This window comes from Nicotiana sylvestris, chromosome 8 (assembly GCF_000393655.2).
Source record: "Nicotiana sylvestris chromosome 8, ASM39365v2, whole genome shotgun sequence".
In the NCBI taxonomy this organism is placed as follows: Eukaryota; Viridiplantae; Streptophyta; class Magnoliopsida; order Solanales; family Solanaceae; genus Nicotiana; species Nicotiana sylvestris.
The window spans coordinates 56,890,723-56,962,811 of NC_091064.1; the positions used below are offsets into that span (position 1 = coordinate 56,890,723).

Below are 72,089 nucleotides of genomic sequence, written 5' to 3' on the forward strand. Positions count from 1 at the left end.
AATTGAGGTAAGTATCTTGCCTAACCTTGTGTGGGGGACTTCCCCTTAGGATTTGAGTTCTCTGTGCTAATTGTAGTCCGTGCACGCGAGGTGACGAGTGCGTGCTCGGTCTTATTTGTGGAAAATTTGCCTTTTTGGGTTCTTAGGTCCTTATGATAACTAAGTGAGAAGTTGTTCTGATATGATTGGGTTTCATATTTACTAGTTTTACCTCTACATGCTCTATACAATGTTGTTAGCTCTTCTTTACCTCTTACTTGTTGTTTGGCCCTTATTTTCCTTAATTAAAATAATTGCCCTCCTTATTGTTTGGTTATTTCTTAACTGTGAGTTCATATATGACTCCATGCATATATGCTACATATCCAAATTATTGTGGTTGCATGTGTAGTTATCACGTGCCTTACATGTCTTGTTGTTTTTGTAAAGGTTATTGCATTCCTTTGATTCTTACGTGATTCTCTTGTTGTTGTGTAGTCATACTCTTGGTGGTAGAAATTCTTGTAATTGAATTATTGAATTGTTGTTGTTGATTTAAATTATGTACGGTGGGATCGGGTTGTACGCCGCAACATGAGGAATAATAGTGATTTATTGAGGAGGAATAAGGGTGAAAAGATATTGTACGGTGGGACCGGGTTGTTACGCGCCGCAATAAGAGGAATAAGGGTGATATGTTGAGGAGAAATAAGGGTAAATTGATATTATACTGTGGGATCGGGTTGCATGCTACAATAGGAGGAATAACAGTGATATATTGAGGAGGAATAAGGGTGAATTTATATTATATCGTAGGATCGGGTTGTGCGCCACAACATATTATGTTATTGTTATGAAATTGATATTATACGGTGGGATCGGGTGGCATGCCGCAACAGGAGAAATAAGAGTGATATATTGAGGAGGAATAAGGGTTAACTGACATATCTTGTATTTTGGTATCCCCTGTTTTACTATATTGACTTTAGTTCATTTGTGCAAGACTTTGATAATTTGTATTTCTGGTTTACACTAAGTTCTGTGGATCGAGTTATTTTTCTTGACTTATTGACTTGCCGTCTTTCCCTGAGTTCCTTCCCTGATATTATTATTCTGGTGAATACATTTCAAAATAAATTTACTACGTTGAATCATTTCCTCCTGCCCTGTTGAGTTGTTAGTAATATAGTGATTTAAAATAAAGGAATTAATATCATGCTACCTTGTATGACTTTTAAATTAGAACTCGCCGTATATATTTTAGTATTACAAATTCTAATAATTGTTATATTTTATTTCTATCTCAACTAAATTTCCTTAACCCGTCTGAGGTTGTATTTTCTTAAAGGAAATTGCTATTAAGTTTTAATTTAATAAATCCTATATTAAAGACGATAGTTTATTTGATGTTGTATTTTTATCTGAAAAGGTTACTTTCTTCACTCAAATGATTTCTAAAAATAACTTCCCCTTTTCTCGCTGATTTCCTATTTGGTTTAGAAACTATAATTTACTTTATGTTATATAAATGGGACTCCTTGAACATCTTATTTCTGTTAGTTACGGACATTATGTACTGAGTAGCATAAGGGATTTAATTGTGCAAAGTGAGATGGAAATATGTGGTGAATTTCCATGTGTGTTAAAGGTGTGCAAGTTGTGAATTTTGATATGAGGTTATGAGGATCGGGATGGTGGGAATTTGTGTATTAGAATGATGCGATTGGTTGAGTTAATATAGCTTTCCCTTATTTGATCACATTTTACTTGTCTGTATCCTAACTATGTTGGTGTATAATTACCTGGTTATTTTTGTTACTATCAATGTTTTCTCCTTATCATCTCTATTGTTGTAATTTGATTTCTCCCTGCCATTGACATTACTTTGTTATCTTTATCCTATTAGTTTATTATCATATCCTGTTCAACTTATTACACCATTAGGTGTCTTGACTGTTCCTCGTCACTACTCCACCGAGGTTAGTGTTGATGGTTACTGGGCACCACTTTGGTGTGCTCATACTACACTTCTGTACATTTTTTTGTATAGATCCAGTTATTTGATCTTTAGTAGTTGTGCGGATCGTTGCTGTGGAGACTCATGGTAAACCTGCTGCTGCGTTCGTCGGTCTCGGAGTCACCTTCTGTTGTATTTATTTCCATTGTTCCTTTTGTTCTGGAATATTGATGTATTCAATATGTATAACTACTCCTGGAAAGGTTTATGACTTGTACTACCGGTTTTGGGATCATAAATTGTTTAGAGATTTCTATTTCAGAATTGTTCGAAGTTAGTAAATATTATCGTTATTTCTATTAATGTTAGGTTTACCTAGTCTTAGAGACTAGGTGCCATCATGACTCCTTCGGAGGGATTTTGGGTCGTGAGAAGTTGGTATCAGAGCTCTAGGTTCATAGGTGCTACGAATCATAAGCAGGTTTAGTAGAGTCTTGCGGATCGGTATGAAGACGTCTGTACTTATCTTTGAGAGGCTACGAAAACTATTAGGAAATTACACCTCTTTCATTCCTTATCGTACGACATTGATTCAGCTCGAAGCATATATCTTATATTCTTTTACATCCACTCGTGTATAATATTGCGCTCTTAGTGTCCGCTATACGCCAGTGGTTCGTGATGCTACAGACGGGCTATGAGGGAGACATGGATGCTCAAACATTGTCTCAACGTGTTGTCCAGACTGAATATACAGAGGTATTGAGAGACTATTTAGTTGTTCACATGGAGGTGCAGCGGTTTCCGGCATCTGGTGGATAAGTACTAGCTTGGGAAGGTTTAATTGGTTAACTAGTCGTCGAGATTTTGGTGGGGTCACGAGGTGGATGTTGATTAAGGATAGTTGGTGGTATTAGAGACTATGTGGTTTGTATGGGATTTATGCTCGGTGAAAGGCACATGTTATATTCAAGGCATTGAAGGAAGCCGGTTTGACTGTCACAGGAATGAACGTGTGCTTAGTGGATGACTTGGAGTACTTTGTGATTGGTGTTGTGCGAGCTGTGAAGGTTGGTTTTTGTGGATCATCAGATGTTGTTTTCTATGGCTTTGCGCCAAGTGGGGGAGTCCACTAGCAGTATTCAGATTGCAGAGTCAGATTACATCAGTTTTGTCCTAAGGTATGTATATATGTTGTATTGGAAGGTTTCTGAAATTTGTATATGACTAAGGTCTGAGATGTTACATGGGATGATATTGGTGATTACGGTGTTTCATCGTCATTAATGAATCTACATTTCAATATCAAGGGGAGTCGAAGAAACAACTTCGGATTTATAGAAGGTCTATTCAGCGTGGGCATCATGGTTGCGGCAGAACGGGGTGCGTCAGAGGAAATGCGGTGGTTTTTGAATTTCTGGGGTACGTGGTTCGTGCTAGGATTGTCTGCACTTAGGCTTTGATTGGAACCATTGCACATCGATAGGGAGAAGTATTACCCTAGAGGAAAGAAAAGGAGTATCCAAAGAAATGGGTCAACTCTAGTATTGGGTCAGCATAGCAATGGAAGTAATTGGTCCTTTTTAATGGGGATTCTCTACCGGCATTTGTGGCAGCACTCTTGGATTGGACAGTTTATGTGACTCGGTTGAGTTAGGGAGGTGCAACCCTGATGGCTTAGTTGCATGTGGTCGGATCTCGGAGAGTTCTTGATGGTTTCGGCAACGGCTTGAGTTGGCTGGTTGCTATGGGCATAAGGAATATGTTGTACATTATGGTTTTCTCCTGGATGGGTATCAAAAATTAATAGAGTGTTGGCATTATTGGATATCATATGTGAAGAGCGTGCATTTTAGAAAGGAACCTTGAGTTTTGGGTTGCGGGTGCATGACTAGTGGCATAGTGATTACTGGGTTTTGATGTTTTGAGGTTCATGTTTTGTTATGCGGCCGAAAATTTTATATGGGCGCTTCAGCAGGATGATAGGGTGTGAGTGGTGTATCGGCCATTTGATTTGCATAGTTTAGTTCGGGTATATAAATTTTGGTATTCCTGATGTTTTGGGCTAGACATCCCCATATGTGGGCTATTTCTTGTTTGTGGATTGTGAGGAAATGTTGAGGATAGGATAACTGATAGCATACAATATCGATAGGTTGCTACGGACTTTTGGAATGATATTTACATATTTAGAAATGATTAGGATGTTGGTTGGGGACTATTTGGAAGCTCAACGAGAATATGTATTTTGTATTAGGTCAAGTTGGGTGCTCTTATGAGATTGTTATCACGAATATGTACCAGGCAGAATGTATATTATTTGTGCCCCTAACATATGTTATGTGCTACTCTTTTATGCTGTGTTAGCTGTGAGGTTGTATGATTATTCTCCAAGCATGTTGTAATTATGTTCAGGCTTTATGGCGATGTGGGCGGCATGGCCCTCGTGATGTTGATTCGCTCATTGCACTTTAGTTGTGCTTGCTTTCTTCCGTGTTTTATTATTTCTATTCATTTTCCCACAGTTATGCTTGTGCACTCTACTGTGCGTGATATCAGTATTCATATGATCAGTGAACTCGAGCACATTGGCTTGATGAGTATTTGGGAGCGGGTTGCACGCCACAACGGCTGTTATGTGGGATACTCCTTTCGTTGTGTTTATTTGGTGTTTTGTTTTCCCTATGTGGGATGATTTAATGAAAACTATACTTTTGTTATTACACATGTTGTACTTGTTAGATAATCCTTATACCTTGCTTTCTTTCTATTTGTACTGCATAATTGAGTTATTGCTGGGTTGGTGTAGGAGTTGTGTGGTAAAAATATCTGTGTGGTTCCGTAATGAGTTGTTAGTTGGGCTGCTTGTATTGGCTGAGATGAGGTTCTTAGACCTAAGATTCGCACTATCGTATTGGAGGTGGGGAGTGTTTAGAAGTATGAGGCTATTTCTGCTAAGATTTGGGGAATGATCCTTGACGAACGAGAGAGCTTCTTGAATTGTTGACTTCATACGCAGTTATGAGTTCCTGAATGTTTCTTTATCATGGGCAACATTGTGGAGGTCCGGAATAAGGTTTTATTCAATGTGAGGTGTTTTGCTGACGTCCAAAATGTTATTTGGGCAGCTATGGTGGTCAGAAGTTATTGCTACGGGCATTTGATTTGTGTGGAAGATCGTGTGATTGTACCCTGGGTTGGAATTATTGCTCGATTTGGCTTGTCAGGTTTATATAGTGAGATGATGCGAGATTCGGGTCCCGTGATGAATTTCAGATGTTGCGATTTGGGTTTTGTCCTAAGGTTATGGACTAAGGATGAAGTGAGATCTTTAGTTAAATTGCGTTGTCAGTCCTACATAGGTTTGGGTGATAGGGAATCACCCCCGAGTGTATGTATGGTGAGCTCATGCAGTGGTTCGGTGACTTTGGAACGACTCCGGGCACGTTCGAGGGCGAACGTATGTTTAAGTGAGGAAGGATGTAACGATCCGACTGGTCGTTTTGAGCAATTGCGTCTAGTTTGGCAGTTTGAGGTCACGAGTAGCTTCACACAGTGTATTATGACTTGCGTGCATCATCGGTTCGGATTTTTGACAAATTCGGAAAGGATTTTTAGAAGTGACTTTCATTTGAGAAGCTTGAAGTTGAAAGAATTGACCACGATTTGACTTTTGAGTATTTGACCTCGGATTGGGGTTTCAATGGCTCCGATAGGATCGGGTGGTGATTTTGGACTTAGGTGTACGTACGAATTTGGATTTGGAGGTCCGTAGAGTAATTTGAAGCATTTTGGCGAAAATTGGAAAGTGGAAATTTTGGAAAAATAGAGAAGTTTGACCCATAGTTGACTTTTGTGATATCAGGGTCGGAACACGATTCCTAGAGTAGGAACAATTCCGTCTTGCCATTTGAGACTAGTCTGCAAAATTTAATGTCGTTTGGAGTTGATTTGATATGGTTCGGACGCTCGGTTGCGATTTTAGAGGTTCTTGAAGATTCAATGTGATTTTAATGTGTTTTGGCGTCCGATTCGTGATTTTAGTGGTTATTTTTCTGTTTTGATCACGCGAACGAGTTCGTGTTATGTTTTCAGACTTGTGAGAGTGTTTGTCTTAGAGCCCCGAGGGCTCGGATGAGATTTGTACGCATTTCGGAGTGTTTGAAAAAGGTTCAGCTGTGTTGGTGTTTCGGTTCTCGCATTTGCAAGGATTTCATCGCATTTGCGATGACCGCATTTGCGAGATCATTCTTGCATTTGTTTTTCAAAAATGAAAAATAATGATTTGAAGGACGAATTGGTATCGGAATTTGATAATTTTTGTTCAGTTGAACTCGTATCGGAATGGGTGTTCGGGTTTTGTAAATTTTTTTGGGTTTCGAGGTGCGAGCCCTTGGAGTTGACTTTTTCAAATTGTATAATAATCATAGCTTTGTTAATTGAAATTGTTTTCTCTTGCATTGTTTGATGTATTTAAGCCATTTTTGGCTAGATTGAGCCGAGCGTTAATGAATTGGTAGAGGAAAAGCTAAATTGAGTATTGAATTGGCCGAATTGAGGTAAGTATCTTGCCTAACCTTGTGTAGGGAACTTCCTCTTAGGATTTGAGTCCTCTCTGCTAATTGTAGTCCGTGCACGCGAGGTGACGAGTGAGTGCTCGGTCTTATTTATGGAAAATATACCCTTTTGGGTTCTTAGGTCCTTATGATCACTAAGTGAGAAGTTGTTCTGATATGATTGGGTTTCCTATTTGCTAGTTTCATCTCTACATGCTCTATACGATGATGTTAGCTCTTCTTTACCTCATACTTGTTATTTGGCCCTAATTTGCCTTAATTGAAGTGATTGCCCTCCTTATTGTTTGGTTATTTCTTAACTGTGAGTTCCTTTATGACTCTATACATATATGCTACATATCTAAATTTTTTGGTTGTCTGTGTAGTTATTACGTGCCTTACATGTCATGTTATTTTTGTAAAGGTTATTGCATTCCTTTAATTCTTACGTGATTATCTTATTGCGTGTATTCATACTCTTGGTGATAGAAATTCTTGTAATTGAATTGTTGATTTGTTGTTGTTGATTTAAATTATGTACGGTGGGATCGGGTTGTGCGCCATAACAGGAGGAATAAGGGTGATATATTGAGGACGAATAAGGGTGAAAAGATATTATATGATGGGATCAGGTTGCGTGCCGCAGCCGGAGGAATAATGGTGATATATTGAGGAGGAATAAGGGTGAATTGATATTGTACGGTGGGATCGGGTTGCGCGCCGCAACAAGAGGAATAAGGGTGATATATTGAGGAGGAATAAGGGTGAATTGATATTATATGGTGGGATCGGGTTGCGCGCCGCAACATATTATGTTATTATTAATATATTGATATTGTATGGTGGGATCGGGTTGCACGCCTCAACATGAGGAATAAGGGTGATATATTGAGGAGGAATAAGGGTGAATTAACATATTTTGTATTTTGGTATCCCCTGTTTTACTGTATTGACTTTAGTTCATTCGTGCAAGACTTTGATAATTTGTATTTCTGATTTTCACTGAGTTCTAAGGATCGAGTTATTTACCTTGACTTATTGACTTGCCGTCATTCCCTGAGTTCCTTCCCTGATACTATTATTCTAGTGAATTAATTTTAAAAATAAATTTACTACGTTGAGTCATTTCCTTCTGCCCTGCTGAGTTATTAGTAATATAGGGATTTAATAAAGGAATTAATACCCTGTATGACTTTTAAATTAGAACTCGCCGTATATATTTCAGTATTACAAATTCTAATAATTTTTATGTTTTATTTCAATTGGTTTCTTAACTAAATTTCCTTAACCCGTCTGAGGTTGTATTTTCTTAAAGGGAATTGCTATTAAATTTTTATTTAATAAATCTATATTAAAGGCGATAGTTTATTTGATGTTGTATTTTTTTATCTAAAAAGGTTATTTTCTTCACTCAAATGATTTCTAAAAATAACTTCCTCTTTTCTCGATGTTTTCCTATTTGGTTTAGAAACTATAATTTACTTTATGTTATATAAATGGGACTCCTTGAACATCTTATTTGAGTTAGTTATGGACATTATATACTGAGTAGCACATGGATTTTATTGTGCAAAGTGAGATGGAAATATGTAGGCACAAGGTGCCATGTGTGTTAAAGGTTTGGAAGTTGTGAGTTTCGATATGAGCTTACGAGGATCGGGATGATGGGAACTTGTGTGTTAGAATGATTCGATTGGTTGAGTTAATATCGTTTTCCCTTATTTGATCATATTTTACTTGTTTGTATCCCAACTGTGTTGGTGTGTAATTACCTGGTTATTTTTGTTACTATCCGTATTTTCTCCTTATCGTCTTTATTGTAATTTGATTTCTCTCTGTCATTGGCATTACTTTATTATCTTTATCCTGTTAGTTTATTATCATATCCTGTTCAACTTATTAGACCAGTAGGTGTCTTGACTGTTCTTCGTTATTACTCCACCGAGGTTAGTCTTGATACTTACTAGGTACCGCTGTGGTGTGCTCATACTACACTTCTGTACATTTTTTGTACAGATCCCGATATTTGATTATTAGTAGATGTGCGGATCGTTGTTGTGGAGACTCATGGTAAACCTGTTGCTGCGTTCGCAGGTCTCGGAGTCACCTTCTGTTGTATTTATTTGCATTGTTTCCTTTTGTTCTAGAATAGTGATGTATTCAATATGTACTACTCCTATAATGGCTTATGACTTGTACTACCGATTTTGGGATTATAAATTGTTTAGAGATTACTATTTCAGAATTGTTCGAAGTTAGTAAATATTGTCGTTATTTCTATTAATGTTAGGCTTACCTAGTCTTAGAGACTAGGTACCATCACAACTCTTTCAGAGGGATTTTTGGTCGTGACATGTAGTAACCCATATTTAAGTTAGGGGCTTATTCGTCATTTAAAAATAAAAGAAAGGGAATAGAGCATTATATTATAAAAGAGGAGTAAAGGCAATTGGGAAGGGGAAAGTGTCGCACTTAAGCTTCTGTAGAAAGCAGAAAACAAATAAAAGCCCTAAGTTAAAGAAAGAGTAGAATTGAAGAAGTTATGAAGCTTTAAGCTTCACCATCATGGGGAAAAATTTCAGCAAGGAGGAAAAAGCTTTAAGCACTAAATCTTTGGTCAGAAAAGCTTAGATCAAGAACGTTTCGTGAAGTTTTATAATTGCTCTCTGTGAAACTACTACACGGCTTAGAGAAAAGGTAATCTCTTTGGAATTTTCTTGAAATATTGTCTGTATTGTACAAGTTATTGAGCACAAAAGATAAGTACCAATTAAGAAGGAATATTATAGATAGTAAAGTTATTTCAGTTTTAATTTATGCACACGATTAAGGAAGTTGAACAGTAAAGGGAATAAACCATATAAATACCTTTTTATTTAAAAGATTTTGGACTAATTTAAATTACTCATAGCATGGGTAAATATAATTCGGCGAATTGATGATATAATATAAAACTCGGAGGATTGGGTATTCTAAATTAGTGATGGATGTAGCCTAAATGAGGCAATTAACATGAGATCGATATTATGTAATTATAGATTGGTTGGAGGAATTTGTACGAGTTGCTTGAGGTGAAGAAGTTGGTATTTCGGTACGAGTTCTGTGAGTAGTAATCTTACCGCAATTTGTGTTTTCATAACTTGCATGATTTACACATGATTTTTAAGATGAATATGTTACCGATTATTCTGAGTTGCATGTGGGACAAGTCTTTTACTCGATATGATACCGAAATAGTTATTTGAGATGGTTACCGTGGTTTTAAATATTTCCGTTGTCACTAGATTTGTTTTACTGTTACTTGAATTTACTTTTATCGAAATAAAATTATATGATTTGATAAGAACCGAAATTTCCTGTATTGTTTTAAAATATTTTCTACGAGTATATATACGGATTACAAAGACAAGTATAAATGGGAGTAGACATTGAAGGATCCTGTAACTGACGACGGGTTCGTTAGACCTGGTGCACCTTGTATTTACCGATTACCGTTATATCCCTTGCTAGTGGGAAGGTAGAACTAGCATACCGTTACCGATTTTCCCTCGAGTAGGGACTACCGTTATATATGACTTCTTGCAAAGAAGTCCACAGTTATACCGATTACATGATCCGTTCATTGAAACCTCCCAAAATTTGAATATTGACATTAAACAGTGATTACCGAGCTTATTACTGAATTGTTAATTGTATTATACTACAAGAAAAGCATGATGAGACTGAAAACTATTTATTGTTTCTGAAAGGGCATTTTTATGTTGTTTTCTGTTTGATATACTAGCATGTTTTCTGACTTGTCCCCAAATTAAAAACGGTTGTGGTTAATTGTTATTACTCACTGAGCTAGCGACTCATTCCCCGCTAATTTTTTTCAGAGACAGCAGTTGACGCAGGCGAGGATTTCGTTAATTAGAACGCACAGGTTGATATTTCTCGGTGAGCCTCGCACTGGTTTGCGTGGGCAGAGATTTTATTTATTGTTATGGTCTTTTCATTGAACTCTTAGATTCGCTCCATAGTCATTATTTTAGTGTCATGAGTATTCTTTTGTTATTATAGTCTTGTGTTGAGTATCGTTCTCATTCATCAAAGTTGGAGATAAATTAGTATTTATAGTGGTTAGTTGGTGGTTTAGTTATGGTGGAGACTTGTATTGGTTAATTGACAAGTTGTAAATTGTTTGGTATGATATTAGGATGTTTGGTTGTTGATTTGAGACAGGAAAAATTTTGGGATAGTCCAAAAACAGGGGAAACTCTGTCCGATTTTCTGTAAAATTACCGATGAGGCTTACTTGGGAGCATTTGCTCCTAAGTATCGGTCACAATCCTAAATTGGGTCGTGACAAAGTTGGTATCAGAGCTTAGGCTTTAAGTCCCGAGTCATGGAGCAATATTTAGTAGAGTCTTGTTCATGGGTATGTAGGCGCCCATACTTATGATCTTGAGGCTACTGAACATCTAGAAATGTTTTCCCTTCTTTCATTCTTTGATCGTGCGTTGAGATAACTTGAGATTGACTTTGGAATATTTCTTTCGCAGATGGCTAGGACACGCACACCCTCATCTGCTGGACGTGGTGCTACCTGAGGTGGCGGTCAGGTTGGGGTTCATCAAACTAGAAGACAGGTTGCTCCTCAACCTCAAGTTGGGAACATGGGTCAAACCCAATCTGTTATGCCAGATCAAGTACAAGAGCAGGGAGTTCAGAATGCTCCACCACCAGTGCCAACTGTTGTACCTACTGGTGCCTTACCTGCAGATGTAATGGCAAGGTTATTGAATATGTTAGAGGTATTGGTGCCTACTCAGGGCGAAAGTTCAGCTCCTTAGGCTACCTTATAGACACAAGCACCTACACAGACTTAGCCTTTCGGGAATAAGGAAGTATCCCTACACGAGTTCCTGAAATTGAAATCACCAAAATTCACAGGTTCTGATAATTCAGTAGATTTTCAAAGTTTCTTGGATGGGACACTCAAGGCATTACGTGCTCTTGGATGTTCTAGTGAAGGAGTCGTGGAGCTCGCAACACAAACTAGAGGATATGGCCAACACATGGTATGAAACGGTATTGCTAGGAAGGTCATCAGGAGCACCACCACTGACATGGGACGAGTTCAAAAAGTTGTTCAAGAATCATTTTCTTCCAGAAAGTCTGATGCAACAGTATGCTAGAGACTTTGAGAGATTGGTTCAGACTCCAGATATGGATGTGTCAACATATAATACTAAGTTCTGTAAGCTGGCTATATATGCTCCTCACTTAGTGCCTACCGAAGAAGCTCGAGTTCAGAGGTTTGTTGATGGATTGGTTGGCCGTCTATACACTGCAGTAGCCCCACAGATGAAGACTTTATCCTACTCTGATGTAGTCGACCTTGCTAGAAAGATTGAAAACAAGGGACGTGAGGAGCGTGCAACTAGTGATTTACGCAAGAAGGCCAAGACAGGAGGGGCTTTCAGTAGTGGTTTTAGTGAAAATAGAAGAGCAGGAAATCAGGGACAACAACAATAACGGGGTTCTCAGACAGGGACTCACATGTCCACACAGCCCATATCGATACCCCCATATCGAATGGCACCAGCAGAACATGTCCACACAGCCCATATCGATACCCTCATATCGAATGGCACCAACAGAGTAGCAACAGTTACAAGATTTGTTAGATAAGGGTTTTATTAGACCTAGTGTATCACCATGGGGTGCACCAGTACCATTGGTAAAGAAGAAAGACGGATCCCTGAGATTGTGCATTGACTACAGGTGCACAGGTATCTTGTACTTCGAGATCGCAAAGTAATTCTCGCGACCGCAAAGTGTAAATTGTCATAGGGAGAAATTCCTTCTTTGCGAACGCGGAGGACTGGACGCGAACGCAAATCACTGGGGGGTGGTACCCTTCGCGAACACGATCATCCTCCCGTGAACGCGATGGTCAAGGGACCTGGGGGAGGGGAGTCTTGTCCTTCTATGCGAACGCGACCAATGGGTTGCGAACGCGTAGATAGACTCGCAAACGCAAAGGCCTTAGGATGTTGTGTATCGCGATCGCGATAGACCTCTCGCGAACGCGATGAAGGTCTGTCTAGTGAATTTAAAAATAGAACCAGCACGGGATTAGACCAAAATTTCATATTTTCTTCCGAACTCGACCTTGGGCGATTTCTAAAGAGGCATTTCAACACCAAATCATAGGTTTGTGTTCTTAAACTCATTTCTTTCATTTTTCATCAACACCCATTAGATTTCTAGACCTAAATCTTGTTCCTTATGGGTAGAAATTAGGGATTTTGGGGGAATTTTATAAATTTGGGAATTTAGACCTTGATTTGGGATAGGATACCGAAACTAATTACATATTTGGGCTCGTGGGTGAATGAGTGAATGAGTTTTGGTCCGAACATCGAGTTTTGATCATGCGGGTCTGGGGCCGATTTTTGACTTTTTGGGGAAAATGTTAGGAAACCTATAATTATGTATTTGGAATTGATTTATTTAGCAATAATTGATGTTATAAAGTTAATTATGACTAGATACAAGTGAATTTAAGGTGAAGTCTAAGGGGAAAACGATATTTGAGGCTTGAGTTTGGCCATGGAGTCGAGGTAAGTGTTTGGCCTAACCTTAACTTGAGCGAATATGTGTTGTTTGTCTTATTTGTTACGTGTTAGTGCTGAATACGACGTATAGGTGTGGTGATGAGTATCTATACATTAGTGTCGAGCATGCAAGTGAGTCTTATACTGTGACTGTTGTGACTCTTATTATGTACTGCTCATGCTTAAATTGATGATCATCCATGTTGAACAAGACTTATGATATTTTCTTGATAATTGACCATTGTTGAGTATTGACTCAAGTTGAGATTTATTTTGTGAAGTTAACTGTTGAAATGAGATTGGTTATAGCTGATTCCCATGCCGGGATGTTATTATTTCTATTGTTGATTCCCTTCCCGGGATATTATTGTTTCTATTGTTAATTCCCTTGCCAGAATGTTATTGTTTCTACTATTTGGGTGAGGAAGAGTGATAAAGCACGAAGGGTGATGCCGTGTACATTCATATTTATGCATATGGTGAGGAAGAGTGATAAAGCACGAAGGGTGATGTCGTGCACATTTACATTTATATTGATGCATATGGCGAGGAAGAGAGATAAAACACGAAGGGTGATGCCGTGCACATTTCTATTATTCCTATGGTGAGGAAGAGTGATAAAGTACGAAGGGTGATGCCGTGCACATTTTTATTATTGATTGCATGGTGAAGATTGAGAGTAAAAGCACGAAGGGTGATGTCGTGCATTTTCTGCTTGCTGTGTTCATTTGGTGTTATCGGTTCAAGTGTTTTAACTGTATAATACCTTTACTGTTGTAATTCTTTATGTTGAAACCCCCATAGCATGTTTCACCTTCCCGTACATTTCTGCTTAGTTTTTATTACTTGTTACTCTGTTATTATACTGATTAACTGCACAGGTTTATGATGTTTGTCGTGTCCTAGCCTCGTCACTACTTCGTCGGGGTTAGGCTCGACACTTACCAGTACATGGGGTCGGTCGTACTGATACTGCACTCTGCATTTTTTGTGCAGATCTCGGTACTGAACCGTGTGAGTAGAGTTGGGTGGCTGCCTTAGTCCACTGGAGACCCGAGGTAGTCCTGCAGGCGTCCGCAGGCCTTGGCGTCCCTTCTATCATATTTCTTTTCTTTTTATCTACTTTCGAACAGATGTACATTTCCTTTTTCATACCATTGTTTGTAGTATTCGTAGACCGTCTGTGAGTTGTGACACCAGTTCTGGGTGAAGTTTTATTACTGTTTCGTTATTTGTATTAAGATAATCTATTAAATTCTGTTCTTCCGCATTTATTTCGCTGATTTACTTTTGTTAACTTGCAAATTGTTAAAAGATAAAGGAAAAAGGCGAAATAATTTGTAACGTTGGCTTGCGTAACGAATACAATGTTAGGCGCCATTACGGTCCCGACGGTGAAAAATTCGGATTGTGACAGTCCCTTTCTTCTTTCTTATTATGCTCGAAACCTATGTTGAAGTTGCTGAAATTGTGACAGACAATGGAAACCTATTTCTTACTTCTCTGCTCACACCATGGGAACGAAATAGAAGCATTATTTTTGTTAGTTATACAACAGAAAGCAGTTATCAAATTCTGAATTTGTTATATTTTGTTGTTAATAATAGATCTGGATTGCTATATTCTTCTTCTTTAAATTACCAAGTTCTAAATTTGTTATACTAGTATTTGGACACGTGCGTTGCACGTGTATTCCATGTCAATTAGTCCATACTTCTTAAACAATATAAATAATATTAAAATATTTGTGATAAGTGACATGAATTTTAAAGGGAAAAAACGCAAGCTCAAACTGATGAATGGTGAGTACATTCGGCTGACTTAATTATTGAATACAAAATAATTAGGTATATACAAACATGTAATATGATCATATCTTGTTGATACTTCCTTATAAATAATGTTGTTGATGTTTATATGTTCCATAAAAGGTCCAACTTTAATGTTATTTCTTGTTAACTAATTATGTTGAGTTCTTCTAAATATAGGTTTGAGAACTTTTCCCTTTTTACTCATAAACAAAAAGATCTTTTTCTGTCAACTAAAAATAAAGTGGGCCCCAAAAAGTAAATAATGACTGAAAGTTACAACCAACTAAGGATTCGAAGTGAAACTTTCCACGACTAATTACTATAATTTTTTTTTTGGTCAAGGTCCATTAGAGCATGATATTGTGTCATCTGCCTTGCTATCGCCGTAACCTTCCTTATAATCTCTACTATGTGCATAAACATGCTGAAGATTTAATTTTAAGCCTAGATTTTTACTGTATTTGGAACTATGTTGCCAAGCATAGGCTTCTTCAGCGAGTTGTTCCAGTCGCAATTCAAGCTCCACATTTTTGTGGTCAATATTTGAGGTTGATTTGCCTAAACTTGCTCCAAAAGAGCTTGCCTCTAAAACGATCACTCATCCTTATCATCTTATGTCTCTCTGAAAGTTTTTGGAAGGTTAAGATAATTGTTTGAGTATGGAACATGAAAATGACTGTAATGAACAATTTAATAGCAAAATTCTAAAGAAAGATAAAGCAAAAGGAGAAACCTTATTGTCCGTATCTAACTCTCAGTTGATCCATGAAAATTGACGCAGCGGCGAAGCCAAGAGTCGTATCATTAAAAAAGGTTGTGACACTGACATGGGAAACAACCGTATACTCTCGCATACAACTGAGCTATATGTGAAATCCACATGCCAAACCATAATTCAAAATAATTTATGGTGATGACGATATTTTATCTTTGTGCACATTCTCCTGCTATTGAGACTATAACGCGGAAAAAATTTCATGTTTGTTATACATCATATCTTCATGGATTTGAACTAAAGATTTTGAAGTCGGATGGAGTGATAAATTAGTGTCTTAGTATTTTTCAGAAAGAAGATATGGGAGAAGTCGATGATATTGACTATGACTATATATACCTAATTTTATTTAGAATTTTAAGCATCACCATTAGTCCTGATAATTAAGAGAGCGATGTATCCACTTTCTTGTATTTCTATTTTACCGTTTTGTATTCATTACACCTTTCCGAAAAAATCAAAGGTCTTTCTAAAAATTGACCATCTGAAATGTATCCGACAATTGTCTTTTTTCGTTCTTATTTTTAACTTTTTTTTCTCTTTTTGTTATCTTTATTAGAATGCACGTATATTTACATTTCTGTCTAAGAAGTGTTATTGCAATAGTGTTGAGTGACGGCCAGAATGGTCGTTCCACATGAATTTTGCTATATTTTAATGTGAATACTACGATTGTGGATATGTATCTAAAGTGACTTATAATGACTCTAAGAACCTAATGAGATAATTATATCATTGTCTGTTTATTTGTACGATAATTTAATTCACTTAACATGTTGTTCTAATTCACGCTATAAGTTAAAACGTCTAATAATGTTAGGTAGTAGAAAGGGCTAATTCCATTATCTTTATGGTTCTTGATAGTGACATATTTATTATTAAGTATTTTGACGGTTTTGTACATTAGTATTATAGGAGGAGTAGTGTTTAATTGAAGGGCAAAATGGTTATTCAATTTTACATGGTCATTTTAGTCTTTTAATTTTGACTTAGGATCTTCACACTTATAATATAGTATGATGATTTGTATGTTTTGTTGTGACAACAGATGTAGGTTGCTGTATTCTTCATCTTCTTTAAATCTAGGTCGTGCATTTCCCAGCTAAGGCGTAAGGCGCCCCACTATTCTCTAATAAATTTAATCAAATGCTGAGATAAAAGTATTTTCCAATCAGTCTTATCTTATTTTTTTTAGCTTTCTAAGGTTGTTATTAATGATGGTGGAAGACAGGTTCGAACAATATTGGGTTCTAGAAAATTTGGTTCGACAAGAAAAAATCTAATGAAATCTCTAAACAGAGTCCACAGTATCCATTTTGGCATGGCCGCGGCAGAAATTTGTGCAAGAATAACAAGGTAAAATAGGATTCTCTTTGTCTCGTCCAAATCAATTAAAAAGCTTCATATATAAGTTGCATGGGAGGGGAATCAATTAAAGAGATTTACCAAACTAAAAACTACAATCAAGGGACAATCATTTAATAGTGTTTTGTATAATTGATAAAGTATTGATAAATTGTATAATCAAGTTGAAACCTTAATAGAGAGGGTGAATAAGTTTATAACTGTTATAAATAGAATTTTATTTATGGTGAATGTCTATATTTAGAGAGATTCTATGGTTTATTACTTGGTGGCTAAGTCACTCTCTCCCTATAAATAGAGGGTTCTATTCCATTGTAATTCATCCCAAAATCAATAAGAATTCTCTCTCCCTACTTTCTATGCAATATTCTTTTTTTTTATTGTTTTATAACATGTTATTAGCACAAGACTCTACCAATTGAGTAGAAGCTTTGAGATTGAGCATAATGATTGTCAATTGTTCCATGAACTTCCTTCATGATTAAATTATGGATTTAAGGTATGTATTTTACCGTATTTTTCTCTTTTATTCTATAATTTGATTTTAAATACAAGCAAAGAAAATAAATTTTGATTATAACTGTAATGGAGTTAGTAAGAAATTATAACCACTCGAAGTGGTAAAATCTCTATGTTTTGCCATGATCAAAGTCATGTATGATCGTGAGCACAAGAAGTGAAAATTCGTCCCATTGAATTTGCTTCATTCTGATTCCCTTAAGAGAATTTGATAGCAATATGTGATAAGTCTGAAAGAAGGTAAAATTATTACCGTGAAGGTATCAATAGATGTGGACGTGGCAATAGACGAAATTATAATCGTCATCATTATGATAATGAGAATAATAAGGATTCTTAAAATAAGTCTTCACTCTGTGAAAGTAATATTTATCATCAATTTGACATGAGATTTTATAAAGCACATATAGATGATTATGGTCCATTCATGATATGAATGTGACAACATCTGATTTATGAATACATATTCATTCTTGGAAGAATATGAATGTGCTAGTGGTAGTGAATATACCACGCTCACCTCTAGAAGGAGGTTTGAGATGATACAAGGAAACAATGTCATTATTATGGCATGAATGGTTATTGGTCACGTACCTATTGTACGCCAAAATATTTTGGTAATGTTATTATTAAAGAATAACAGTAATGCAAGAAACAGATCTTGCATATAATTTTGACAATGACCATAATGGTATAACTTTCTCTTTAAAAGAGATATTTACCATATGGATGTTGATGAATATGTGGTAGTACCAAATTAATTGAGAGCTCTCGAAGAGCCAATTATTACTATTTTGGAGGAATAAAACTGATTATCAATAAGGTATTGTGTTGTAGTAAGTCTCAAAGAAACTTAATTGAGTTTCAAAAGTATTCGCGAAAGCGATTGGTTATATTGAGACTATAAATAAAGGAAAGATTAATATTTTCTATTACTACAACTTGTAGCGGAGTAATATGTATGTGAAAAAAATTACCCGCTTTATTCTCCAATTTGTACTACACAAATAAAATAATCCTACAATAAAGTGGATATTTATTAATATAAAAATTCATATCATAATAAACTTAGAGTTTATTGATAATTGCACACGTCATGGTATAAATATGAACTTATCAATATTGATAATGTATTCAGTTGGCATAATTAGTTTAGCCATATCAATTTAAGTATGATGTGCAAAAATAAAAGAGAATTCACATAGGTAAATATTAAAGAACTAGAAAGTTCTTTACGAATTCTCTTATGTTGCTTGTTCTTATTAATTAATAGACCAACTAAAATTGGGATTGAATCCCATGAATGCTGAAAATATCAAAGGTGAATATGAGCTCATTCACCTACCATGTATACCACATAAGATGCATCTGAGATGGTTACATGTGCGATTATTATTAACCCGCAACCTGATGTTTGCGAGGTAAATTGCTCAATAATTTAATTTGGAGCATAATTTACAAATTTCTATTCAAGACAGTTCATGATAAGTTAGTTTATATCACAGTTGGTTTAGCAAAATGATTTATTGAGTGCCTCCACTTAATAGTTAAACTATTGCTTATGAGAACAAAGTTATCTATATCAGTGTGATATAGGTTACATACGAAAGTATACTATATTCTCCCCTTACAAGTGGTTCAGGGTCAGGAACCGAATAATTTCATCTTATTATTATTGATGTGCAGTGTATATTTTGATTAGCACCATAACACACAAAGATGGATTTCTAAAGTTGATGAAGCAAGTTGGTTTTTCTAACATGAGGGGAGAGATGATAAATATTTGAGAAAATGTTACGTGGAATGACTTATCATGTGTGCATCTAGATCCTCGAATAAAATAATATGAACTTGAAGTTCAATAAAGGATAATTCATTTGCAATATATTGCAAAGCATGCCAGACGCATTTGCTGACCCAAAGAAAGTAACTATATTCTCATTGCAAATGCTCATATTAAGTCCTAGAAGGAAAAAGTTTATGGTACGCTTAAAGCATATAGACAAATCGGTTTCAAATAAAACTTCTTGATAAAGAAGATGATCAAATGATCAAACTGATCATAATAAGGAGGCAAGTGATCTAGAAGATCACATGACATAACACTTCATAAAATCTCATGAGAGATTCAGGTACCTGAATATATGAATGAAGAGATCTCTATGTTATATCTTTATGAAAAATTATTGGAACCGATATAAAATATTTGTCGACGACATCTATCATAGCGTTAAGTATATATGATGATCTTAAGGCTGTCAAGACAGACACAAAAATATTGGCCAAATAGATGATACACAATTCAAATAGAATTGGTTTAATATGAAAGACATGTAGTTTTGGACATATAGTTCAAACACTTGAAAGTATAAAGTCAATGATATGTGCAATCAGTTTTCGATATCTTATTTGTCTAGCATGACATGAAAACTTGATATGCATCTAATTAAAGTCTATTATATGACTTATATGACAATCCTTGAAGGATTTAAATTGTTTAAAACATATACAATTCTTGATCTTGAAGTACCACATCTTCAGTGCAATTTGTACACAAATGTATCTTGGTATATTTACACGCATGATAATATGATTGCAAGAGTTTTTGCCCTTATGTGATGATATTGAAATGACGATTCCAACAGGATCATATGAAGACAATTCATCTCTATCAAAAATGATAATTTCAAGGTGCAAAATATTCATTCAAGTTAATATGGCTGATTTATTTATCAAATCTCTACTAACGATCTCTTGAAGATGGTGCACAAGATTGGAATGTGAAGGCTCAAGGATGTGAATTGATGCTCTCATCAGGGGGAGTTAATGCGCGTTGCACTCTTTTTTCCTTACAAGGTTTTACCCCACTGGATTTTTCTTGCAAGGTTTTTAACGAGGCAACCAAAAGGCGTATTATTAGATATGTGTACTCTTTTTTCCTTTTCTAGAATTTTTTTCCCATTGGGTTTTATTTTATTTAAGGTTTTAACGAGGCACATTATCTGTTGAATAGACATTCATGGGAAGTATTATAAATAGAATTTTATTTATGGTGAATGTCTATATTTAGAGAGATTCTAGGGTTTATTACTTGGTGGCTAAGTCACTCTCTCCCTATAAATAGAGGGTTCTATTCTATTGTATTTCATCCCAAAATCAATAAGAATTCTCTCTCCCTACTTTCTATGCAATATTCTTCTTTTTTATTTTATTTTCAATGTTTTATAACAATAACTAGGTAATAGTCTCTTAAAAAATTGAAAAACTGACACTATATAGCCGATATAAAAATAATAGTCAGAAAAAAATATAAAATTTGTATCTCTCTCTCTCTCTCTCTATATATATATACAAAAATTATACAAATTCTATACAATTTTTTGGCTAATAGATATAAATAGTTTCTGGCGCGGGTTAAAAGTGATAATACCCCAAAAATTTCTAAATTTATAATAGAGGAATTGACACCGTATAGCAATCCTTCACTATAATTGGCATTGTATTGGCCATAAATTTACGTTGGCACTAGTAGCCCAAAAATATTGGCATAAAATAGCCAAATCCTAAAAGACACGATTATGCAACCCCTCAAAACTAGGGGGGTTTTAAGATTTTGTCCTCCAAACACGCTTGCATGATGTATCCCATCAGAAGGGTAACTACCCAGTCGACCAAAATAAACCCAAATGCAGAAAATATATTTCCTTCAAAAATCAACAAGGGTGCGAAGATTTTTCAGCCATCACGGAAATTGAATATCAAATTTCTGTATTCTGATGCAATAATTAGTTCTTTCTTTGGAAACAATTTTATTTTTTATTTTTGAAGTTCTAAGATACCGAAGAAGAAGGGTTTTAATCTCTGTATATAGAATACAGATTCAATGGCTACTTTGCCGATTTTGATACAGCACGGGGGACGCTGGGATATCAACAATCGATTTGTGGATTACTCAGTTGAAGGAATGGTGATTAGTACTGAAACTAAATTTATTGATTTTGTTTCTACAATTTCAAAACAATTGATGATTGACACCACAATTAATCTGCTTGAAATCCAGTATAAATGCGATGAAGATTCACCACCAATGATGATACACAATGATATGAGATTGCGTGTATATATCGAGTTGAAGAAGAAAAATTATGCGTTTAATGAGTATCCGCTGTGTTTAACAGTGAAAGAGAAAGATATGCACGCGTTTAATCGAAACGAGGAAAATTCATCTGTATGCCTACAAATTGCTAATACATATGATATGCATAACGGGGATACACTACAGTTGATTGCGTTTGATAACGTAGATGATGCTGAAGTTGTAGATTTTGATGAAACTCCAATAATAGATGATCCTCTAAATAATACTGTTTCGGAAGGCCAACTTTACAAGGACAAGGAGACACTGATGATGGCGTTAAAAAACTATGCTATTCAGAAAAAATTTCAGTTTAAGGTTGATCGATCAAGTCCATCAAGGTATGAATGTATATCTAACTTTAATAATTGTATACAATCAACAGTTTTTTTATTTTCACAACACACAATAGTTTATCTTAATTTATTTATTATCGTGTAAATTTGGATGTTATTAGATACTGTCTGGTATGTGTCAATGACCGTTTCACGTGGTTTTTCAAGTCTTCATCGCTAAACAAGTCAAAAATCTTTAGGGTTAGAAAATTCAGTAAGGATCACACATGTTCGGCGAGGGATAGGTTGTTTACACAACGTGTAGCTACTGCTCCTGTTATTGGAAGAATTATTTGTGATAAATATGTTGATCCAAAAATAATATACACTGCAAAGGACATAATTAAAGACATGAAGAAACATTACGGTATTGACTTAAGCTACTGGAAGGCAAATAGATCAAAGCAAAAGGCCCTTCAGTTTTTAAGAGGAGACCCAAGTGAGTCGTATGCAAAGCTGCCAAGTTACTTATATATGTTGATGCATTCCAACCCCGGGTCAGTTGTGTGTTTGAGAAAATCAGATGAAGAACACTTCATGTATGCCTTTGTCGCCTTATATGCATCAATAAAGGGATGGGAATTTTGCAAACCTATTGTTGTGGTTGATGGAAGCTTCCTTAAAGCAACGTACAGAGGAATGTTACTCACAGCTTGCTCGCAAGATGCTGGAGGTTTGTTCTAGAAATACTCTACTATATTTCATTTATTCTAAATATTAGTAACATATTCATGTATATCCAAAGAACTAATTGTATATCAGAGTATACATATATGTATAAAAGTTCTGTGTATAGCCATTTACACTTATATAGTTATTTTAAATCCGTGCATATCAACTAATCATCCATAGGTATTTATTAAATAGAATATATTTATAATAAATACTTTGTTGAAGGAATATAATTAATATATTGTAAACAGGCAAGATTTTTCCACTTGCATATGCAATTGTTGATAAGGAGAATGATGCCTCATGGGGGTGGTTCTTTGAAAGGTTCAAAGAAGCGTTTGGTGATAGAGATGACATGTGCATTGTATCGGACAGAAATGAGAGCATAGCTAAGGCAGCTTCAATAGTATATCCTCAAGTTTCTCATTGTGTTTGTATATGACATCTATGGAATAACATAAAAGACAGATATAAGAGGAGCCAAGAAGAGCTAAGAGAGATATTTTTTGCTACTGCAAGATCATATACTATTCAAGAGTTTAATCACCATATGACATAGATGGAACAAATAGATGGAAGAGTGAAGGATTACTTATTTGATATTGGGTATCACAGGTGGAGTAGAGCGCATGCAAAAGTCAACAGAACAATGACAATGACTTCTAACATTGCAGAATCATTAAATTCAGCAACTAAGGAAGCGAGGGAACTTCCGATACAGCAGTTACTGGAAGAAATTCGAATGTTGATCAACAGGTGGAACTACACAAATCGAAACACTGCACAAGCAACATTTACAAAGCTTACCTTTAAGTACAATGCTATACTGGATGAAAATCTTGATGCATCACAACATATGATGGTAAGTTTATATTATATAACATATTCCTTATTTTCAAACTTCATGTTTTTCTACAGAATAACTCAATAAAGTTACTCTTTTGGATTTTATACATAAAGTGTAGACTAATCTTGCTTTTCTACCAAATATAGGTAAGACCATCGACTGAAAACTTACATTCAGTTATTGATAATGGGAGGTTGTTCATCGTTTGCCTTAGGGAAAGGACATGTAGTTGTAGAAGGTTCCAGCTTGATCAAATCCCTTGTCCGCATGCGTGGGCGGTTTTGAGGTCAAAAAACTTAGAGGGTGAAGATTACTTCTCTATGTACTACAGCAATGAATACATGTTGAAAGCATACGACATTCCAATTTATCCTCATCTAGATGAAAGCACATGGACAATTCCAGTAGAGGTATTAGAACAAGTTGTGTTGCCACCAGTTTGGAATAAGATGCCTGGAAGACCGAAGAAGGTGAGATACAAGAAGGTTTCAGAATCACAAGCTAAGAGGCCAAAGAGTTCATGCGGACAATGTGGACGTGAGGGCCACAATAGGAGAACATGTAGAAATATACCTTATAACCACTAAATGACCTTAAAGATAAATTGTTTGTATATATATATCAAGTTTATTAAATGATTGAAGTATTATTCATGTTCGGAAGTTATTTAAGTTTTGCACTTGTGTATGCAAGTTTTAATTTAGCATTTTCGTATGTATATCAAAATGTATCATATAAATTACTTGGACAAGGTCAATACATTAAGTTGTGTAGGACATGTATATCATCATGTATATTATTGCATTGACATGTAAATAATATTTTGGCACATGATCTTTACAATTTAATCAATTTATATGAAGTTGAATTAATATGTCGTCATACTGAACACTGAATCAAGTTTGGATATATATCTCTGTGCTTGTTACACATACAAATATAAAATAAAATGTGTACATGTTTTTGAACAATTAAGTATTGATAGACATGGGGATAGAGTTATACAAAAAACTGGTGTAGTTAGTTCAAGGATATACACATCAGGATATACATGTTAGCTCAAAATAAATGTAAACATGTAATTGTACAACTAGGTATTGATATACATGGGAACGGAGATATACTCAAAAATAGAGTAGTAGGTTCACGGATATACATAGTAGGATATACATGTTATCTCTGTTAAATGTATACTATATTTATAAACTACACTGGTGTAGTTAGTTCACGGATATAAATATCAGTATATACAAGTTAGCACACTTAAATATTTACCTGTAGTTGTACAATTAAGTACCGATATACATGTGGATAGCGATATACACAATGCTAGTGTGTTAGTTTAAAGATATACAGAATAATATATATATATATATATATATATATATATATATATATATATATATATATATATATATATACAGAACAAGATATATATATAACCACTGAATGACCTTAAAGATAAATTGTTTGTATATATATCAAGTTTATTAAATGATTGAAGTATTATTCATGTTCAGAAGTTATTTAAGTTTTGCACTTGTGTATGCAAGTTTTAATTTAGCATTTTCGTATGTATATCAAAATGTATCATATAAATTAGTTGGACAAGGTCAATACTTTAAGTTGTGTAGGACATGTATATCATCATGTATATTATTGCATTGACATGTAAATAATATTTTGGCACATGATCTTTACAATTTAATCATTTTATATGAAGTTGAATTAATATGTCGTCATACTAAACACTGAATCAAGTTTGGATATATATCTCTGTGCTTGTTACACATACAAATATAAAATAAAATGTATACATGTTTTTTAACAATTAAGTATTGATATACATGGGGATAGAGTTATACAAAAAACTGGTGTTGTGAGTTCAAGGATATACACATCAGGATATACATGTTAGCTCAAATAAATGTAAACATGTAATTGTACAACTAGGTATTGATATACATGGGAACGGAGATATACTCAAAAATAGAGTAGTAGGTTCACGGATATACATAGTTGGATATACATGTTATCTCTCTTAAATGTATACTATATTTATAAACTACACTGGTGTAGTTAGTTCACTTAAATATTTACCTGTAGTTGTACAATTAAGTACTGATATACATGTGGATAGCGATATACACAATGCTATTGTGTTAGTTTAAGGATATACAGAACAATATATATATATATATATATATATATATATATATATATATATATATAATGTAGTAGTAAAATTATGTATTGATATACATGTGGGTAGAGATACACAATAATGGTGGGGTTTGTTTATGGAACTACCATATTCATTTATGTTAGACATGAGCATGCTAAAGAAAATTTAGACATACACATGTTAAATTTTAAAAAAAATAATAAACATTAAACAAAGTAAAAAAAAAATTCCATAAATATACCCATGCTACATACTAGTAATTTCTTAATTTGACAAAAAAAGAAAAAAGATACGTTAAACCTGCAAAATATAAATAATATATTACAAATATTGTGCCATTAATAAAACACAAATGTATTTACATATCCCAAAATAATAGATAACTAAACTAAAGAGTAAGACTAATTGTTCTTCAATGTTGCAGGAGCATTTATTCTGAAACTTCTTTTAGAAAACTCTAGCTCACTTTCATTTTCATTCTCTTGTTTAGATCTACCATAATCCCACAATAATGTACCAAGTCGTTTGCGATGTTGATCTGCATCGAAGACAGCTGGAATTGATCTTTGATGGATAAAATACTCCGCAAAAGATGCCACATATACACCACAATCACTAAAACAAAGTGAAGATAAATTAGAAGGAATCAACGCCCTTTAATAAAATATAATTATTTAAAGAAATGAAATATCGAAAACTTAACATACGCGTTTTCTTGTTGTGGCAGATCATCAACCAAGTGAATAGCTAATGGATCAGCAAGTGATCTGTCACTGTATGGTACATTGGTCAAATCAATATCATGTCTCTTCCTATAAAAACCTGTACTAGCCAAGAAACGAGCAATCAACACTGCATATGGTTGAACGGCCTCACGAATTTTAGCATCATGTTGCGCTCCTCTGATGGAATCATACACATGTATGCACCTGTCCTTAAAAGTCAACACACCTAAAATCCAATGTCATTCGTCTTTTAAGCCTATAGGAATTAGTACATGATCGACAGTGTGCCACGGAATATTACACGGCATGCGAGAGCCTCGCATATAATCAGCTATTTCATGATCCTTAGGGATGACACCATAGTCCCTATTGCTCGACAGAAACTGATCATACAATGATTTTACCTTAACACAAAATGGAAAGTTTGTCGTGGTGAAGGACTTTGGAACGTTAACATCATACTTTATTTTTTTCCTTAGATAGTAGAAGATGACATCAATATGCTGCCAAAATAAAAACAGATTTAAGTCAATAAATATAACACTTAAAGATTTAATAAAATAAAACTAAGCATTTAAGTAAAAACTGATATGTTTCAAGTTAAGCATTATATGATATACAATTACTGTCTTGATATCCATGAAATAATATTATAAAAATATAGTTATATTTTTTAGTCTTAGATATACATATCAGGATATACTTTTAAAAAAGAATGGTTGTAAGAAGATAAAGTTAATAATTTTTGGGTCTGATATACATGTAGATATACAGCATATCCATATAGTTGAAGGTTTTAATATACAATTACGCTAATCAGTTATACAGTTACTTCCATTGTTTATAAATGGTTATAAATGACAGAACGACAATTAATTACTCTCACTAGACAAAGCACATACAACTGCACGAAAGAATGACGTTGCAGCGATTACTTTGGCATTAGAAGGCACCAAACAATCTTCATTTACACATAAATTTAGACTATCATAATGTGCAAAACCTATTTTAAGGAGATATGTTATCAATTTAGTTCATGTGAGCTCTCAATTCCTTCAAAGCAATAATAAAAAAAATGAACTTGGTAAGCTTGATATTGACCTGAAGCATTAACCTTATATTATTAATCCAAAGTGTATGCATTCAAATAATCCACAGTACTGAGGCTGTTAAGTGAGGGATCACTAGAACATACTGATATACATGCGAGTTTATGCTATACATGGCGTTATACATATTGGATTAAAATGAACATGGATACAAAACATATATTAGTATTTAAATTCATATATATATATATATATATATATATATATATATATATATACTCACACACACACACACACTCACATATATACAATGATATAATCTAATGTAAAAGGAGTACAAAAAACATACCGTGTCGTCCAAAGGTTGACCACTGTAATTCAAAGTGTGAAACCATTCTTTCTTGACAATATGATGATCTCTAAAGACATAAGGCTCAATCAAATCCTTTCCCTTTTTGTAGATCGCACCCACACTTAAAAAATAAAATATAAAACTTAAATATCAAAGAAAAATTAAATTAAAAAATAATATAATTTATGCTAGATATTAAAAATTAGCTTACTTGGGTTTTTTATACGTCCCCGTATCAACAAATTGCTCAAAAGCCCAACGCAAAGCAATATCAGGTTCAACCCCGATGTCAATAGTAAAAGGATGCTTAAGGTTAAAATATTGCTTAGGCACTAGTGTCGCAGAACTGCAATCTCCTGAATCAAGTGACATATATGGAGACTTCTCATATTTTCCAATACGTCTTACTCTTGTGGATTGTTTTGGCATTGGTTTCATTTACCACCTCAACAGCTTTTTGAACAGCAGTTTGTTCAAGTATAGCAATCTGAGACTCGCTTGGAATCGGATAATCACCACCATCAAACGTAGGCAAATTTTTCCGATATTCAGCCACACTTTCCAACCGGTCTAGTTAAAAAAATCATAAAAGATATTAAAATAAGTTTACTTGTTGATTGTATAAACATGTATAATTATTAATAAAATAAAACATGACTCCAAATATACCATGAAGAACATTGGTATCTCCCTGGTTGACTTGACTTATTATATTCATTTGGGTAGTCTCATGCACATGAATAACTTCATCAGTAACGTGGTCATGATTGTTATTAGGAGAATCGATGTCTACATTACCTTGCTTGTCAGCTATTCCATCACTCTGTTACACATTTAGTGAATATAATGATTTCATAAATTATATACATAACAATATGAATGGTTGAAATTTTAAGTTTTGAAATAAAATTGTTCTTTTTTAGATTAGAATACCTTTGCATCACTCTTCTCAGTGAATCTGTTATGAAGATTTTTGTTTTCATCAAATAATTTAGCAAAAGAATCCATCACATACTCCTTGAATAAACAAAAATCCTTGTTAAGCTGAACACAATTAGCACAAATTAGTAAAAAAGGTCTTTTTATAAGAAAAGAGAATGAAGGTTCACAAAATAATTAATATAAAGAACTCTTACCTTTTCAAAATCATTCTCAACATTCTCATCGGGCCTTTGATCGTAATTATGTGCGAGTATATTACCATTAAATACTTTCTCGAATGACTCTATCACAAACTTTTTGAAAGACTCATATTCCCTTCTTAGCTTAATAGAGTTTAAAAGTAAAAAATTTTATTGCTAAAATATTCACTGAATTTCAACAAATGTAATTTGAAAACAAACATACCTTTTCAAAATCACTTATACTATATTTTCCCTCCAAAAAGCTTTCATCATTTGAGGCATTGCTATTTATATTTCGTAGCTGCTGCTTGTTGCTCCTTTTGAAAGGCGGCGTTATGTAACCAGATTCATTGACACTAAGTTGACAAACATCCTCAGAAACAACACCTTTTTGTGCAGCAAATTCAACATTTATGGGCAAATATAATGCCCCTAACTCATCCACGGTTGCAGAAATATTTGTAAATACCAACTACAATAAACAAAAAGATAACAATTTATGATGCTAATTACATGTATATCAAGCATCATAAGTTGAATATTATTATGCATAGAACTATGAATCGTTCTATTTTAGTGGAACTATAAAAATATAACAATTACTTTACCATAACAGAATACTTTAAAATACTTAAGAATTTAACAATGTTACCTTGTTCCTTGATTCTCCCAACATGCCGTTGCATAATTTCTCAAAGCTAGGCCTTTTTGTAACATTCCAATTTAGTATCCGTGGCACTCGGCTTGCAACACGGGTGGCAATATTAGGGTCTACTTCAGAACAACACTCATAAATCCAAATATGCAATGCAAGTGGTAAACCCCCAAACCTATGAAACTTCTTTACAAATCTGAACTTATTTCTCACAGAACCAATCAAAGCTTTAAATACAATTTTTCCCCATGGAAACTGCTCGTATTCCCCACTCTCTATCAAAAAAAAATCTCGATTACTTACAAAGGATCTTTTACTAATTGTGAAAAATAAGAAGGTGTATATGAAGTACAATAACGAAATCTTTAGAGCATCATTATCTGACTGCCATCTTTTTTCCATAAAACAATCAATAAGATCATCCTTTGATACTCTATCACGATCGGGAAAGTAGGCTTCCTTGAGCCTATTTGATCCACTATAAGTTCCCTCATCATTGACTTCACCAACACACCTTAAACCAGATATAATTGCAAATTCTCTAATCCCAAAACACAGGGTACTATGATTGATCTTGACGTAAAACTCATCCTCACTATCTTGAACCAACTCCCTAGACATTAAGAACCGTATAACTTGATTCTGTACAACAACAGGAGGCAAATCGAGGAAATAGCCAAAACAAGTTTTCCTAAACATTTGAATCTGCTCATCCGTCAATTTCAACTTTAACTCATCAACAACCCCAATATTGGTATGTGAGCTCCAATGAGAACAAGATAATTTTGCATCCAATGCGACATAGTAATCCCATTTCTACATTAAAAAAAATATTAATTATACTAAGCCATATATGAACAATGAATATCATTAAATTTTCCTAAACTATACATCTTCAGAAGAATAGTTCTATACATTTTCATCAATCTCACAGCTGATGCATGTTAAAAGAATTAATATAAAAGAAAATATACTAATACTAAATAAAAAAGGTTCAAGTGAGATAAAATACGAGATCCTAAAGATTGGAAATCATCAGATCTGTGTCTGCACTGAGTTACAATTTATTTGTTACTAATCAGACTACTTTTTTTTTTTTGACAAATAATTATTTATTTACTTTTTATTTCTTGTTACCACAACAATCTATTGTCTCGGTTCCCAAATAGAAGCTACTTTTTTTTAACAACGCTCTATAACTACTATGTTACAACACTAGCTCCTCCCAGATTTCTCCATGTGAAGCTGACATAACAGCATAGTCGAAGAATAAGTAGTATTCTTTTACCACATATATTTAGCATAGAAGCAGTGAGTTGGAGACGACAAATATTTAGTTCAAAGCCATTACCACTTTTCCATAGCATCAAATACAAAAAATGAATGCTTATAGCTAATGTAAACTATAAATCGGATAAAATACATTAAATAAATTGAGATTAAAAATACCTTCACAGGAAGTTTATCAAATTGAACTTCCTCCGTGCTAGCACGCTTTCTCTTTTTGGGTTTAATAGCAATATTTTGTTGCATAGCAGATGCATTTTCGATTTTTTTTCCTTTGTCTTTTGTATGCAATGCTTCAACCCGTTTTTCCCTTCGATTGTCCTTTCGAACGACTATTGCATGTGAGGATTTGCACCTCTTCAACACCGTTTCTTCAAAGTCAGAGTCATAATCAACATGAAGAGATGAAAATTTGACCACATTTGATTTAGATTTTGATTTCTTACCATATGAATTTTTACCCATTTGTCAACTTGGCAAGAATGAGAATATCTTCAAATTTCTACAATGGGACTTGATTTAAAAAAAGAGTTAAGAAAATTTTTAAGTAGACATAGTACAGAGTACTAATCGGATAAAAATGGAGAGAATTGGGGTATTTGAAAATTTTGAAATTTGGGGAAGATAGAGAAGAAAAGCGTAAAAGAAGGAGAAAGGGGAGGAGTGAGGGGAAAATGCTGAAGCACGATAAGTTGGCTATGCTATGCTAATTAAAACAAATAAAAATTTAAACTAGGGCTATAGGGTGCCAATATCTAAAACTAAGGCTTTTTAATGCTAATTTTCTTAATAGGTTGTTATACCATGCCATTTTGACTTTATAATATTAATGTAAAAGAACAGTTACCCAACAGAAGAGCCCAATAAGAAGCCTCTATGAAACCCAAAGGCCAAGGTGGAAGAGCCTGCTTGGCGTTTGTTATCAAAAAGTGTTACAAGTAGAATATTTTTGATTATTTTTCAACCAAACATTATTTAGTGACCCTATAAGTAAGAAAAAACTACTCCGATATAAAATTATGCAAAATTAATAATTCCTGATAGACTTAAAACTCTTTAAACTCTGTGCAAAACGTTTTAATTTTTTAATTCGACATAAGTCTGCCACAACTTTTTAAACTCGAACGTGTGGCAAATGTAAAATAATATTTTGACCTTATTTGAAATGAAGAGGAAAATGGGGGGAAAGTGGGGTAATTCGTGGGCAGATAGTGGCCATAACCGCCTTTAACCGTCACTATCTCAAGGAAAGATAAAATCAGCATAGAATTTGCAGACATAAAACATCAAACAGTTAAGGATTCTTGTGGAGTTAAATATGGAAGGAAGAAGATCATCAACTTCGTCTTCGTATAATCGTAGTCGTTATCAGTTTGAACATAATGAGGATGAAATAAAGAAAGGACCATGGAAAGCAGAAGAAGATCAAGTGTTGTTAAATCATGTGAAGAAATATGGTCCAAGAGATTGGAGCTCCATTCGATCCAAAGGTCTTTTGCAACGTACTGGAAAATCTTGTCGTCTTCGTTGGGTCAATAAACTTCGACCCAACTTAAAGAAGTAATATCTTATAATTACTCAGCCTTTGGTTTTTTCTTTGTCAAGTTTTTTTAAGGTGGTAGTAGGCAGTGACGGGTCTAAAATGTTATATGAAATGTTAAATATATATTTCAGAACCGACATTAATTTTAATCTATAAATCCGTCACGCTCCAATTCTGAATCCGCTACTGGGAACATAGGGTTTGTTACTTTATTACATTGCATTTAATGCAGTTTAAGAGAGGTTTTTGGTTTTGTTTCTTCTTCTCTTTTTTTTTCTACTAAGATTTGCAAAATCTGAGAATTTTTTATGGAATTTTGTAATATGTTGAAGACTGTTGTTGGTTGTTTTAATCAATTCTCTTAAACATTTGATAGTTCTGATGATTCTGCTTGCATGCGCTATGTTGGCTTCTTATACCTATTAAATATATATATATATATATATATAAACGATTTCTGCCAAGTGGAATTGTAGTTGATCAGGTGTCGTCGGATTTAGAAATTTAAATGCGAACACATTGCACTTTGAAAATTATGACTTCAGTTTCTAATATTTGTTGAAATTATTCATTGAATTCTTTGTCTTTTTCTTTTCTTTCACTTTTTGGTGAAAAGTGGAGTGAAGTTTTCAGCGGAGGAGGAGAGGACAGTGATTGAACTTCAGGCACAATTTGGGAACAAATGGGCAAGAATTGCAACATATTTGCCGGGGAGAACTGACAATGATGTTAAGAATTTTTGGAGTAGTCGCCAAAAGAGATTGGCTAGGATTTTACGAACATCAGCACCACAACCTGCAAAGCCACAGAACAACGACAACAACAAAAACAACGATAGCCAAAATGATGTTTTTCAAGATTCTCCTCCAATAGAGGTAACTGCAAATAAATTTTATTCCATGTAACTTTGACCATTTTCCGATTTGTGCATGTCATCCTTGTGAAAGGGCATGCTACACGTATTTTTAATGTAGACATCGTATAACCCCTATATATAGACATCGTATTATATTTTTAATGTATTTTACTAACATGTTACTTGACTTGTTTTTCTAACAAATCTCACTTTTTATAAACAGTTACTTGCAATTGTCTTTTAAGTGACCTGATAATGAATTTCTTTTTAGAAGCTGAACTCTATTATAAAGACTTCTTCTACCAAGAATAATTGCTTAATGCCCTTTAATTGTAATCTCTCTTCTTCTCTCAGCTTGAGTATACATGACTTCTTTTTTGGAATTTTCAGGCACCAAAATTCAGCTCATCAACAGATCAAGAAGAATCTTTATCCAAGTCACAATCATGCTCATCTTCCTATGTTGATAACTCTCATAACATGGTCCCATTCCCAGAGCTAGTGAATCCAAATTCCATTGCTTTTGAATCAAACCTGCTTCAACTTGATTTCACTCCAAATGACTATAAACTTGGAATAGAATCATCACATATTCAAACTGACTTTGGTCTGCCTTTGGAAAATCAAGAATTCAACATGCCTAACTTCATTGATGTGTTTGGACAGTTCAATGGCTCTGAATTAGATAATGTGCAAGTCCCATTTGTAGAAAGATCATGTTGTGACAATATTGTGAAGAGAGAGATTGACAAGCCACTTACTCCGGATAGCTTCATTGATGACTTTCCTTTGGATATGTTTGATCATATTGAACCTCTGCCTAGTCCATCTGAATGGTGATTTAGTCAGAATTTGTTGCTAACTGTAGCTGCTGATTACTATTTAGTTTTCTTTAATTTGTGGAACGACTGCCATGGCAAACCCCATTATTTGTAAAAGAATATTTAATTTAGGATTGAAATGTTTCATTAAAATGTTCATTTGGGGCTTTATCCACTTTCTTATGATGGCCTGATGCAAGATATTGCTTTCGGTTGAAGGGTTTCATTTCATGGAAAATTATTAAAACAAGAGTTAATACCCTAAAATTCCTATAAACTATCACATCTTTGTAAGTTTTCTGCTTAAACTATCTGGTGTCTTCAAGACCCCATAAACTATATTTTCCTTCATAGTGACGTTGTATTTCTGATAACGAGTGTCACATGCTCCAAATTATCATAAAAGATTTCCATGTCGCAATCCACATGTGAGATAATTAATTGGCTTAATCTAAAAATTGACTTAATCAATTTTTTTTAAATAATAATCAAATATTATTAGAGGGATAAATATTCACCCGCTTGAAAAAAAAGAGGGGTAGGGTAAAATCATTTCCATCAATTCTCCTGATCTCTCCTCTCTTCCGATGATGGATACTCAATAGCTATTTGCTCCATTAAGCTTCGATGTAACCTTGATTTTCCCCAATAACCCTCTATTGCTCGGTCTTATTTTGTTTCTGTTCGAGATTGGGGGTTTACTAAAAAATCTAGGGTTCATTAGGGTTCTGATTGAGTGAAGAGTATTGGTAAAACTTGTGCTAGTTTGAAGAAGATTGTTATACACAGGTACTACTTTAAAAACTAACTTTATTGTTGCAAAATTAATTTATAAATTTGCTGGGTAACTTTAATTTTATTTCACCAAAAAAATTAGATCTTTTTTTGTGAGTTATTGATTAATGAGTGTTTCTTCTTTCAAACATATTCGGGTAATAAATGAAAGAAAAATAAAACGAGAAAGATTAAAAAATTGATTCACTAATAATAAGCGAAGGAGAATTTTGGATGGAACGGATAGAAAAATGAAGAAGAAAGGTAAAAAAAAAGAGAGGAAGAATAGTGAATAAATAAGGAAGAAAGGTACGGTGGGATATAAAGGTAATTAGGAGAAAATTTAAATTAAAAAAAATTGTAAGTGTATGGGCTAATTAGTTGTTAGATGCTGACAGGTCCGGCCCTTTGGATGGCTTTTTCAGCGCGCTAAATAGCAAGTTATTATATACGGTTTGTCAGAAATATAGCGAGAGTATTTTAATATGAAGAAGAATATAGTTTGGGGGAGGGATGATTTGGGGACACTGAATAGTTTAACCACAAAAGTAACAATAATGTCATAGTTTAGCGAATTTTAAGATATTAACTCTACCAAACAATCTGGAGAACTACGCAATATTGAACGATCCTATAGAAAAAAAATTGATTTTTTTTTTATTTTGTGAAACGTGTTTGTAAGATTGTAGTTCTTTTTGAAGATTTAAGAGATTTCTTGGCCCATGTGAGATTCTACAGGAGACTTATAAATGATTTTTCTAAAGTGGTGAATCCTTTATGGAAACTCCTCAACAAGGATGTCAAATTTTATTTCAATGATGATTGTATGAGAGCTTTTGAAAGCTCAAGTTGACAACAATTCCTATCATTACATCTCCAAATTACAGTTTGTCATTTGAGATCATGCGTGATACAAGTGATGTAGTGATGAGGACTGTTTTGGGGCAATGTATTAAATTTTTCATCCGGTCTACTATGCTAGTATGACCATAAATAGTGACTAAGTCAATGATACTGTTACGAAGAAGGAGTTACTAGCCATTGTGTTTTGCTACTGAGAAGTTCCGCCCATATTTGATGGGTGCTAAAGTCATTGTGCATACGGATCATGCGACGCTTCACTATCTTATAAGCAAAAAGGAATCAAAAGCTCGGTTGATAAGATGGATGCTTGTATTGCAAGAGTTTGATATTGACATCCAAAACAAGAAGGGAAGTGAAAACCAAGTGGCGGACCACTTATCTCGTTTGGAGGAGGTGGGGAGGTCACATGATGGCCTTGAGATCAATGACTCTTTTCACGACGAGCAACTTTTGATTTCAAGCTCAAGCAACTTAGATTCCAACACATCTCTTATCCAATATTATATCATATCAACATATTTAGAGCTACCGTAAAATATATAATTTTTTGCCACCATGATAGCACTTTCAAAGTCGCAATAAAGCACATTCCTCTCCGAAGTAAAGCCAAGTTTTCCAAAAAGTTTCTTCATTCTGAGCAACTCTTTGCAAGTTTCAACGACGGCCCGCAATAAGCTCAGTTGTAGTACATAAAGGCTAATCATGGCAAGTGAAACCATAACCATTAATTGCGCTATCACCCCACATTACTATATTAGGGAACATGGGAAATGAAGAATATGCGCAAGTATTCTTCCTTTCCCTATATTAATGTGAGGTGCATGCGCAAGTACTGATTGTCTGACAAAGAATTAATCTATGGTTTTATATTGCACTTCCTTTTTTTGGTAATCATGTTTTGGTAGATGTCAGTCTTTTAAATTTTGTCTGAAAGATATATACAGAAAAATAGAAAAAAATAATGTGAGCAATATATTTCTTCTTCCATATGTTGATGAATGTAGGCTTGATAAAAAGTACTGTTGGAAGTCATCAGTACTTGAATACGGAGTATAAATTTTTTGCAATAAAAGGTACTTACGACTTCAAACTTACTATTTTTTTTAATCAAGTCAACACTTATTAGTGATTCAGTATACGAAAGAAGAAATCTGTCGATAAGTTTTCATCGTTGCCAGACCTGGCAACATTCCTATATATCGTGGCATTCGAGCATTGTATGGAGTCCGAAACTTTTTTAATTATTTTTTGGACAAAAAACACTTTTGTACTACTTTAAAAAAAAGTTACATAAATGAGTAAAACGCAGTATTATAGTGCGAATTACTTTAACGGAAATTTTGCCGTTAAAGTAATTCGCAGTATAGTACTGCGTTTTACTTAATTTTTTTTTTGTAATTCGCAGTACTATACTGCGTTTTACTAAGATACATTTGTAAAACGCAGTATAATAATGCGTTTTACATTAAATAATTGCGTTGTACTCTGGTTTTTGCCCCCACCAATAATGAACTGACATAACAATAATTCAATACATAAAACGTAGTATTGTACTGCGTTTTACATAGAAAAATTCTACACCCCAACGTCAGACTTGCCTTATTTAAAGGCGTTTCAATTTTATAAAAATTCATTCAATACTTTATTTCAAACTTACGTTCATACTTCTCTCTTCTTCTTATCATTTATTTTTTTACAATGTCTGAAGTGGCAAAAATAAGGGTTTCACTATATTGGGGGGGGGATGAGGTTGTGTTGGAGAATAACTCTGTGAGGTATAGCTCACCTCTACAATGTCATGTTAAATTGCCGCTTACTATGGAGTACGATAAATTGGTATCGTTGTTACGTAAAAAAATGAATGAGAGGAGGCGTTCGGTTAACCTTAAAATAACCGGTAGATTTCCGTATTCAGTGACTCCGCAGAGGTTTGCTTATTATTCTGAGTTTAACATCGAGGATGATGAAACTCTTAGAGATTTTTTGCTGATTCCGGATGAATATAGGGAATTTATTGTAATAAAATTATTAGAAATTTACGTCAAGGTGGAAGACGTTCCCAATAATGAGGGCGTGCATAGTAGGGATAACCCCCAGTCATCGGGTGGTTATTCTGGAGCAGTTTTTGCCGGACAGATTGGTGATGAAAGAGCTTGCCTTGATTTAAACTTGTCACCACCGGCGAATGAGCAACCACAAAATAATTTTTCGACTTTAGATAATCAACAAGACGACTGGTAAACTTCAATTTTACTACGCTTTAGCGATGTTTAATTTATGTTTTAATTGGATTTGTATTAACACTCATATTTTTCATAGGGGGTACCGTCCGGATATGAATTTTACAAGTTATGACCCTGCCCCTAGTTGGAATATGCGTAGTTCTGGAGTATTGGACCATGGTGGTCCATCTGGGAGTCATCACCAACAAGAAAATATCCATCATGAAACGTCAAGACAGTACGACTTGTAAGTAAAGTGATATAGCTATATCTAAAGTATTTATCTAGTTGGGTAACTTATCATTTTGTTCTTTATGTGCAGTGAAAATGAGCTTCTTGAAGCTCCTGACCTCATATAGTTTCCCATAGACGACGTATTTACTCGTGATTTGGCAGATGCGCAGAGTCAGGAAGATGATAGTGATTATGACAACAATGCGGATGAGTCTGGGGATGACACACCCTTCCATGATGAGGGTGATGATGAGGAGGAAGTGAATGTTTAACCTGAGTTGACGAGGGAACATGTTCTTCCACCTACAGCTAGACCAAGAGTGTACGAGTCCCACGTGCCATTTCATGAGCGGAATATTCCCTACCTTGATAATTTGCCAAGCATGCCGAACGTGGATGCCCTCACAAGGGATGATGATGAATTTCGGTCAGCGATGTGGGATGAGTCTAGACCAGCTGTTTTGACAAAGGGCATGTATTTCCCCGATAAAGCTCACCTAATTAGGGCTGTAAAAATCTACAGTATAGGAGAGTGCCGTGAGATGACGGTAAGTGAGTCAACTACGGAGAAATACAAGGCTGTATGCCGTAGAGACTTTATGGGTTGTCACTGGATGTTGCGTGCCACCAAGAAGAAATCAGGTTTGTGGAAAGTGGGTAAATTTATTAGCGAGCACAGATGTGAAATGGACACATACAATGAGAATCACTTCAACTTGGATGTGGACTTGATTTCTCTTGTCTTGATTCCATATTTGGAAGTGTCCATTAGGTTCAAGATTAAAGAGTGTATTACAGCCGTCCACCAGGAGTATGGTTGTACTATAACCAAAAGAAAGGCATATCTCGGTCGCAAACGTGCCTTTGAACTTATTTATGGCGACTGGGATAAGTCTTTTTCAAATCTGCCCAGGTACATGGCCGCACTGCAACACTTTAACCCCGGGACTGTTGTTGAATGGAGGCGTGAGCGGAGTCCGGACAGACCCGAATATATTTTCAACTATGTGTTCTGGTCATTTAAACCAGCAATTGATGGTTTTGTGCATTGTCGTCCTGTTATTTCCATAGACGGTACTCATGTCTATGGAAAGTATGATATTAAGCTTTTGATTGCAGTTGCAGTAGATGCCAACGGGCAAATATTTCCACTAGCTTTTGCCATATGTGCCAACGAAAGTGAAGAGACATGGACACTTTTTTTGAACCATTTGAAGCAGCACGTTGTCAAACAGCGTTCAGGTATTTGTCTAATATCTGATCGGCATGGTGGTATTTTAAGTTCTGTATGTCACTTGCCTAAATGGAAGGAACCATATGCATACCACCGTTACTGTGTGCGTCACCTGAAGGCCAATTTCCAGAAGAAATATCCTGACAAGGAATTGCATGACTTAATGTGGCTGGCTGCAACTGAGCACCAGCACTGCAAATTCACGAGGCGCATGGAAGCGATCCGGCAGTTAGAACCACGAGCCTATACTTGGTTGATGGGGCATGAGCTTCACATGTAGACATTGCATGCTGATGGCGGCAGACGATGGGGAGCCCTCACTGCAAACGTGTCGGAGTCATTCAATGGCTTGTTGAAGTCTGCCCGTGGACTGCCTGTCACTGCCATGGTCCGCATGACATTCAAATAGAGCGCGAAGAGGTTTGTTGAAAGGCATGCAGCTGCATCAGCATTGATGGACAAGGGTGTTCAATTTATGCCAATACCCATGAGAAGATTTGAAAGGTCCAGGAGGCGAGCACAGTGGCATTCATTTTTTCAGTACGATCATGAACGAGGTGTTTTTGAAGTTAAGACCGCTATCCGTGGACACCGTGGGAATAATCTACAGACGGTGAATGAAAATAGAAGGTTATGTTCATGTGGGAAATGGACCATCTACCACATGCCGTGCGCACATACGTTGAAGTGCTTTCAACAAGTTGGATATGGGGCAACAAACTATATTGATAGGCAATACAGTGTTGCTGCATACATAGACACGTATAGTGGGAAGTTGCAGCCATTAGGTGCTGAGCATTATTGGCCGCCAGAACCTTTTAAGATGGTATGTAACAAGGACTATTTGCGCAAGCTGCAAGTGCAAAAGAGAACGCATATACGAAACCAAATGGATGTTGGTGACACCGTTTATGCAAGTAAATATGGCATATGCTCGCAAACAGGACACGACCATCGTAAATGTCCTTCAGGTGGTGTGCGTGGCGGTGGTAATCCGGCTCCTGGTGCAAGTTCGTCGAATGTACCCAACTATCAAGGATCCCCCTAGTCTTTTATTTTGGTATTGTTTTTTGTAATACATGTTTTTACTTGTGTATGTTGCAATATATATCAAATAAAATTATGTTCCACAATTTGAAATAAGTGAAGAAAAAGCTATTTAATTGTAGGAAATGTAATATGTAAAGTGTGGTTTGATAGTTTCGTATAACAACACAAGCACTTAAACTTATTTTGCACTTCAATTAAAATAAAGCATTACTACAGCACAAACACAAACATAACAGGCCAACATAAAAGGGCAGCTGAGCTAGCAACTCGTCGCTGTATGGCGTCCAGATGAACTACCAATAATAACATAAAAGTGAGTATGCGCAACACAACTCAATTTAAAATAAGTAAGTGTAGGTACATATCTACCTGTCCGTCCACCAGCATATCTAGCACATCCCTGATAAGGGGGAGATTATGATGAGCATCGGTCCCTCGGTAGTTCCCACGCCGGAGAATCCACCTAGAAGCTAGAGGGAGAAACGGATAAGCCTCACCAGGCGCAAGTGGTGGTAGAGGTGGCTGCAACGACATGATCCGCTGCCAGGCCCAAACCTAAGATAAAAGGTTGATGTAAAATTTATGAGTCATTTCGACCATATAGAATTCGGAGAAATGAACAGAGTATTCGAAAATGTTGTCACCTGTAGGAGGGGCAGAAAACCACATATGTCCACCGCTGGGCCCATGCTCGCCCGACACATGCTCCTATATAGGTATGCGAGAACAGCAACACCCAAACTGTACTGGGGTAAACCATCCAGCTGCTGAAGATGATGGAGAAAGCGCATACTCACTTTACTTCCTGAAGTGTTCGGGAACAAGACACACCCGAAAAGCAGGAGCAGCGCCAACCGCGTGTACCTCTCAATGTGGAGATCCTCAGTCTCGCCGGTAATGTCTGGGTGCAAAAATGCCATATGATCTCTGATGGCTGACAAAGCAACGCGACTGCCCCCGGCGTCACCCTGAGGTCTATAACCAGTAAGATGCCCCATCATATCCAAATTCTATGCACGCGTCATGGATTTAATGTACTGGGGCAGTGCTACGGCCTGTCCATCTACGCGCAGCCCGTACAAAACCTGAACATCCTCCAGCGTGATGGTGGCCTCTCCAGTGGGCAAGTGAAAAGTGTGCGTCTTCGGTCGCCACCGCTCTACCAAGGCCGTGATGAGAGACCAATCAAGCTGCATCCGTCCAAGCTCAAAAATTGTATAGAAGCCCATAGCCTGTAGGCGCGCGACTACACGGGCATGGAAAGGATGCTCCCCGATGAACTCCCACAAATCGTCAGGTCTCCTTGGGAGGAGAGGCTGCATAGATAGCTGTCCCTCCCATACAAAGGAGGACCTATGGTCGCCCTGCAACACTAGTAGCTGATCCTCGGCAGGTCCGGTATGCGCAAGCGGAGGAAAGTCCATGTTGTCTACTATAATTTAAACAAAATTAATTGTGTGTGTTAGCTTAATAAATTAAATAATTAATTATGTTTACAATTGGACTGAATAATTATGTATGGGTTCCAGGCTCGATTTTTAAGACCCGGTAGCACCGAGTTATCCTTAATTATTATGCGTGTCAATTTCAACATTTTTAGAATTGTGTGTGTTAGCTTAATAAATTAAATAATTAATTATGTTTACAATTGGACTGAATAATTATGTATGGGTTCCAGGCTCATTTTTTGAGGCCCGGTAGCACCGAGTTATCCTTAATTATTATGCGTGTCAATTTCAACATTTTTAGAATTGTGTCTGTTAGCTTAATAAATTAAATAATTAATTATGTTTACAATTGGACTGAATAATTATGTATGGGTTCCAGGCTCATTTTTTGAGGCCCGGTAGCACCGAGTTATCCTTAATTATTATGCGTGTCAATTTCAACATTTTTAGAATTGTGTCTGTTAGCTTAATAAATTAAATAATTAATTATGTTTACAATTGGACTGAATAATTATGTATGGGTTCCAGGCTCATTTTTTGAGGCCCGGTAGCACCAAGTTATCCTTAATTATTATTCCTGTCAATTTTAATATTTTTAGAATTGTGTGTGCTAGCTTAATAAATTAAATAATTAATTATATTTACAATTCGACTGAATAATTACGTATGGGTTCCAGGCTCATTTTTTGAGGCCTGGTAGCACCGAGTTATCCTTAATTATTATTCGTGTCGATTTTAATATTTTTAGAATTGTGTGTGCTATCTTAATAAATTAAATAATTAATTATATTTACAATTGGACTGAATAATTATGTATGGGTTCCATGTTCATTTTTTGAGGCCTGGTAGCACCGAGTTATCCTTAATTATTATTCATGTCAATTTTAACTATTTTAGAATTGTGTGTGCTAACTTAATAAATTAAATAATTAATTATGTTTACAATTGGACTGAATAATTATGTATGGGTTCCAGGCTCGATTTTTAAGGCCCGGTAGCACTGAGTTATCCTTAATTATTATGCGTGTCAATTTTAACATTTTTACAATTGTGTGTGCTAGCTTAATAAATTAAATAATTAATTATGTTTACAATTGGACTGAATAATTATGTATGGGTTCCAGACTCGATTATTTAGGCCTGGTAGCACCGAGTTATCCTTAATTATTATGCGTGTCAATTTTAACATTTTTAGAATTGTGTGTTCTAGCTTAATAAATTAAATAATTAATTATGTTTACAATTGGACTGAATAAATAATATTAATTTTTTAACAATACAAATAATTTATCAAATTTTAACAATTTTTTGTACCAAAGCTAATAAATCAATCCGGGTATAAATAAGATACAAATTTAAACACAAACATAACACAAATTAACATGGAAACACATTAAACAATACAAATATGCATGTACTATACGAGTTTCGACATAAACAAAATTGAAATACCTCGATTTAAGTTTTTTAAATTTGATTGAAATCGAATTTTTGCACCCGAAAGAAGGAATCCAAAGCTTGTCTTGTATGTGGGACCTACACTCTTTGCTCTTTAGGTGACGGGTGGGGCCCAATTTTTTTTTTTTGAAGTTTGACGCGGGGGGGGGGGGGGGACCAGCAGAATCGAAGGTGTTTGGTTTTCTTCGGTTCAGTGGTCCAAGGAAGAAGAAGGGGCTATATTTTATTGAAGCTGTTCGCAGTATTATACTGCGTTTTAAGTAAAATGCAGTATAATACTGCGAACAGTTTTAATAAAATATAGGCCCATCATCTTAGTAAAACGCAGTATAGTACTGCGAATTACAAAAAAATAATTTTTTAAGTAAAACGCAGTACTATACTGCGAATTACTTTAACGGCAAAATTTCCGTTAAAGTAATTCGCAGTATAATACTGCGTTTTACTCATTTATGTAACTTTTTTTTGAAGTAGTACAAAAGTATTTTTTGTCCAAAAAATGATTAAAAAAGTTTCGGACTCCATTGTATGGACTCCTATGCATTCAGTCACAAAAAATCTATGTTTTTGTTTACCTCGAAAATACGAGTAAAAATTAAAATTGATTTATGGTTTTTATTAATAATCAAAAAATCTATCGTGTAAATGAAATCAAACCAGTGTGCGAGACAGTCTCGACCTCGAGCTAAGGTGACTTGAGGTTGGTTAAGAACAGTAAAGCAAGAACAATCAAGTAAAGAGACGATTCTAATGAAATATGAGCCAAAAGTAAGAGAGTATATTATTTGCCAATGATTGATGATGGTTACAAATTATTGGGGTCCCCTTTATATAATAGGGGTACCCTAAATAAAGTGCATTTCTATTGACAATAAAGAATCTTATTGGGACAACTGTCTAACCGCCTAGTACGTATTTGTACAAATCTATTCCAAAATTTACGCCATGATCGTGGGGACGTGGTAGGAATCTTGCTCATTCTGTTACAAACTTATAATGGCATTATCTCAGAGTTGATCACACTGGGCCCCCGACGCTCCTCGAACACTTAAATCTTCAAGCCTCCTATTCTGCCTTCGGGATCGAACTCGGTCCATAGTGAGTCTATTCCTTGACGCAAACCTTCTGACGTTCCACGTGGTGGGCCTTCGGGCCCACAAAATCGGGGGCACATGATTTTACTGTATATAGATAGTCCATGCGTTTCTTAGAATAAAATGATAAGAAACGATTTGAACCTCGATTTTTCAGAGTCCCTAATGATGATGTCATTCTCGTGATGTAGGCACTCGAAGTGACCGAAACATCCCGTCGGTTCGCTTCCCTAAAATATTGAATGCTTCTCTAGTGATGGTCGGCCACTAGCGTCGTTGAACTGTCGCCGCCAGCCTATAAATATATGGTTTAAATCCTATAGAAAGCTTTACTTCAATCTTCAAACCACCTCTAAGATTTTTCTATATCTCCTTCTTTCCATATCTTTTCTCTAATTATCCGCTACTCCCGTTCCCTTTAGTGCCAAAAAATACAAAACTCCATCTATTTTCGCTTCCTCTAACTCGAATCAATGGCAAAAACTTCAAAAATAGTTCCCCAAAAGGGGAAAGCTACCTCCTCATCTTTCCCACCGGCCAAACTTGTGGCACCGGCCCTTCACGAGATTATTCCCGGCCCTTGCGTGATAAAGAAAGATTTCAATATTGAAAATCCCCCGACAATCTCAGGCCGATGCGAACACGTATCTCGATGCATTAGCTTGATAACGAAGAAACATCTCAAAGCAATGAAAAAAGATTGTGGCGGAGGGGGGGGGGAAGTTGTGGTATAGATCCCCGATCCCGAGGAGAGTATCACTACTCACGAGGATGGGTTCTTAAGTGTTTACACTTACCCCTTCACATTAGGTCCCCTTGATCCAGTAGTGATTGACATTTGCAAAAGGTATGAGGTCACTCTCGGCCAAATCCACCCTCATTTTGGTGTATCGTGATTATGCTGTTCTATGACTCTAGCAAGGCCGATGGATTAGAGTTTATCCTCAACCACCTCATTCGGCTGTATCGGCCTCAACCCTTTTGAGGGTTAAGCAAGCTTCAACGTCGATTAAGCAAAGCCTTCTTTTCTAGCAATGACGAGGATAAGGACCAAGGTTGGATGATCTGGTTCATCTGAGTGAGGACCTCGGACATCATCCCTAAGGGAAAAATGTCGTTCCCGAAGAAATGGAACCCCAATTGTAAGTGAAGTCCCTTTCCCAGTATCTTCTTATACTCTGTTCCTACCTTTTGTAATGCCTTTACCTTTTTAGAAATTGAATCTTGGATGCCCCATGCGATCCATGACCTCGAGGACTGGGTCCGAAAATTGGCCGCGACCTCCTTGTATGACGAGTGCAAATGGCACGGCTTATCGAAGGGCAAATAGGAGGCCAAACATCATGGTAAGTTCTTCTCCCAGGTTTTTTGATGCTTTCCTTTTATTGGAGATGTTGTCTCGCTTATGCCCATTTATGCGGGCATTGGAGATGTCTCCGAAGTAAGGTCAGCCCCACCCGGGGAAGATATCGAGTCCATGGTTACCAAATCGGGGAAAGATAGCTAGAGGAAAAGGGCTTCGAAACTCGAAGACCCCTAGGATAAGGAGGCCCCTACTCGAAGGCTAAGAAGGAAACTTATTCATGTGGACGTAGATTCGGCCCACCAATTTCTTGATTATGAAGAAAACAAGGGCAAAGATTCGGCGTTGGTGATCCGAACTAGGAAACAGGTCGAGGTTTCCAAGCCCTATGAACTGGAGACCTTGCCTCGTGACGAGGAAACTTCGAAGAAAGACTCGGGCAAAGCCTCGAGTCCCCTGTGATTGGGGTTATTCCCCTGCCTTCAATAAGTATACCAGAGAGGGCAAGCCCCCAAAATCTCGAGGCTAATCAGAATGCTCCGAATGAGGAGCTAGGGGCCGTGACAATAGGTCACTCCCCTTCTCTACCATCTTATTCTGAGGAGGCAATAAAGGACCCTCAAGGCCTGCAAACGCCTGACCCGAGCAAGGTCCTCGAAGAATATCCTTTTAAGGATTGTTTTACAGAGGTTGATGATGTCGCCGACCTTAACAACACATCTACCCTCTTTGAAGAGGCTCATCGTCTTTTCTCCTAGGTAAGTATCAGTTCCTGCTGTTGTAATATTTTCTTCTCCCCTTCTCTTGACTGATATCTTTTTGTTTTTTGTGTAGGCCATCATCAAGTTCATGGCCGGGTTGAGCCAACGTGAGGTCGAGGTCAAGAAGGCTTCGGATGAAGAGAAGGCCTTGAGGCTCCTTTGTAGCCAAAAGGAGGAGGAGCTCAAGGACCTTCGGGCTGATTTGGCCAAAGCTCGTAAAAATGAGGACGAGCTAGACAAGCAGGTAACCGTGATTTTAAAAGAGTATGGTCTTCTTGGCCTTACTATGGAGGCTAACACTTCAATGTCTTAGCTGCAGCAAAAATTGGAGATGATCGGGCAGCTTCGGGGTGAGGTCGATCAGGTTAAGGCTGACTTCAACCGATGGAAGGAGAACATGGATCAGCTTGTTGCTGATAAAGAGGTTGCTCTAGCCCAACTGGCCTCGGCTGAGACCCAACTCCGAGGTATTAAAGTGAAAAATCTAGCCCAGGCCAAGAAGATTAGGGAGCTCGAGGCTAAACTTGCTGAAGCCGGGGCTGAGGTTGCTGAAGTCGGGGCCGAAGTGGAGAGAACGAAGGCCACGACTGATAAAACCATCGCCATGTACTTAAGGGATGCTGAGGCTGTTCAAGCAGAGCTAAGGGAGGCCTCCGACCGGGAAAAACAGAGTAATGATTTGGCCAAGTGCCAATCTCGGAGGGAGACCCTCGAAGAAATCAATGCCCGAGGTTTCCACCTCACTGAAGAGATAGCCCAAGCAAGGGCGCTGGAAACCGATGCTAGGTTTCTTGTTTCTTCTAATGATAAAGATGCTGTTAGTGGTTTTGAGAGCCGGGGAAATGAGGATGGAGTCCCCGAGGAGGAGGTTCCCGAAGACGCGACTCTTAAGGATGTGGCTCCAAAAGATGCAGCTCCCGAGAATATGGCTCCCGAGGATATGGTTCCCAAAGTAGATTAGGTTCTTTTGTTTTTGTTTTTATTTTTGTATAAGGCCCCTTGTGGGTATTATAAATACTCTTTATGAATATAAGGAATTACCTTTCTTTTTTACTTTATCTCTGATTTGAATTGAATTCTGCTTCGTCTCCATTTGTGAAATTTTTTTATGTTACAACTTCAATGATCAAGTGAGCAGTGGCTCAGACTCAAAATAGAAAAAAACCCTTAGGGTTTTAGTGATCAATGGGCGATCTTTGAACTTATAATAGAATACCTCTTAAGATTTTTGTTAATCCTCGAGCTATGCTTAAGTCGATTTGATGCGAGCTTGGGATGATGGGACTCTTGAGTCAGAGTTGAGTGAGGGCAAGGTCTCGAACTCTACATGCTTCGCCCTTTAGGCTCTTTTATATTGGCCCTTAGGCTCTTTTTAGGTCGGCCCTTAGGCTCTATTATATTGGCCCTTAGGTTCTTTAAGTTGGGCCAATTCGACCTCTAAATCGGCTATAATTTTTCCCTCTTTTCGACTAAAAGACTTAGTGAAAATTTCTTTATGCCTTAGCATGTGTTTTATGTACCCGTTAGGTTTTTCGAAGGTTCGATCGATCAGAACCTCATTTGTAATCCGTTTGTGTTACGATAATTGAATACCTCTTGAGGCGTTTTCGAAGGCTGATGTTGCTGAAGCCTTTAAATTATTCTAGGGCTGATTTTATCGAAGCCCTTTTTATTTTCTTTTGCCGAGGGTAGCCTAGTTTAACCGAATTTTCAAATTATTTGAAGGCCTTTAATTTATGGCAGAATTCGGACGTCTCCAAGTCGCATTATTTCGGCCGTAGCCTTTTATATGATCGTAGTCTTTAATATTGTCGTAGCCTTTAATATGGCCGTAGCCTTTGGGTATGTCTCTTGGACTTGTTTCCAGATAACCTTTCGAACTTGTTCGAAAGGTTAGTCCCCGAGTAAAATGGCCTTGGCCTTTATGTCGGGGGGATACCTCTTTGAGGTCTTATGAATTCGAATTTAGATGACTTGAATGTGTTGACTGTCGATGATAGTCCCTGAGTATTCGGGGTGTATCTACATTTCGACCCTTGAGCCGTTTCTCACAGAATTACAAGTATGAACCTCGTATAACAGTAGACTTCTTTGAGACACAAAATGTTTTGATATAGAAATAATGCTTCTTTGAATAATTCGATACAACTTTTTCGATCGGGGCTCTGCCAATAGGGCTCGACTATCCTATATGGACACAGTTCATCCGACCGTTTGGCCCATTATAAGGTTTTCCTATCGAGGCCCTCTTTGGCATGAAGTATTTTCCTCGAAGTAGTATTCGAGGTTGATTGAAAAGAAGCCTTGGATACTGTTGAATTCTCCTTAGGTAGCACATAATTATTTCCTCGTTAAAAACCTCGTTGGAAAAACCCATTTGGGACAAAATCCGATCTAAGGGAAAAAGAGTGCAACACGTGCTTTAAACCTTAAGGCCTTCATGCAAAAAGGTGCCCTCGATGTCTTTGATTGAATACCTGCAATGAGTTAGTCTTAAATTCAAATGAAAAAAAGGAGAAGGTCATACCTTAGTAGTAATATCGCTTGGGTAGCGATACATTCCAATTGTTCGGCAATTGTCCTCCTCCCATTGTGCCAAGTTTGTAAGATCCTTTACTGACAACTCCGATGACTTCGTATGGTCCTTCCTAATTCGATCCTAGTTTTCCTTCATTCGGGTCTTAAGTATTGAGGGTGACTTTCCGTAGAACTAAGTTTCTGATTCCGAAGTGCAGAAGGTTATTCCTTCTATTATAATATCTCTCGATTCTTTGCTTCTGCGCCACCATCCGAACAAGTGCAGCTTCTCATTTTTCATCTAGTAATTCGTAGATAGTATTCATAGCTTCGTGGTTTGACTCCTCTGATGCATATCTAAGTCTGGTGCCAGGTTCCTCGACCTCGATCGGAATCAAGGCCTCAGTGCCGTATACTAACGAGAACGGGGTCTCCCCCATGCTGGACTTCGATGTTGTTCGATATGCCCAAGGAACCTTGTGTAGAACTTTTCTCTTTTTTCCTTTTGCATTTGTCCAACCTCTTCTTTAAGTTTTGAATGATAGTTTTGTTTGTTGACTCGGCCTATCCATTCTCGCTCGGCTGGTACGGTGTTGATAAGATCCTTTTTATCTTATGCACTTCGAGGAACTCCGTTACCTTGTTGCTGATGAATTGCTTCTCATTTTCACATACGATTTCGGCAGGTATCCCGAGCCGACACACAATGTGATCCCAGTTAAACTTAATAACTTCCTTTTCTATGACCTTCTCAAAGGCGTGTGCTTCCACCCATTTAGAAAAATAATCAATCATAAACAAAATGAATTTAGCTTTACCTGGGGTCGTTGGTACAGGGCCAACAATATCTATTCCCCATGTCATGAAAGACCACGGGGATATGACTGAGTGAAGTTGTTCTCCGGGTTAGTGAATCATCAGTGCAAACCGTTGGCACTTATCACACTTTTTAACAAATTCCTTAGTGTCTTTTCTATGTTACCCAGTAATATCCCGCGCTAATAATTTTGCAAATCAAAGACTCGGCGCCAGAGTGATTCCCACAAGTACCTTCGTAGATTTCACGTAGCAACCTTGGTTCGTAGGTCCTTCTATATAATGTTCCATCTTCATCTAATATGAACCTAGCATCCTTGGTTCGCAGGGCCCGTGACTCTTTATGATCCGATGGGAGTTTTCCATTTTTCAAATACTCAATATACTTATTCCTCCAATCCCAAGTCAAACTTGTAGAATTTATCTTGGCATAAACCTCTTCAACCACAGACCTCGATAATTGTTCGACAGTCCCCAGGATGATATCATCTTCTTCAACCGATGACCCCAAATTAGCAAGTGCATCGGCCTTACTATTTTGTTCTTGAGGCACATGATCTAGAGTACACTCCTTGAAGCGGTGCAAAGTTACCTACAGCTTGTCCAAATATCTTTGTATGCTATCCTCTCAAACTTCAAAGCTTTTGTTTACTTGATTTATGACCAACAGGGGATCACATTTGGATTCAATAACTTCTATCCCCAGGCTTTTAGCTAGCTCGAGACCTACAATCATGGCCTCATACTTGGCCTCATTATTAGTCAACCTAGATGTTTTGATAGATTGTCTAATAGTACTACCTGTTGGTGGCTTCAAAACAATGCCGATCCCGGACCCTTTCACATTTGAGGCACTGTCCGTGAAAAGGGTCCATACCCCTGATGATGCACCCAATTTTAACAAAAGTTCTTTCTCCACTTCTGGTACAAGGGTTGGCATAAAATTAGCCATGAAGTCAGCTAGGATTTGGGACTTGATGGCCGTTCGGGGTTGATACTCGATATCGTACCCGCCAAGTTCGACGGCCCATCCCAATCGACCTGATAGTTCGGGCTTATGCAAAACATTTCGAAGGGGATAAATGGTCAATACACATATGGGATGACATTGAAAATATGGCTTTAACTTTCTAGATGCGCTTATTAATACAAGTGCCAATTTTTCTAAGTGTGGATATCTAGTTTCGGCATCCCCTAGAGTTCGACTTACATAATAAATAGGGATTGTGTACCTTTCTCTTCTCGAACCAGTACTCCACTTACCGCTATCTCGGACACTGCCAAATATAAGTAAAGCTTTTCATCTACCTTTAGAGTGTGAAGTAGAGGTGGGCTCGATAGATATCGCTTCAGTTCCTCCAATGCTTGCTGGCATTTTGGGGTCCATGCGAAATTTGTTTTCTTTTTGAGCAACGAAAAGAACCTGTGGCTTCGATCCGATGACCTCGAAATAAATCAACCCAAGGCGGCTATTCATCCTGTTAACCTTTGTACGACTTTCACACTATCTATGATAGTGATATTTTTGATGGAATTGATCTTGTTGGGTTGATTTCGATCCCTCGATTTGATACCATGAATCCGAGGAACTTGCCCGAACAGACTTCGAAGGCACATTTTTTTGGGTTAAGCTTCATGTTGTACTTCCTCAAGATTTTGAATATTTCTTGCAAATGAGCTAAATGGTCCTTTGCATGCAGGGACTTAATCAACATATCGCCACTGTAAACTTCCATTGATTTACCTATCTGTTCCTTGAACATTCTGTTAACTAGGAACTGGTATGCTGCTCCAGCATTTTTTAGCCCGACGGGCATTATATTGTAACAATATGTCCCAAACTTAGTGATAAATGAGGTCTTTTCCCGGTCCTCCAGGTTCATCTGAATTTGATTGTACACGGAGTAGGCATCGAGAAAGATTAGGATCTCGTGGCCGGCCGTGGAATCGATCATGTGATCGATGTTGGGCAGGGGAAAAGAGTCTTTAGGGTATGCCTTGTTCAAATCCTTATAAACTACACACATTCTAAGTTTGTTTCCCTTTTTAGGGACTACAACCACGTTGGCTAACCATTCAAGGTATTTTACCTCCCGAATAGATCCTATTTTAAGTAGTTTAGTTACCTCATCTTTTATGAATACATGCTTCACCTCAGACTGGGGCCTCCTTTTCTGCTTTACTGATTTGAACCTGGGGTCAAGGCTTAGCCGATGTGTTGTTATTTTTGGAGGGATCCCTATCATGTATAAATGAGACCAAGCAAAACAATCCATATTATCAATAAGAAATTAAATAAGTTTTTTCCTGAGTTCAGGGGTTAACCCCGTTCTTAGGTATACCTTTCTCTCGGGCATGTATTCGATCAGTATGACCTGTTCCAATTACTCGACCGTCGACTTGGTTGCATTGTACTCTTCGGGAATAACAAAAGTTCGAGGAGTAAAGAGATCCTCTTCTTCTTCTTCGATTACTTGCTACTCCGATTCGGTCGAGGCTAGGGATGGTGATTGCTATTTGGCTGTCTGCTTATCTTTGGTGCTTGACTTTTCGAGGTCGAAGGCACTGGTACCGCTATCACCTCCTCGACTACAAACATTTCCTTTGCAACATGTTGTTCTCCGTAAACCATTTTCACACCATCAACTATTGGGAATTTCATCATCTGATGAAGGGTTGAAGGTACTGCCCTCATGTTATGGATCTATGGCCTCCCGAGAAGTGCATTATACCTCATATCGCTTTCGATAACATGGAATTTTTTGTCTTGGATGGTCCCGACCACATTCACTGGTAGGATTATCTCTCCCTTCATTGTTTTGCTTGCCATGTTGAAGCCATTTAGGACTCGGGATGCAGGTACGATTTGGTCTTGTATGCCGAGCTGCTCTACGACCCTCGACCTAATTATGTTTGCTGAGCTACCTGGATCCACTAGAACACGATTAACTTGAATTTATTTAACAAAATAGAGATTACCAGGGCGTCATTGTACGGCTGAGATATGCCTTCCACCTTTTCGTCATTGAATGATAGGATACCCTCGGGCACGTAGCTCCGAGTTTGTTTTTCTCTGGTAATCGACGCCTTGGTGCGTTTGAATATATGCCTTTGTGGAACATCCACACCGCCAACGATCATATGAATTACATGTTGCAGTTCTTCCTGCTCATTTTTTTTGGTTGCATCTGATCGCCGCCAACTCCACACTACTAAAAAGTAAGAAGAGAGGGTCACGATAGCTTTTACCCGATATGAGGGTCCGGATCGATTTCCACAGGGAGCTAGGAATGGAGTCGAGTATCTATCTAGACTAGAGTTGTGTAATTGTTCCAAATGTCACTTCCATACATTTTTGGATTTTTTGATTATAAAATACTATTATCAAACTATTAATTGAAACTAGATTATGCTACGAGATAATTGCTAAGTTGTATCTAATAGGAAGAAGGGCACTAGGGTCGTGACATTACCTAGGTGGCTAATTGACGGGTAGATGTTACTAAGGTTCGATTGACATAATTGGGGCTTATGCTATAACTGTTGCACAATTTTACCCATCCTCACACCTTTCGATAGAGAGAGTGATTTTGCCCAATTGACTCTCTCGAGACCAAATGGGTAGGCAAATTAGCTCAAGCAACTAGGGTTCAAGTTGGGTAATTACTCTCTCGAGGTTTTATCCTTTAATTGAGACTATCAATTCTCTTGAGTCCATCCCAATTCCTTGTTGGGTCAATTTTGGAGACTTAGGATCTCTTTCTCAAGAAGAGCCAAGTCAACTTAGCACAAACCAGTGTTTGCAACCACCAATTCATAGATTAAACCATAAAATTGACCCAAATAACAAACACTCATAGTCAATCTAACAATAAATGGTAACACCCATCAATTATCCACACTAGGGTTGAGACACAACCCTAGCTAATGAGTTTAGCTACTCATTCTTGAAGGAGAAAATAGAGAAATAGATGAAGAACAAGGCATATTAATTAAATGCTAAATTAAAATACAAGAATCTATCGTTAATTTGACGCTAAGATGCCAAAAAATGGCTACAGATGAGGATCCCACGAGCGCAACTCAGTTCTAGATATATCAGATAACCTAAAAAATGGTAAAATGTTCTATTTATACTAGGCTAGAAAAACTGAACAAAAATACCCCTGCAGGGTCAGTGCTGGCCGCATAAAATGGATCGTGGCCGCACTAGGCTCTTGGACTTCAATTCTGGGCTCTCTGAACTTGGGCTCCGCGGACCGCATAGAATGGACCGCGGCCGCGGAGGCAGCTGACGCGGTCCGCACATTCATGACCGCGGACCGCATGGCTTGAACTTAGGCATTTTCCATCTCTTTGAATCTCTCTTTCATGGACCGCACAAAAAGGTAGTGCGGCCGCGGAACCTTCACCACGAACCACACAACGTGTACTATGGCCGCGTTGCCTGAAGCCTGATTTTGCCATCTCTCTGAATCACCTAGTGCGGCCGTATTCGACTTTGTACGATCTACACTAGGCTTGTTTGCCCTCAGGTTACTTTCTCTTTGATACTTGAGCAGGTTTCACTCCTTTTGAGCCGATCTTTGACATTTAGTCACTTTGCCGATCAAACCTGCAATCAAGCACAACTTATGAGCCTTTTGGGACTATTTTGTAACAATTTATAATCAAAGCATAGGCAAGAAGGAGCATGAAACTCGTTAAAATCCCTACTTATCAACTCCCCAAACTTAAGCCTTTGCTTGTCCTCAAGCAAACAAAATAAGACCCACCCCTTAAGGGAAAATCCAAGTATTTCCAACTATCCTAAAGTAACTTCAACAAGCATCAATTGGGAGTATCAATTGCCCTCAATATGAATGAATCATTAACAACATTTAAACTTTGAAAAACTATGGATCAAGTGTGACACAAGAGCATCAAGGTTGACTCTTTACATCAAAGAACTCTCTCAATTACTTTGGTCATTGTGGAACCCAAACTCACACATCCCCAACTCTCCCTAAGCGAACCTCACCTTTTAGAGTATTAGCACACAAATCGAGGTTAATGGGAATTCACTCATCTCTCTCAAGAAAAGGCCACAAGTCCGGCTCTAAGTACCATATGCTTGCCCCTCATGTAAGTATCCACTAATGTAAGCGTCATTCAACTCAAGATCATATAGGGATTTTGAGGAGTCAATGTGAAGGATTTTGGTTCAGGGTAGCAAAAGGTTTTGGTCTAAATATGTTCCATCTTCCCTTAAGCACTTCTTTTGATTCATTTGGCACAATTCTCTTGACTCTTTGAGTATCTCGCTTCTTTTTAAGGGGTTAGAGAGACATAATGTCACTCTTTCTTATGCACTTCAAAGCGTTTCTCCTTTTTCAACTTTTTCCACACCTTTTTCTCTTTTGCTTTTCTTGAATCCCTTTTTATTCTTTTTCACATTGGGCTTTCGTTTTGTCTTCTTTTCTTTTCTTTTTCTTTTCCATTGCCTTCCTTTTTTTTTTCCGCTTTTGTACCTTTTTCCACTTTGTTCCCTTTCCCGTCTCTCCCCCCAAACTTAGACTTTTGCCATTGCTCAAGAGAAGGTATATTTTAGAACGGGTATAGGCTTATAGTATTGGTTCTTGAAAGAAAAAGGTTTAAGGCTCAAAAAGGTTAACTAGGGATTATATCATTGGTGGGCTATGGAATTGTTCAACTATCATTTGGATCAAGGAGAGCCTATAATCACTTCTTAAGCCAAATTTTCACTCAAGATTTTGCCTCAACAGACATTTAGGGAAAGTTCTAGACCATTGGCTCGGGACTTGGACTCACAATTCGATTTCTCACCACACAAGCTCAAGGATTGCTAAAGATATAGAGTCGGGGGCCCACAACAACCTTAGACACGATTGAGCACACAATAGTCCCGAAAGACCACATGATGATTGTTTGGTCAACACAAGAGTCTCAAGGTCACGACTTTCACCATCCTAAACACAACAACTTGTCTTTGACCATGGGATCAAAGGCAAATGTGTTAGGCCCAAGTGAAACTTTGCTTGAGGTACCCTTAACTACAAGCTACAAAAAAAATAAAAACAAAAACGGACTCAAACCCTTAAGAAGGTTGTCACACCATCCAACATCGGGAAGAGCCACTCGGTTCACACAATACTCCACCTTCGAAAAAAACTATGGCATTACGAAATTCAAAGGCTTATTGAAAGCGCCAAAAACGAAACAAAAAGCTACGAGCCTATCTAAGAAGCTAAAAACGAAATTCTTTTTACGAAAATAGAAAACAGAATGAATATGTACAATAGGGGATTTGAATATACAACGGGGGATAAATATATACAATAATGTAACTTTACATACATACCAAAGGGAAGATAAAAAATGCGATAAAAGTAGCTAAATGTAAAGTTATATTCAGACCAATAGAAAATCAAAAAGGCATAAACTAAATCAGTATATATATACAATCATCCAAAAATAAAATGTAGGGCGCACCCCCTCATATAAAAGCTGGCATTTTCCCCAATGCCAACTAAACAAATAAGCACCAAAAAGTATAAGGGAAGGATATAAGGACTCCCTAAGCCGTGTCCGTCTTCATAGGATGATTAGTGGTCCCTGGGTCCTCTGTATGCGCAGGAACCTCAGACTGGTTCCTGGTCTCCTGTTGCTCAGCTGCTAGGACTGGGGCCTGGACCTGGATGGGCTGAATATCAGGAACATCCTGTGGCTAATAGGAGGAAGCCTCCGGTGGGTCCACCAACTGGATGTTCGCCTCATCTGCACTAGGGAGCTTCCTCTTCTTCTTTGGAAGCCTATGTGTCTGCTCCTGCTGTGGCTCTGCTGCTGGAGCTGGATCCTCAAATACCAAGTCTAAAGGTAGCTGGTCTGCCTTCAGTTTGTCCACATACGCCCTCAGCGCCTTCACAGACTCCTTGGAAGCCCGTGTTTTGCGCAACCTTTTGTGCTCCCTGGCAAGCTCCTTCAGGGCCTTGCCATGTGAATCCACTGCCTTAGCTAAGGCAGTCTGAGAATTAAGGATCTTCTGCTGGTTTGCAAGAATCTTCTTAAGTGAATCCTCGATATACTGGGGCACCTGCACTGGCTGTGGTGCCGACTGAGCCGCAATGGTAGAAGTCAAGGTGGAAAACTTGGATGATGCAACTGACATCTAGTTGTTCAAGCTATGAAGTGTCTGGCTCAGCTGGTGGGCAGTGATAGGATGGGCCCGGGAAGGTGGAATCCCCGAGCCAGCCGAAGTAGAGGGACCAACAGTAGTGGAAGGTCTAGGAGGCATGTCAGCAACTGTAGAGGCAAGCTCAGTGGAGGGCTCTACCGCAACCGCTCTTCAGACTAGCCAGTTGGGGCAGAAGCAGGCGGCTTGTAATTCTTGTCCTTGGGTTGTCTGACCCCTTCAAACTATACCACGAAAATGGAGCCACAGGTTTGACCTTGATGTTAAAAGGTCTCTTCTCCACCTCCAGGTCCCGAAAATACATAGTGAGGGTGTTGGGAAAAGGGTAGTTCCGGTCATGCTCAACCCCCACTGCATAAATGATGCGGGACATCACATTGCCCATGTTGATAGGGTATCCCGCCATAATATATGCAACAAGAATAGCCCGGGCAAGTGGAATAGTCTGATCATAGGTAGTGGGGTCAAGCCGACTGCACACAAAAGTCAACCACCCCCTAGCCTCAAAATTAAAGGTCCTCCAAAGTATTTTAGCCTCTACTTGCAACCACTCTGGAACCGTACCCGGGATTTCCAGGTATGAAGCTAACCACGGATGAACCTCCTCGCCCATTGCCAACTTTTCATTGTAAATGGACTCATCTTCTTCATTGAACCCCAGGTATTCATTTAGTGACTTCCCGGTAAATACCACATTTTTGTTTCGCACTTTGGTCACTTTAGTGCCCTTCAAGATGTGGGCCACATTGCTATAGAACTCCTTGACCATGTGCTCATTTTCCTTCACACAATCATCCCGAAAATGCTTCCAACCCACTCAAGCTCGAAACTGTCTATGCACATTGGGGTGTAGGAGCAGCAGGTCTTTGTCAATAAAACTCCTCTCAAGAATCAACTTCCGTAGTGGCCACCATTCCCTAAACTTGTGGAATGCCACCTGGCTGATAAATCTATCCTACGAGACTGTGGGATTTCTTGTCCGGTCAACACCCCCAACCTGAGGCACACCACCCCCAGGTAACTCCCCATCTCCCTCATCACCTCTAGCACCCTCTCCAGATATTAAAGCTATGGGAGAGGTAGAGTATCCATCCCCACTACCTGCTGCTGAGCCCTCAGACGACTTAAAAGAAATGTTGATTGTAGCTTGAGCATCAGAGGAGAAGGGAAGAGTGTCTCTATGTATGGCCCTCTCCGGATACGGGATGTATAGTGGGACTGAATCCGAAGAGATCTACCGGGAGGGCTCATACTCACTCCCCGAGTTGTCAATGGCTCTGTCAGCCGCTTTTATGGCCTTCCTCATGTCTTTGATGTTTTTTCTAGCCTGGGGAATGAGTTTTACCATCCTTTGCTTCCCTCCCTGGGAGGAATCACCTCGGCCGGGTTGTTTCGAGCCTTTGCCTCGTTGTTTAACCATTGTCTGCAAGCACAAACATCTAGCTTTGTTAGTATTAGCACAACAGTGAATTAGTTGTGGAAAATGAATTGAAGAACAGAAGCCAAAAGTTGCAGAAAATGTTGCAGACACAGTGCACCGCAGCCCGCACAAAAAGGAATGTGGCCTCACTGGGGGCACCGCGGACCACACAAAGGCCATCGCAGTCCGCGTTGGGGCAGGGTCTAGAAAACCACTTCCCTGAATCTCTCCACCGCGACCCGCACAAAGTGGTACCGCGGCCGCGGTGGGTCAGCGCGCCCCGCACAAAGTGCAATGCGGTCGCGCTGGGCAAGAGGTTAATTCCTGAAAAATCCTTACCACGGTCTGCACAAAGTGTTACTGTGAACTGCATCACAGCACCGCGGACCCCACAAAAATGACCGCGGTCCGCGGTGGGTGCTTGGTCAAGGCACTGAGTTAGGGTTCTTGGTCTTGCATTTTAGTTCAATTCAAACCTAGTTAGGGTCCCTACTCAGTTTACCCAGTTCATTATACCTCTCAGGCACACAAAAAAAACTACATTTAAGCTAACCTACGCTAACAATTAGAGAAATACGGGAAGAAGAAGCAGTTACAGGCTAATGGCAGTGAAATAAAAACGAAATTATAAAATTAAGCACAAAGAAATGGTTGAAATGTTACCAGATGTGGATACAAAATGCAAATAATCACTCTAAACAAGAATCACAATCAATAGGGAAGATGAACGTAACTTTTAGGTCTCTAAGAGTCAAATTTTCGAAAAGGGTAATCGGTGACCCCTGAGGTCTATTTATAGAAAAACGCGTGGGATCCAGCCTCACCTACTAGCGTGGCCGCACAAAACGGACCGCGGACCGCGTTGGGTTTGTTCAGAAGAAGTCTGAGAAGGCAACCCTCGTGGTCCGCACAAAACAGACCGCGACCGCGACCGCGGAGGTCCACCACGGTCCGCACTAAATGGAATGAGGCCGTGGTGCCAAACTTCAGAGAGTACCTCACTTGTCCTTCACCAGTGCGGACCGTACAAAGTGCAATGCGGCCGCACTAGCAACTTCAGACACTGTTCAATTTTTTTCCCTCATGTTTTGCACTACATCACACAATCCCTGCAACATCTCACAACCAATTAGTCCAAAAATCAAATCTAAATTACAAAGAAAATCAAAGAAAACAAGAAGAAAAAGACATGGGTTGTCCCCCAAGAAGCGCCCGATTTAACGTCGCGGCACGACGCATGTTACCATCACATCACTTTAGATGAAGAAGTGCCACCACGTGGCTATCATCAAATTTTCTAAGATAATGCTTGACCCGGTGCCCATTAACTCTGAAAACTTCACCAGTTTTGTTCCTTAGATCAAGAGCACCAAATGGGGTCACGAACACAACTTCAAATGGCCCACTCCACTTTGACTTGAGCTTACCCGGACGTAACTGGGAATTGAACAAAAGAACCATATCTCCAACCTTGAACTCCTTACCCCGAGCATATTTGTCGTGAAGGTACTTCATTTTGTCCTTATACAAGGATGAACTTTAGTAGGCATGGAATCTAAACTCATCGAGCTTATTGAGTTGTTCAACACGAAGATTTGCCGCAACATCCCATTCCAAATTCAACTTCCTCAAAGCCCACATGGCCTTGTGATCTAACTCAACTAGAAGATGACAAGCTTTTCCAAACACCAACCGATACGGAGACATAGAAATCGGAGTTTTGTAAGCCGTCCGATAAGCCCATAGAGCATCATCCAACTTTTTCGACCAATCGGTCCTATTAGCATTGATAGTTTTTGACAAGATGCTCTTAATTTCTTTGTTGGAGACTTCCACTTGACCACTAGCTTGAGGATGGTACGGGGTAGAAACCTTATGATTGACACCGTACTTGGAAAGCAACGTGTCGAAAGCCTTGTTGCAAAAGTGAGACCCCCCATCACTGATAATCGCACGAGGAGTGCCAAACCTTGTGAAGATGCTCTTTTTAAGAAATGCCACAAAACTCCGGGCTTCATTGTTAGATAAAGCCACGGCTTCAACCCATTTCGAGACATAATCAACCGCCACGAGAATGTAAGTGTTCCCACAAGAGCTAACAAATGGACCCATGAAATCGATGCCCCAAACATCAAAGATATCCACTTCTAGAATCGTATTGAGAGGCATCTCATCCCTTTTTGAAATTCCGCCCGCTCTTTGGCACTCGTCACATCTCTTGACAAAATCGCCCGCATCTTTGAACAAGGTGGGCCAATAGAATCCACAACTAAGAACTTTCGAGGCGGTCCTCACCCCACCATGATGGCCACCATAGGGTGAAGAATGGAAAGCCTCTAAGATACTCAATTGTTCTTCCCCCGGGACACATCTACGAATCACACCATCCGTGTAAATCTTGAACAAGTATGGCTCATCCCAATAAAAATCCAAGCTATCCCGCTTGAGCTTCTTCCTTTGGTTAGAAGAGAGCTCATACGGGATTATTCCGATCACAAGGTAATTTGCAACATCGGCAAACCATGGCATTCCATTCATTGACACCGCAATGAGTTGCTCATCGGGAAATGAATCATTTATCTCAAGGACATCACAAGGCCTCCCCTCCTCCTCCAAACAGGACAAGTGGTCCGCCACTTGATTCTCACTACCTTTCCGGTCAACAATTTCTAAATCAAACTCTTGGAGTAGTAGCACCCATCTCATCAATCTTACATTGGAGTCTTTCTTTGTCATCAAGTACCTAAGGGTGGCATGATCGGTGTGCACTATAACTTTGGCCCCCATAAGATAAGGTCGAAACTTTTCCATAGCAAACACAATAGCTAAAAACTCTTTCTCGGTGACTGTATAGTTCCTTTGAGTCTCATTCATGGTCTTGCTTGCGTAGTACACTGGATGAAACATCTTGTTGATCCTTTGGCCCAAAACAGCCCCAACCGCAACGTCACTAGCATTGCACATGAGCTCGAAAGGCAAGCTCCAATTTAGTGCGGTAATGATGGGGGTAGAAGTCAACTTGAGCTTGAGAAGCTCGAATGCTTGCATACAACTCTCATCAAACAAAAACTTTGCATCTTTCTCTAGCAACTTGCACAAAGGGTGTACCACTTTGGAAAACTCTTTTATGAACCTCCGGTCAAAACCCGCGTGCCCAAGAAAACTCCTCACCCCTTTGATAGAAATAGGGGGAGGAAGCCTTGAAATCACCTCTATCTTGGCTTTGTCAACTTCAATTCCATGCTTTGAGATTTTGTGACCCAACACTATACCCTCTTCTACCATGAAATGTCACTTTTCCCAATTGAGAACAAGGTTGGTGTCTTCACACCGGGCCAATACTCTATCCAAATTTTTCAGATACTCATCAAAAGAATCCCCAATCACGCTGAAATCATCCATGAAAGCCTCCAAGATATCTTCCACCATGTCGGTGAAATTAGCCATCATGCAACATTGGAAGGTCGCCGGAGCATTACACAATCCGAACGACATTCGAGAGAAAGCGAGTGTTCCATAAGGACATGTAAAAGTTGTCTTTTCTTGGTCCTCCGGGGCAATTAAAATTTGATTGTACCCCGAGTAACCATCCAAAAAGCAATAGAATGCATGCCCCACAAGACGATCTAGCATTTGGACAAGGAATGGTAATGGGAAATGATCGTTTCGGGTCACCTTGTTTAGCTTCCGGTAATCCATACATACTCTCCACCAGGTGACCGTGCGAGTAGGAATGAGTTCGTTGTTGTCATTGGTCACCACAGTCATACCACCCTTATTCGGCACACATTGCACTGGAGAAGTCCAAGAACTATCAGAAATAGGATAAACCACACCGGCGTCTAACCACTTGATAACCTCTTTCTTCACCACTTCTTGCATCGCCTCATTTAATCTTCTTTGATTCTCCAAGGAAGGCTTTTCATCCTCCTCCAAGATGATTTTGTGCATGCAAAATGCAGGGCTTATTCCCCGAATCTCAGCTAGAGTCCATCTAATTGCCCTTTTTCACTTTTGAAGCACCGCCAAAGTGGCCTTTACCTGCATGTTAGTAAGGCAAGAAGAAAGAATAAATGGTAAAGTAGAATTTGAACCCAAGAATTCATACCTGAGGTATAGAGGAAGTGACTTCAACTCCAACACCGGTGGCTCATCAATTGATGGCTTTGTTGGTGGAGTTTTCCGGTTTTCAAGATCCAAAGATAGCTTCCTCGGCTCATAAGAGTAAGAGCCCATCCCATGTAGGGCATTGACACATTCCACTCTACTAGCATCATCATTGACATCCATGTTTAAGAGCACTGCTTCAAGAGGATCCTCCATGTTGATCATAGCACTGGTATCATCCACAATCACAGCTGTGACAAGGTCTACAAATGAGCACACCTCGGTGGTATTGGGTTGCTTTATAGATTTGCAAACGTGGAAAACGACCTTTTCGTCTCCCACTCGGAAAGTGAGCTCACCCAATTCAACGTCAACCAATGCCTTTCCCGTTACAAGGAAAGGTCTGCCCAAGATAATAGGAACCTCATAGTCCACCTCACAATCCAAAATCACAAAGTCGGCCGGCAATATGAATTTGTCCACCCGGACAAGCACATCATCAATAATGCCCAAATGTCATTTCATCGATCGATCCGCCATTTGAAGTCTCATTGAAGTTCGCCTAGGCTGCCCGATACCTAAAGTTTTGAAAACCGAGTAGGGCATCAAATTGATACTAGCTCCCAAGTCACAAAGAGCTTTAGCAAAATCCGCACTCCCAATGGTGCAAGGAATGGTGAAAGCACAAGGATCTTAAAGCTTCGAGGCCATTGAATGCACTATAACACTAACTTGGTGAGTCATCTTTATAGTTTCACAATCCATCGAACGCTACTTTGTAACCAAGTCTTTCATGAATTTTGCGTAACCCGGCATTTGTTCAAGGGCCTCCACCAGAGGCACATTAATAGACAAGCTCTTCCTCATTTCAATGAACTTTTTAAACTGATTATTATTCTTCTGCTTCACGAGCCTTTGAGGATAAGGTGGAGGTGGTCTTGGCAAAGGAGCCTTGGCTTTTGGCATAACCGGCTCCGGCATGTAAATTATGTGTTCCCTAGACGGGTTCACATCATTTTGGTTTCCACCTTGACTTCTTGAATATCAATCCTCACTTCATTGTTCACATTTTCAGCAACCACAATCTTCAACTACCAAAGGGACTTCGTCATCTTGCAACTCAACATCATCATCCACAACTTGGTTTTGTTTAGAGGCATTCACATAACCGCCTCTCCCACTTCTTGTTGTAACACGCCATCACATGATTGTTATTCCCACCCTTCGGGTTCACTACCGTATCACTTGGTAGAGCACCCTTCGGGCGAGTATTCAATGACTGAGAGATTTGGCCTAATTGCACCTCCAAGTTTCGGATAGAGGTGTTGTGAGAAGCCAACTGTGCATCGGAATCCTCATTCCTCTTCATCATCTGCTCGAACATCATTTCAATTCTGCTCATATATTACCAGAAGAACTAGGACCTTGAGAAGGGAAAGGGGGTGGATATTTTGGTTGTTGGTACATTGGGGGCCTTTGAAAGCCTTGCCCCCGGTTGCCTTTGTTTCCATTGTTGTTCCACCCGCCTTGATTGTTGTTGTTGCCCCAGTTGTTGTTATTTCCATTCCAATTGCCTTGGTTGTTGTTCTGATTACCCCAATTGTTGTTCCAATTGCCACCACTTTGTTGTTGATTGCCCCAATTTCCTTGGGGTCGCCATTGTTGGTTAGAAGAGTTGCCTCTATTGCCTAGATGGTTGTTGACATATTGTACCTCCTCACTTTGGTCATCATAACCATCATTTTGACACCCATCATATTTATCAACAAACTGCTCAGAATTTCCTTGATTTTGTTGCCTCCTTTGCCTTCTCTTGTTGACAAGCATACTAACACCCTCCATGGCATTCACTTGGCGAGGATTCTGAACTTGTTGCAACTATGCCTTAGCCAATTGGTTCATAGTAGTTGTCGCACCTCCTTTTTTCCGCCCCCGCGGGGCGCGTGGGGAGTTTTCTCCAATTAAAGGACAGTCGAAACAGGATTTGTTTGTTTGTTTCAGAGTCGCCACCTGGGAATTTTAAGGCGTCCCAAGTCACCGGTTTTAATCCCTGAATCGAGGAGAATATGACTCTGTCTATTTAACAGTCTGCGCACCAGAAATCCGGATAAGGAATTCTGTTAACCCGGGAGAAGGTGTTAGGCATTCCCGAGTTCCGTGGTTCTAGCACGGTCGCTCAACTGTTATATTCGGCTTGATTATTTTGATTTGTTAAATACATTTTTATTGCATGATTTTATTGTTACCGCTTCTATTTAGATTTAAAGACCCTTCTTTGAATCGAATCACGCGTACGTATATTCGTGTTATAAATTATATTTTTTAAAACATGCGGAGTTGTGTCACGCGCACGTGTACACAATAATATAGATAATATTTTTATTAAAATAATTATTTTCGAAATTATGCTTTAATAAAATCAAGAACATTCGCCCTTTTTGTATAATTAAGTAGTGAACCTCACATCTCGGGTTTTTATGAAATTAATAATGATATTCTCCGAGGAATCCCTTTTATTAAATATTCGATCGAAGTTGCGCGAACGCATAATCCGAATTGCTTTTAGAAATATAATCAGGTTACGCGAACGTATCCCTAATCACAAAAATATTCTTGATAAGGTTCTCTACAAATTGTTATTATGTGTTGACCGCGAGCCTTGTTTTACACATATGAATCATATACCTCAAATTTTAAAGAATTAATGACGTGAAAAAGAAAACAGACAATATGTATCTAAAACTAACATTTTTTCGTGGATACAACATTTGGATGTCCATAAATCGAATCGTGTATAAAATTGGGAAAGAACTTAAAATGATAAACAAATTAATAGTTTCCGCAGAATCTTCATTGTTTCATTTAAGGCGAACTCTTCTTCTATATATCTTTTACATAAAATGCCACGAATCGTTTATAAATCTCATGTCCTTCTCATGTATTTATTTTAGTCCAAAGTTGAAATGGTTTGGTTAATGTTTGCAATGGAAGATAAGAGTCAAGTTGATAAGAAAGAGAACTATTATACAAATTGATTCAATAAAATTACATCTCATGCAATATAGTTGTACGTTTGAACCATTCCTAATATTCTAAACTCGTAACGAGCTGTATCAACTCACCTTCCACATATGATTATATATATACTCATCATCATGCCATATATGAACATACAACTTATATCAATCTAAACCAAAAATCAGATTTTTTACAAGATATACTAATAATGTAATTTCTTGATACTTCCATTCTACTTTACATTTAGCTAACAATATTACGGGATGTAATTAATGGCCCATTTTATGCCATGTTCCCTACCTTGATATTTCAATCATGACTTCACTTAATGAAAATTCCGAAATAGATGATATTATTACAACACTTAAACGAACTTTAAGAGGTAACGATTATCTTATATTCATTACGCCAAACGTACTACTATATTAATCAACTGAAACAAAAACCAAATTTTTAACTAATGAACTTGAACGAATGGAAAACAGAATTATAATTCCCGAACTTCATTAATTTGTCATGTTGAAGCTTTTCGTGACATGAATTTACAGATATGTACCTGATATTGGAAGCAAAAGAAAATGAAGATGAGAATCAGCAGCAGTAATAACAGTACAACAGCAACAACTGCCCAGCAACAGTAACAACCCAGTAACAGACCGGTGGAGTAGTAATCCCAAAAACAAAAGCTTTAAGCTTTGAATGAAACAACAACCATTAATACTAATTTCAAACAAAGAAAGAAAGCAGAAGATTTTTTAGTTTTTATTTTTATTTTGAAAGCTTAAATATTTTTCGGAATTTTTCTTTCTCTTAAATGTTCAGCCCTTTTTTTTCTCTCTTCTATTCTCTGTCCGTTTTTTTTTTTCTTGTCTGTCTCTCTTTATATATTGTCTCTTGTCTTGTGTTCAAGACTTCATATATATAATCCCATCCCATAAATCTTTTAATCAATTAAATCAATACTTTTTCTCTACCCAACCCATTATTTTCCCACTCATCCCCATTACATTAAATAAACATATCACACCACCCCATTATATTTTGTCCCCCATGCTTCATTTAAAATAATACAAGATTCCCCCCACTATATTTTGTCTTGTCCCCCCTTTATATTAAATAACTATATCACAACCCACCCCATTTCATTTTGTCCCCCATGCTTCAAATAAACAATTACAAAATGTACAATTCCTAAACTACCCCCTCCGACCTTACTGAAATTACCAAACTACCCCTGAACGTACTACAAATTTACCAAACTACCCATCAGCTATAACACATCAATTAATCAAACTTAACCAAAATATAGACAATATGATCAATTTCTAACAATGTTCAAACAACAATATGAACACGGATGAACATCATAACAACAATATCACATGAACACGATTTTAACAACATTTCAACAACAAATCACATGAACACAAATTGAACAACAAAGAACAACTAAAATTTGATTGAACAATATTTTAGCAACAAACAATCCTATTTTCGGATTCAACAACTACAACAAACAAGTATATTTAGATTTCTAACTTCAATCATATTGAACTTAAAATCAATTCTAACAACATTACAACCAACAATTCCTATATTAAACTTTATGAGACAAATTCAAGAAATAATCACAAATGGTAAACAAGAAATCAAGCTATACAAATTTCGGATTCAAGAACAATCAAACAAAGTATGAACATGAATTAAATCTATTTTAAACAACAAACATGATGGATTTAAACGATTAAACCAACATATTTCTCTAACACAACTAAATTCTTTAAACAAATAACAAGATCGACGAAGAAACAATTATGAACTTAAACTTGAACTTAACAATATTAACAATTTCTAACAATACATAAACACATGAAACAAATTGAAGAAATAGTTAATTAAATTTCAATTTGAATCTAACAAACATCAAACTAACAAATATTCACTTAAACAATAATACAAACATGAAATGAATATGAAAACAACTAATTAAACTTCTATTTTGAAATCTGAAAATTAATTTAACAAACAACATGAACATGAACAAAACCAAAAATCAAATATCTAAGCATAGACATGAACAAAACAAACATTCGCCGATTTTAGATTCGAAAAATATCAAAACAAAATACGGACAAACATAAAACTCAAAATCTACTAACCGGATCGAACGACATACGTACGGACTGTTTTGACGACCCAAGCATCGAGCGAATGACGATGAACTTGGATGGAAACAATCTGTCATAGAAGCATCAACGACAACCATGGAAGCAGCAGTCCATCGAGGAGGACGACGGGGAGAAGAAGCAACATCGGCAGAAGCAGCGATGGGGAGGTTGACGATGAAGCAGCTGCGACAGGAGTGTTTGGACGTAAAGTTGCTGAATGCAGCTGCGCGAGCAGCAATAGTTCGGTCGCGTTCGGAGGTCGTTTGGTCGAAACAGAAGCAGCATGGTCAGCCATGGACGTCGAGCTCAAGCTTGAGCTCGATGAGCTTCGTCAATGGCGGATAGGGCTAGGAATTTCGGACGAAGAAGAAGGAGATGAAGACGATGTAGCCATGGGTGGTCGGATTTAATGGAGGATCGCCGGAGAGGTTTTGGAGAGGAAGAAGATAGGGTGGCCATTGTTGGCTTTCTTGAAGCTTGAGGAAGAAGAAGAAGATAGGAGGGGGGGGGGCGGATGGTTTAGAATTTTTTTTAGGGTTTTTGTCTTTTTTTTTTTTGTTTTGTTTTGTTTTGTAAAATGTAAGACAAAGGGGTTTGGGTCTTTTGGGTTATGGACTGGGGCGACCCAGTTCGAAATGGACTGGGTCGTAGGGAAGATTGGGCCATTTTTTGGGCCTGTGGCTTGAAATTGAAGAAGAGGCCCAATTCCGACTTTCTTTATATTTTCGCTCTCTTTTCTTCTTTTATTTTTCTAAAACTAAATTATAAAAATACTTAAACTATTATTAAGAACTAAATTAAGTTATAAAAGCGCAAATTAACTCCCAATAACAATTAACGCACAATTAAGTATTAATTAAGCATAAAATTGTATATTTGGACATTAAATGCTAAAAATGCAAACGATGCCTATTTTTGTAATTTTTAATTTTTGTAAAACAATTTTAATTACTAACAATTGTAGAATTAAATCCTACATGCAAAATGCGACATATTTTTGTATTTTTTATTAATTTAGCGAATAAACACGCACAGACAAATACAAATAATTCTTCAAAATATCACAAAATTGTACACCAAAGAAAAATCATTTTATTTTTGAATTTTTTGGGAGTAATTCTCATATAGGGCAAAAAATCACGTGCTTACAGCTGCCCCTCTTTGCCCGGAGACACGAAGGGTTTTCGTGCAAAGATAAAGCGAGCGATTTTTGCCTATCCGAGTACTCCGTGTGAAGCATTTTTTGAAAAAGATTTAACCGAACCTTTGCTTCAAAGGTTTCCTACATATCCCTGGCTAAAGGGGAATCAGGTCAATGTAGTTCGGGAAATTTTGGTAGCTGGGACTACCGTGAGACTGCATTGTTACTGTTGTTGCATGCTATTACCACTGCTTACCGATCTCCTTGTTACACCATGCTTAAAAGAAAACAAGAAGCTAGGCTAGAGTACAATTTGTTTTTGTTGCCTTGCTTCCTTGTCTGCTTGCATTTCTTCCGGTGCTTTTCTTCTTTTGACACATGTACTTGAGTTTGTACTGTGACCTCTTGTTGCAACCTTCTGTTTCCCGGTGCCGGGGAATTTTATTGTTTCCTGCTGGGGATTCCTATTGTAACCCTCTGTTTTATTGTCCTCTGACTTGATCTTGAAATGTATGCCTCTGTTATCTGGGCGGGCTCCCAACTTCAATACTTGAAAATTAAAGACTTGAAATGTATGCCTCTGTTATCTGGGCGGGCTCCCAAGTTCAATGCTTGAAATGTAAAGACTGCAATGTATGCCTCTGTTGTCTGGGCGGGCTCCCAACTTCGACGCTTGAAATATAAAGACTGAAATGTATGCCTCTGTTATCTGGGCGGGCTCCCAACATCAATAACAACTTTAGAAATAAACGCCATTCCTCTCTTCAGGCGGGCTCCTGACTTCAACAACAACTTTGAAAATAATCGCCATTCCTCTCTTTAGGTGGGCTCCTGACTTCAACCAATACATCGCCATTCCTTTCTTTAGGTTGGCAATATTTCAACAACTTTTAAAAAATGCCTTTCCTCTCTTCAGGCGGGCTCCTGACTTCAACAACAACTTTGAAAATAATCGCCATTCCTCTCTTCAGGCGGGCTCCTGACTTTAACCGATACATCGCCATTCCTTTCTTTAGGTTGGCAAGATTTCAACAACTTTTAAAAGCGCCTTTCCTCTCTTCAGGCGGGCTCCTGACTTCAACAACAACTTTGAAAATAATCGCCATTCCTCTCTTCAGGCGGGCTCCTGACTTCAACTACTAAATCGCCATTCTATTCTTCAGGGGGGCTCCTGACTTCAACAACTTTTCAAAAAATGCCATTCCTTTCTTTGGATGACGAGATTTCATCAACCTTTTTTTTAAAACGCCTTTCTTTTCTTCAGGCGGGCTCCTGATTTCAACCAATAAATTGCCATTCTATTCTTCAGGGGGGCTCCTGACTTCAACCATTTTTTTTTTCAATTCAAACTTTTTTTTTTTTAAATTATTAAATTATCCTAGGAGAAAATTCATCAGACTAGGATTTGATATCTTATCTTAGGAGAAAGATTCATCGGACTAAGATTTGATATCTTATCTTGGGAGAAAAATTTCATCAGACCAAGATTTTGACTCTAGGAGATAAATCGTCAGACTAGGTCCATTTTGTTGTGATCTTAGGAGAAAGATTCATCCGACTAAGATTTTATTATATTATCTTGGGAGAAAAATTTCATCAGACCAAGATTTTGACTCTAGGAGATAAATCGTCAGACTAGGTCCATTTTGTTGTGATCTTAGGAGAAAGATTCATCCGACTAAGATTTTATCTTGGGAGAAAAATTTCATCAGACCAAGATTTTGACTCTAGGAGATAAATCGTCAGACTAGGTCCATTTTGTTGTGATCTTAGGAGAAAGATTCATCCGACTAAGATTTTATCTTGGGAGAAAAATTTCATCAGACCAAGATTTTGACTCTAGGAGATAAATCGTCAGACTAGGTCCATTTTGTTGTGATCTTAGGAGAAAGATTCATCCGACTAAGATTTGATATCTTATCTTGGGAGAAAAATTTCATCAGACCAAGATTTTGACTCTAGGAGATAAATCGTCAGACTAGGTCCATTTTGTTGTGATCTTAGGAGAAAGATTCATCCGACTAAGATTTTATCTTGGGAGAAAAATTTCATCAGACCAAGATTTTGACTCTAGGAGATAAATCGTCAGACTAGGTCCATTTTGTTGTGATCTTAGGAGAAAGATTCATCCGACTAAGATTTTATCTTGGGAGAAAAATTTCATCAGACCAAGATTTTGACTCTAGGAGATAAATCGTCAGACTAGGTCCATTTTGTTGTGATCTTAGGAGAAAGATTCATCCGACTAAGATTTGATATCTTATCTTGGGAGAAAAAATTTCATCGGACCAAGATTGTATCGGGAGGGAAATTCATCAGACTAGGACTTTTTATCCTAGGAGAAAAATGTAAAGATCAATGATTTGAGAAACTTACCTTTGCAATTTCTTCTTTTCTTTTCTTTTTCCTTTGCGCTGCTTTGTTCTTGCTTGATGGGGATAATACCACTGTGGGAGTCTCCTTTTTTCCTCTCCTCCATTTTTATATATATATATATATATATTTTTTTTTCTCAACACTGCTGGGGATAAAAAGGGTTATCTTTTTGGATAACGTTGTTGAGGATAACGCTGCTGGGGAATTTTATCCCTTCAAATCGATGCTTTATTCTTCTGGAAGCCGCTGGGGATGATAATGGCTCTTTGCTTTTCTGAGCACAAATGTCATCCCTTTGTTCTGCTGCTGGGGATAACTTCCTCCATTGAAACTTATTATGTTGGGGCAACACTGGTTCAAAGACCACTTCCTTGGTGCTATTTTTATTCTTCCCCAAATGGGTACCTGATTTTCCAGAAAATTTTCTAACTGAAAAGAAAATTTTCTGCCCCAGTTTGACAATCTTTCTTGTGGCATGCATTTCCGACATCAATGCCATTTCCTTTACCTGTTTTAACTCAAACAAAATTTGTTAGCTTAAAGTGTGGTAGTTGGTTGTGATACTCCACTGGGATGGCTTTTTCCTTTCTCCTTCCTTGCTCTGCATTCCACAAGGGACGATATTATTTGCTGGGGATAATCCTTTTCTGCTGGGGATATCCCTCTTCTTTCGTGGCATGGCTCGGAGACTTGCATTTTCCCGACCTTTTAGTCTCGCATGAATTTTCCAAGTCATGCT

General features: G+C 37.6%; 4 protein-coding genes across 4 annotated transcripts; 3 read left to right on the top strand and 1 right to left on the bottom strand.

Moving 5' to 3' along the window:
- The first annotated feature begins 21,450 nt into the window (after positions 1-21,450).
- On the top strand, positions 21,451-24,143 carry LOC104219455 (uncharacterized). The gene is made up of 5 exons (XM_070153876.1): positions 21,451-22,043; positions 22,160-22,710; positions 22,961-23,139; positions 23,269-23,571; positions 23,703-24,143. The coding sequence occupies exons 1-5, from the start codon at positions 21,451-21,453 to the stop codon at positions 24,141-24,143; spliced, it is 2,067 nt and encodes a 688-aa protein (XP_070009977.1).
- Positions 24,144-26,705: 2,562 nt separating this feature from the next.
- Positions 26,706-31,398, bottom strand: LOC104219453 (uncharacterized). Its single transcript, XM_070153877.1, has 10 exons — positions 31,096-31,398; positions 29,644-30,462; positions 29,215-29,463; positions 29,004-29,132; positions 28,801-28,911; positions 28,537-28,690; positions 28,276-28,437; positions 28,079-28,223; positions 27,865-27,988; positions 26,706-26,969 (listed from the first exon to the last, which is right to left on the bottom strand). Exons 1-10 carry the CDS (start codon positions 31,396-31,398, stop codon positions 26,706-26,708), a joined length of 2,460 nt encoding a protein of 819 aa, XP_070009978.1.
- An 853-nt stretch (positions 31,399-32,251) lies between these two features.
- Positions 32,252-34,229, top strand: LOC104219454 (transcription factor DUO1-like). Its single transcript, XM_009770144.2, has 3 exons — positions 32,252-32,493; positions 33,093-33,351; positions 33,723-34,229. Exons 1-3 carry the CDS (start codon positions 32,252-32,254, stop codon positions 34,170-34,172), a joined length of 951 nt encoding a protein of 316 aa, XP_009768446.1. The 3' UTR covers positions 34,173-34,229.
- An 11,591-nt stretch (positions 34,230-45,820) lies between these two features.
- Positions 45,821-47,556, top strand: LOC138875066 (filament-like plant protein 3). The gene is made up of 3 exons (XM_070153878.1): positions 45,821-45,877; positions 46,669-46,839; positions 46,909-47,556. The coding sequence occupies exons 1-3, from the start codon at positions 45,821-45,823 to the stop codon at positions 47,554-47,556; spliced, it is 876 nt and encodes a 291-aa protein (XP_070009979.1).
- Positions 47,557-72,089: the final 24,533 nt, after the last annotated feature.

Excerpts from the sequence above, each read along its gene's own strand:
- LOC138875066 (XM_070153878.1), top strand. The coding sequence starts at position 45,821 with ATGACGAGTGCAAATGGCACGGCTTATCGAAGGGCAAATAGGAGGCCA. Across the intron at positions 45,878-46,668 it reads ATAGGAGGCCAAACATCATG|GCCATCATCAAGTTCATGGC; the intron begins GTAAGTTCTTCT and ends TTTTTTGTGTAG. Across the intron at positions 46,840-46,908 it reads AGGACGAGCTAGACAAGCAG|CTGCAGCAAAAATTGGAGAT; the intron begins GTAACCGTGATT and ends TCAATGTCTTAG.
- LOC104219453 (XM_070153877.1), bottom strand. The coding sequence starts at position 31,398 with ATGGGTAAAAATTCATATGGTAAGAAATCAAAATCTAAATCAAATGTG. Across the intron at positions 29,464-29,643 it reads TGGGAGAATCAAGGAACAAG|TTGGTATTTACAAATATTTC; the intron begins GTAACATTGTTA and ends TGTTTATTGTAG. Across the intron at positions 28,438-28,536 it reads AGATACCAATGTTCTTCATG|ACCGGTTGGAAAGTGTGGCT; the intron begins GTATATTTGGAG and ends TTTTTTAACTAG.
- LOC104219454 (XM_009770144.2), top strand. The coding sequence starts at position 32,252 with ATGGAAGGAAGAAGATCATCAACTTCGTCTTCGTATAATCGTAGTCGT. Across the intron at positions 32,494-33,092 it reads CTTCGACCCAACTTAAAGAA|TGGAGTGAAGTTTTCAGCGG; the intron begins GTAATATCTTAT and ends TTTGGTGAAAAG. Across the intron at positions 33,352-33,722 it reads AAGATTCTCCTCCAATAGAG|GCACCAAAATTCAGCTCATC; the intron begins GTAACTGCAAAT and ends TGGAATTTTCAG.
- LOC104219455 (XM_070153876.1), top strand. The coding sequence starts at position 21,451 with ATGGCTACTTTGCCGATTTTGATACAGCACGGGGGACGCTGGGATATC. Across the intron at positions 22,711-22,960 it reads TTGCTCGCAAGATGCTGGAG|GCAAGATTTTTCCACTTGCA; the intron begins GTTTGTTCTAGA and ends TATTGTAAACAG. Across the intron at positions 23,572-23,702 it reads ATGCATCACAACATATGATG|GTAAGACCATCGACTGAAAA; the intron begins GTAAGTTTATAT and ends TACCAAATATAG.